This window comes from the organism of the source record quoted next, unplaced genomic scaffold (genome assembly GCF_019419815.1).
Source record: "Pyrus x bretschneideri cultivar Hongxiangsu unplaced genomic scaffold, Pyrus_bretschneideri_v1 Contig49, whole genome shotgun sequence".
Lineage (NCBI taxonomy): Eukaryota > Viridiplantae > Streptophyta > Magnoliopsida > Rosales > Rosaceae > Pyrus > Pyrus x bretschneideri.
In genome coordinates, this window is record NW_025999786.1 from 2,047,138 (window position 1) to 2,118,393 (window position 71,256).

At 37.2% G+C, this 71,256-nt stretch overlaps 5 protein-coding genes across 11 annotated transcripts; 2 read left to right on the forward strand and 3 right to left on the reverse strand.

The window, feature by feature from the left end:
• Positions 1-2,001: 2,001 nt before the first annotated feature.
• LOC125470127 (co-chaperone protein p23-1-like) lies at positions 2,002-4,714 on the forward strand. 2 transcript variants are annotated; one of them, XM_048568636.1, is made up of 6 exons: positions 2,002-2,137; positions 3,275-3,461; positions 3,558-3,735; positions 3,836-3,966; positions 4,102-4,156; positions 4,283-4,714. In XM_048568636.1, exons 1-6 carry the CDS (start codon positions 2,133-2,135, stop codon positions 4,399-4,401), a joined length of 675 nt encoding a protein of 224 aa, XP_048424593.1. In that variant the 5' UTR covers positions 2,002-2,132; the 3' UTR covers positions 4,402-4,714. The 2 variants fall into 2 exon arrangements, with proteins under 2 accessions (XP_048424593.1, XP_048424594.1); XM_048568637.1 differs by having other exon boundaries at positions 4,286-4,714.
• A 283-nt stretch (positions 4,715-4,997) lies between these two features.
• LOC125470126 (B3 domain-containing transcription factor VRN1-like) lies at positions 4,998-6,787 on the reverse strand. Its single transcript, XM_048568635.1, has 3 exons — positions 6,545-6,787; positions 5,432-5,947; positions 4,998-5,281 (listed from the first exon to the last, which is right to left on the reverse strand). The coding sequence occupies exons 1-3, from the start codon at positions 6,647-6,649 to the stop codon at positions 5,018-5,020; spliced, it is 885 nt and encodes a 294-aa protein (XP_048424592.1). The 5' UTR covers positions 6,650-6,787; the 3' UTR covers positions 4,998-5,017.
• A 6,767-nt stretch (positions 6,788-13,554) lies between these two features.
• Positions 13,555-35,761, forward strand: LOC103942359 (truncated transcription factor CAULIFLOWER A). 3 transcript variants are annotated; one of them, XM_048568664.1, is made up of 8 exons: positions 13,555-13,786; positions 13,880-14,190; positions 33,140-33,221; positions 33,636-33,700; positions 33,770-33,869; positions 34,432-34,473; positions 35,072-35,113; positions 35,233-35,761. In XM_048568664.1, exons 2-8 carry the CDS (start codon positions 14,006-14,008, stop codon positions 35,443-35,445), a joined length of 729 nt encoding a protein of 242 aa, XP_048424621.1. In that variant the 5' UTR covers positions 13,555-13,786; positions 13,880-14,005; the 3' UTR covers positions 35,446-35,761. The 3 variants fall into 3 exon arrangements, with proteins under 3 accessions (XP_048424621.1, XP_048424623.1, XP_048424622.1); XM_048568666.1 differs by having other exon boundaries at positions 13,909-14,190; XM_048568665.1 differs by lacking the exon at positions 13,555-13,786 and having other exon boundaries at positions 13,805-14,190.
• Positions 35,762-37,676: 1,915 nt separating this feature from the next.
• On the reverse strand, positions 37,677-40,524 carry LOC103942358 (probable F-actin-capping protein subunit beta). The gene is made up of 8 exons (XM_009352545.3): positions 40,268-40,524; positions 40,031-40,101; positions 39,595-39,708; positions 39,308-39,390; positions 39,146-39,219; positions 38,902-39,021; positions 38,183-38,278; positions 37,677-37,986 (listed from the first exon to the last, which is right to left on the reverse strand). The coding sequence occupies exons 1-8, from the start codon at positions 40,394-40,396 to the stop codon at positions 37,906-37,908; spliced, it is 768 nt and encodes a 255-aa protein (XP_009350820.1). The 5' UTR covers positions 40,397-40,524; the 3' UTR covers positions 37,677-37,905.
• A 3,234-nt stretch (positions 40,525-43,758) lies between these two features.
• Positions 43,759-57,578, reverse strand: LOC125470176 (tRNA pseudouridine(38/39) synthase). Of its 4 annotated transcripts, none has more exons than XM_048568803.1 (15): positions 57,284-57,578; positions 55,036-55,095; positions 52,678-52,792; positions 52,222-52,294; positions 51,952-51,997; positions 51,765-51,875; positions 50,663-50,750; positions 49,379-49,475; positions 46,750-46,810; positions 46,515-46,645; positions 45,862-45,979; positions 45,141-45,264; positions 44,949-45,056; positions 44,777-44,851; positions 43,759-44,030 (listed from the first exon to the last, which is right to left on the reverse strand). In XM_048568803.1, exons 1-15 carry the CDS (start codon positions 57,359-57,361, stop codon positions 43,987-43,989), a joined length of 1,329 nt encoding a protein of 442 aa, XP_048424760.1. In that variant the 5' UTR covers positions 57,362-57,578; the 3' UTR covers positions 43,759-43,986. The 4 variants fall into 4 exon arrangements, with proteins under 4 accessions (XP_048424760.1, XP_048424758.1, XP_048424759.1 ...); XM_048568801.1 differs by having other exon boundaries at positions 44,708-44,851; XM_048568802.1 differs by lacking the exon at positions 55,036-55,095 and having other exon boundaries at positions 44,708-44,851.
• Positions 57,579-71,256: the final 13,678 nt, after the last annotated feature.

Sequence of the window (71,256 nt, forward strand, 5' to 3'; positions counted from 1 at the left end):
GCCACTTGGTCTTGTGTGCAGATGAAGTGAAGAGAGACTTGCTGTGCCAAGACTTTTTCGCGGATGTAGTGATAATCAATCTCTACATGTTTTGTCCAAGCATGAAAAACAAGATTCTTATCAAGGGACATAGCAGAGACATTGTCACACCAAAGTTGGGGAGAGCAAGGTAAACAATACCCAATATCAGTAAGCAGTTTACAAATCCAAGTGATTTCAGAGGTAGTGCTGGCAAGGGATTGATATTTTGCCTCTGTTGAGGAACGAGCAACAGTTAGTTGCTTTTTAGCACTCCAACTTATAAGTGAGGTTCCCATATAGATGCAATAACCTCCATTAGATCGCATGTCTAACAAACAACCTGCCCAATCAGCATCTAAGAAGGCCATGAAAGAGGGAGGAGATGAGGATTTACAATATTTTGGTTCGTCAGCCTCACGTGACGGCCAGCACGCCTCAAATTTTGGTTCGGGGTGTGTCAAAATCACAACAACTTTCTAACTAAGAGAAAACTAATCATAACAAACTAACAGTTTTCCTTAGCCTCTAAGTATTATCCCTAGAAGATGAATTTACAATATTGTCCTTAATAATAAAAAATTATACTTGTATGAAATTCATGGATAAAATAATAAAAGAATAGTGATATTAGTTATATATACATACATATATATATATATATATATAAAGTGAGAAAGTGAAAAATGTGAAGTTTTAAAAAATGAAGAAATTCTTCTCCCTGTTTTAGGGGTTTAAAATAGAATAATAGAGATAAAATAGTAATTTAAGATATTTTAAAAGAAGAGATATAGTATTGGAATAATGATGTAAAGAAATCAATTCAACATTATGATGTAATAGTAGAGAAAAGATTAAAGAAATCAATTCTATTATTTAATGATTAATGATATGGCATAGTGGTGAACGAACTGTAAATACAATAAAGTGGATCTCTTTCTTGCACATCTTCGTCCTCTCTCGCACATCTTCTTCCTCTCGCACATCTTCTTCTTCTTCAATCTGGGTTGTTTTCCATTTTCTCTTCCTCATCACTCACATATACTTCTTATATTTTTATCTATAAGTTCCCTTCTTCGTCGAGTCTAGTATCCAGAGAGTTGATTTGTAGATGCGAGTCTGCCTAAGACGAGAGGGCATGGAACAAAAGACCAGAGTTGCAGAGGCGCTGGCGATGGAAGAAGACCAGTATCAATCCGCCTAGACATGCCGCCTAGCACTGCAGACCGCCTAGAGTGCCTAGCGAGCGCCTAGTCGGCCGACTAGCTCCTCATCAATTTTGTAAATGATTTGCTCTAAATCGTACCGGAAAACCATCACTCAGCGCCTATGCCGCTTTTTAGAACACTAATCCCTACATCATGATGTGAACTAGATTGAATGTGTATTGCATGCTTGGTTGCTGACTCCAATAAATAATGCTACATTTGGGCTATCGAAGGACTTGTTTTTAATGTCAAAGTTTAAACACCAAAACTTTTTTATTGAATTGGATGAAATGAGAACCATAATAGTTTTTGCAAACAATGGAACCAAACCAAAACCGTTTAAAACGAAACCGAACCGAACAAAATTATTTGGTTTCATTTCGGTTTTAGCTTCAAAATCGCACCGAACCAAACCGTAAAAACTTGCAGTTTTGGTTTCACTCAAAATTGCATCAAACCGAACCACGCCCAACCCTAAAGAGTAGAGATGAAAGACTATTGCAATAATTTAAGAAAAAAAAATTTTAAAGCCCGTAATGTATGACTAAAAACTTAACACCTAATCTATTAAAATATTGAACTACATGTAAAATAAAAAGTGACAACCTAATTTATCATTTTTCTATTTTCGACCAAAAAAGAAAAGGAAGAATCCCTCCCAAAACAACCTACCCAAGTCTGGAATCACACGGCAGCATCTAAATCTAAGACCCCACCATAGAAAAAGTACGACCGGACTTACCTTTTAACGTACATTTTCACATTTTACCCTCCGTAAATCTATAAATAACACTAAAGCCCTTTCCTTTCCTTTATAAGCCTCTCTCTCTCTCTCACTCTCTCTCCCCTCTCTTTCCTCACTACGAAGTAAACCCTGTTTCTGCGAGCAAGGATCAATACGCCGATATGAGGTGTTGCTCTCAGCTCCCGTTTTATTTGAATTTACATTTACTTCTGATATTTATCTTTTGTTATTTGAGATTTCATAAGAAGCATAGGGTTTGAGTTAGGTTTTCGAATTTTATTTCTTTATTTTTTTTATTACCTTTCGATTGTTTTCTGTTTGGTTGCTGAGAAAGTGAAGGAAAATGAGTTATCTGTGAGTATGGAGACTCGAATCTGCCTAAACGGCTTGGTTTGTGAATTGGGTTCTCTAGAGGTTTAGGGTTTTAATTCGGAATGATTTGTTTTTCATTTTCCTGGAAATAACATGTTCTTTGATTTAGCTGAGTGTTTTAATGGAAATTTATTGTCTTATTTTCTATATTTTCTTTTCTCTACGATCAAACAGGGATTTAATGAGATATTGCTCGGTCTTTATTTTCCGGCTTTATTTTATCTATTCCCATTTTTGCTAAGCTTCCTGTTTCCATTTTCCTTTTCTGTTTTTTCATGATGTAGTAATTCTGCAAACTGCAACTACGTGCTCGAATAAAAACTGCTTGAGCATTTTATAATTGACAGCGTGCCAATGAAGCTCGATATTTGTACAGGAATGTTTGATTAGTGTAGGATTTTTAACAATTAGATGAATGCCAGTCTGATTAGTCTTATATAGTACTTGAGTTCTAGTTTCATAGTGTTCGATCCCTGCTGTGGCGTTTCATTTTGTTTCCTTATAACTTTCTTGGTCCTGGGATATATGTAGATTGGGTACAGCGAGTGTCCAGTGTTCTTTAACTGTTTGGGTATTTGGCATAGGTTGTGTAGTTCAAGAAATTTAACATTTAGCAATTGGCGGGTAAGATGGAATTTTGGGTCTTACCGTCCACCGTATAGCAGCCTGCCTGCCTGACATTTGTAGGCTTTACACTCTAGCATGCAATCAATGAAAGTTTCAAAGATTGGGCGATACTGATTGCAGAAATGAAAATGAAAAATATGATATGAGAAAGGTGGAAGTAATTGTGCTATAAAAAGTGGCTAGCATGATGGATAATATTTTAAGTTCGTACTTCTAAATTTTGTTTGTTCTGGAGTATATGATTTACCTCAATTGTTTTGTACTTTAATCTTTACTAATTTTCATTTGAACATGTACATTTCAGCCGACATCCTAATGTGAAATGGGCCCAGAGGTCTGATATGGTCTACATAACTATTGACTTGCCGGATGCCCAGGATGTAAAGCTTAAACTGGAGCCTGAAGGAAAGTTTTTGTTCTCTGCTACTACCGGACCAGAGAAGACACCTTACGAAGTTGACCTTGATCTCTATGACAAGATAGATGTAAATGTTAGTTTCTCACCTTAACCATCATGGGTTTATTTCATTTTACTAGGATATCGTACTGGCATCAGTTATGGGACTAACATATTCTTTTACTTGCAGGAGACCAAGACTACTGTTGGCTTGAGAAATATCTGTTACCTAGTAAAAAAAGCTGAGGATAAGTGGTGGAGCAGGTTGATAAAACAGCAGGGAAAAGCTCCTATCTTTCTGAAAGTAGATTGGGATAAATGGGTTGATGAAGATGAGGAGCCTGAAGAAGTTAAAAGTGACGAAGGCGGTGAGTGTTTCTCCAATCCTTCTTAAATCTCTTTCCGTGTTGTCATAGTTGCCTTGAGGAATTTTAACCGGACGCTTTTGGCTGTAATTTTGGTTTCCAGGTCCAGGTGGGTTTGGAAACAATATGGACTTTGGGGGACTTGGAAACAATATGGACTTTGGAGGACTCGGAAACAATATGAACTTTGGGGGACTTGGAAACAATATGAACTTTGGGGACTTTGATTTGTCTGTAAGTATTCATACCATCACCTTACTATTGATTTGTTTATACTGAACTAGAAGATAATATACCATCACCCCGACTACAGGATATATATTAAATTATTCATTAAGTAAACAATTGCTTAGTGTTCTTTTATCTCAGAAGTTGAACATGGGTGGCGATGGCTCGAATGCTGACGCACTTGGCAAGTTTGATGGTGAGTTTCACAATCTATAATCCATTCCAGTTACGTGATTTTTCTTCTGGTTGGAACTGGACTGATAACTGCAGATTAGCGTACCATTTATTAGTGACATGTAATTTAACTGTCTTGTGCTACTAGCAGAGAATGATGATAGTGACACAGAGGATGAAACTGTTGACCAACCACCATCCGCTGCTGGAGAATCTGACGCCAAACCTCTTGCGAGTGCAGAGCATGACGCAAAGGCTTCTGCCTGATGATGCAATAGATTCAGAAAGTGGGCGGGTGTTACCACAATGGTCGAAGGATGAAAGCCTTTCTGCAGCATCTTCCCTGTTTTAACATGCACCTGAATATGTGTTTATTTCCCGATACGCAACTTTGTGATTGCTTTGCTTCGCCTTCACAAAGGGGTTTTCCTTTTCGTTTTGCTTTTGGTTTTGTCACGAGGGGTAGCCTGATTTATTATCTTTCTGCTTACTGTGATTCGCGGATATTGGAATTTACCATGTATTAGAAGATATTAGCTTGTTCATTACCGGTGATGATGTATGGTTGATTTGTCCATCATTTTGTTGAGCTTGTTAATTGTTCAGCCTACAATGAGTTTGATCATATGATGAATAGCTAATCAGATCCACATGAGAATTGAGAATGACGTTTTGGGTTCAATCTGTCGCGGTTGTTTACTTAGAAGCGTTGTCCCAGCCCACTTGTAGTCCATGTCATGAAAGTCCTCTTGTGTTCTCTTGTGTATGGCGAATGATAAGGAAGAATCTGATGAAATCTGAAATTCGATACGAGTAAAGTAAAAATTACTTAACAGAGTTTGTTAATTTTCCACACTGACACAAAGGCTATAAACTCTGTGTCTTAAGCTCGGTATATGCCAACCTTGAATGTAGCATTACGAGTGCGACCCTTGTTAATCAACTCAAACACACAAGCATCCCCTACTTTAACACGATTCTCTCGCACAAATGCTTTCCAACCGTCATAGACTCTTGCATATTGTTTTCTCCTGTATACCCCGACGCGGCACTTGACAGGCCAACTTCTCCTGCTCGCTATCTCTAGGTTCATGTCGCAAATGCCTCTTGCACAGACATTTTGCTTGACAAACGGTACAGATAGTCTCTGCAAACATTACAAACAAATATAAAAACGAACCCAAAAGGGGTTATTATTTATGCTGAGAAATTATGTGATGTTGCTCCTTAAGCTGTTTCATTCCCTAATTCGTACTTTAATATGAACTGGGATTGAACAAACGTCGAGGAAGCTTACCAGCTGACTTGCTATGTATGATGGCTGCATTTTGACCACGAGAAACGGATTGCTAGATTTGAAACTCACAGCTCTCGAAAAGGCTCTATCACTTAACCTCGTAGTTTTTTCCTCATCCGTATACATGCGCCCACGGCTTCTTGTTTTTGGGCGAGGCGAATCCAAGATTTTGACAGAAACATTATCTCCATGTTCTTCATTCTTCGGCAGCTGGAATCCCCCACATAACTTGGGCACCCCATCATGGCTTGAACTGATTGGATAATCAATCTCCAACGTATTCCTTCGAAAAATGCGCACTAGGAAATGCGAAAAACCACCTTCATGGCTAAACATCAACAAGTATCCATGGTTCAGGGAGTAAAATTTTGCAAATTCTGACCAGCCCTTTTGCAACCACACCTTGCCACATCTCCTTGTCGATTCTATTCGCCAAACTCGCCCCGTTGGATCCTTGAGGAACACGGAATCTGGCAGACAATCTTCATTCTTCATTACAAACGCCGGTGGAATTTCCTGTAATTAATTCCTCCTCAAAATTAAGATGTGCATGCAGATAAACATTGTTGCCAAGAAACCGAGAGTGTGGCTTAATAATCAAGTTGAAACATAAAGTTCAAAGGCATTAATCTAATCACTTGTAACAGAAGAAAACAAATTAAAAGATATCAGGACCGGAAAATACTTCATCTGCTTTGAATGTCAATGAAGGATGGGTTGAACAAAAAAGGTTAAATCCACAAGATTTTAACAGATTAACAAGTTAATTAAACTTGAGATTTATAAAGCCATTTCCAAAAATACCAAAAACCAAACCGCCAAATGAGTCAGAGAGTCAGAGAGATTTATAACAATATTTTTGTATAAATTCTTGACATGCAGAAAGGGAAATAAGCACAAGTAAATATTTTTCAAGAAATTAATTAGCAAACAAAAGTTCATAAAAATTTAATCAAGAATTAAAGGGCCACCCAGGATTTCCTTTATCTTTCTATTTTTTTTCCATTAAAAATCCAAGCACAAGAGAGTTTAAACTTTGAAGGACATCGCATGCAAGCTGAAAGAAGAAGATGAAGGGACACAGAATGAGTGCGTGAGCGAAAATTAACTTACAAGCCTGCCATCTCGAAGAGCTTTGTCCAAAACAATCTTGAAAAAGGTTGGAACTTTCGCCGGAAGTGGAGAATCCCCGTCGTCTCTCCGGCTCGAAGATGCCATCTTTTGCTTTCGTAATTGATTTGAGACCCTCTCTCTCTCTCTCTCTCTCTACCACTCTTGTCGAACACGGAAAGCACTCATTTGCTCTGCTACAAAGCCTGGAGAAATACTTGCCTTTCAGATTTTCGGTTTCCCCGCCTTCCTTCTGCAAAAGTGGGCATTTAGATGGGTTTTCTTGGCCCAAATTCAGTCTGGCCCATTCTGTTCTAGGCTTAACAACTTTTTAATAACATACTTTTCTGAGGAAACAGTGGCATTCAATCACATATTTGTGGAAGAGGATCCAGTCCGGATCTCTCTCATCAAAGGTCTAGGATCAAGTGATTCGGACCGTTGAAATTTGATCTAACGGCTACAAACAGGGGACCCCTCTAAAAGTTATAATAATTGTAACTGTTGGATCAAATTTCAACGGCTCGAAACACTTGTTCCTGAGTCTTTGATGGAAGAGATCCTGAACTAGTTCCTCTTTTATTTGTAGGTCCTATAAGTTTGTCACGTCAACAAACGAGTAATATTAAGGAGACAAAATTTGCTTTTGGTTTTCTTCGATATTATAGAACTCAACTCCATGAGTGCACCCCTATTGGTACAACCATGTGAACACAATGGATTACAAATAGCACTCAGCTTTCACATATTTCTCTCTAAACTTGTCCGACCCTTTTTAAGGAGTACTTATCTTCCTTATATAAACCCTCCATGACCCAAGTCCTTGGGCTCGACTCTTTCAACCTTTACATCTAATATGCAGAACACATATACTTGACTTGTTAGCTGCCCCTCCATTCTTTAGCCGACACGTGGGAGCAAAGTGACATCCGTCCAAGTCTAGTTGCATGCTCACACACTTCTGTTCTCTTCGATAGTCGCCATGTGGCCTGGAGTTGATGTTTAAGTAGGTTTTTCCCTGTGTCCCTAGGATTTTGTGCTATAAAGTTGTTAGTGTCCCAACTTGTTCCTGACTATTGAAAAATACTTTACGAGGAAGCTTTCGACCTTCATGACAGGCAATCCAAATTGCCGAGCAATCGCTTAGAGCGCTTGGGGTCATCCTTCTCAATCTTGTCAGACATTGGCCTTTCTTCCTTTGGACGAGTGTTCCTTTGGGCTCGTGGTGATAGGAAAGGAAGTCACCTTAACATTTTAAACTTTTACAATATATTGTTGCATTAGGCGGCTAAATTTTATAATAATTTAACCATTCAAACGCCCGTCTCATCGTCAGTCAAGATATCCTGATAGCTACTTATCTAAACTACATATAACAAATCTCTCTTTGTCAACAAAAATAGGCTGAAAAGATCAAATTAACTTTGTAACAAAACTAAAGAAAGATAACCAAAATAAAATTTTGGGCAATATATTTATACTAAACACAAGATAATTTAAATTTTCAAAGCTTCACAGTGAGGTAATGGTATTAGTTGCTTCCATTTCTTTTCTACGTTTTTCTTCCAATAATTATCGAGAAACAGTTTATAAAGATATAACTATCTTTTCCGCATCAAATAATTGTCTGAAGGACTTTCCAAAAATACTTTAGCGATAATTTTACACTCTCTCGTTGTAATATTATTTTCAAAATTTTAAGGGGCTGTGTTCCCTAAAATCCACTCAGTAATACGGTCTAGTGGTATTTTTCTTCACTTGTAAGTGAGAGGTCTTAGGTTCGAATCTTGTAGATGGCAAATTCGATACCAAATTAGGTTGCCCATTGTGTGACTTAGCCAAACTCCCCCCTTTTCTTGGTGTAAAATATATCGTTGTACTAAAAAAAAAAAAAGGGGGGGGGTGTGTGTTCCCACGATTTTGGATCCTCGTCGGATTTTCTTTGAAGGATCCTGAAAATCCGTGAATTATGTCTGTTCATCGTACATCGTGCGGTTAGAAATCATTTTAATTTTTTTTATTTAAAATTCAACACAAATAGTACTTGATAAAAAATGAACGCATAATATATAATGAACTATACGATTTATGAATTTCCAAGATCTTCAAAAAAAAAAGAAGGATCTGATGGATGTTCCCACCTCTGCCGTTAGGGATGTATTAGGAAAACAGAAAAAAAAATGATATTTTGGTGTGCGAATGAACCGCCAATTCCAAAATAGGATAAATTCCATAAAATTTGATATACGTAATTATGGAAAATATGTGGACCGTGGACGTGATTTGATGCGACAAAAGCAAAAGTGACCTGCTGCTTACCCTTAACGTCAAGACAGGATATCGCGCCCATGTTCCCAATTTACCAAATTGGGGAAGCAAAGTTACTAATTATTATTAATAGAAAATAAATAAAGAAATTTGAGTTACTCTTAATTTTGGAATCAAAGTGAAAGAATAAGGAACAAAAAATAGTGAAAATTAATAGAACACAAGGGGCGTTTAATTGATCGAACTAAGAATAGTTAAAAAAAAAACTGAAAACTTTTATTTGTAAATAAAATGTTTTAGGTTCAAATTTGAGAATGACGAGGTAACAATCAATTTATCTTTCATCATCTTAGTACTAATAATACAAAAAAAAAAAAAAAAACACTAATCTTAGCCTGCATCAAACATAGAGTAAAAAAAACTTAATAAGCTGAGATTATTTCTTTCTCGTGTCATGTTGGCTTATGTTAGACTATTTAAAATGCAGCTTATTAAAACACGGCATCATTTCTGCCGTGAAGGCTAAGCGGCTATTAAGGAAAGGTTGTCAGGGTTATTTGGCTCATGTGGTATTGAACAAGGATACTCCTATCCGTGTAGAGGATGTACGGGTAGTCAGACATTTCACTGATGTTTTCCCGGACGATTTACTTGGATTACCACCAGATAAAGAAGTAAAGTTCACTATTGATTTACTTCCAGGTACAGATCCTATTTCCTTAACTCCTTATCGAATGGCTCCTGCTGAGTTGAGGGAATTGAAAACCCAGTTGCAGGAATTGGTTGATAAGGGTTTCATTCAGCCTAGTGCTCATTATCCTGCACCCCAGTGTTAGTGCTCCTGCACCACACGCTCACCTTGGATCTAAGACAGGTGCCAGCCTGTCGTACAGACCACATTAAGTGGTTCCGACTCGTAGGTGACTTGCGATTTATTGCACAACCTTCATGTGATTGTAGCTCTTGAGCGTACTGATTTACACCCAGCCTGTCGTATAGACCACATTAGGTGGTTCCGACTCGTGTGCAAGAATTGGTAGATGAGCTATAGGCTCAGCCGTACAAGTCACGTTAGGTGATTCCAGCTGACATATCATTTTACATTGATTTATTTCACCTGACTTACTTATTTCATTGTTGAGATACTTGACATGGCATATACTTGGTTTTCACTACTCTCAAGCATGACTTCTATATACGTATGTATTGTTTTCTGGGAAATTATACGGGTTTTACGGTGAGGGGTTATTATTTTCGGAAAGTGAAATGGTTTTAAAAAGCTTTGTTTTTACCTACTCACGTTTTTTTGTTTTGCGCCCCTCTAGGTTCTAGTTAGAAGTTCGTGTTGGTGGCTTACGAGGACTCTACGGCAGTTTTGACAGACTTTAAATAATGTAGGGATTTCTTTCGTGCCTTGTATAATTCTTACCTAGCTGGTTGGACTGCATCTAGGTTACCTATGCTCTTAATATGTGTATCTACTGTGACAGCCCGTCCCGGATTATTCGTACTCGTAGGGGTAAAATGATAGTTTTACCCTAGTGTTTTTGTTTCGTTGTGTGGTTGTTTTGGGGTTTTGGTTGGCTGCTTTTGGACCATACACACCCCCACACTCATTCTCATCATCTGCCCTATCCCGTGTCTCTCTCTCCCTTTTCTTCATCACCTACGTACGGACAAGAACCAAAGTACTAGAAAACGTTACAGATCGAGGAAGAAAACCATACCTTTATGTTCGTGAGGTTCATTCAAGTTCAACCATACCCATTTTAGGTAAGGAAACCTTTATTTTCACGTCGAACCCGAGATGTTCAATTCGGGGTACTGTTCATGCACACGTAAAATCTTGTGTTTTTGGGAATTTTAGGGTCATAGCAAGTTTAGTGAGGTCCTTAGGAAGCTCGGGGTGGTTCGTTTGAAGGTTTTGGATGTCGGGATCGTGAGTTGCAAGTTTGGGCGGATTTGGTGAAGTTTTTCCGACGAGATTCTATTGGTTTTAGTGCTTTAAAGTGGTAAGGTTTTGTTCCTCTAGTTGTAAGCTTCATTTTGGTACCAATTTCATGAAATTTGGGTGAAAAACGAGTGAGAAACGAAGGTTTGAAGTTTTTCCAGTTTTCTGGCGATGGCGACAGCGCCAGAGGTTGGCCGAAAAAGACGACGGAATATTTCGTCAATTTGGATGGAATATTCCTAATGGCGTTAGGTTAACTTTAACGGAATCTGTTAGTTTTAAAGGAATATTCCTGACGGCGTTAACTAACGCCGTCAGTGTACCAAGCACATGCCTGCATGTGGGCGGCGGGTGTGGCCGTGCCTTGGCCGGCGCTTGTGACGTCAGAAAATTATTTTAAAAATATGGGGATGTTCGTGAGGTTGAGTAGATCACGTTGGTGTATTCATACACCCCATTTGAGCATTGTATGAGAAGTTATTACCTAGTTTTGGTTATGTACGTTAAATTAACGTTTTTATAATTGTTTCGCATATAGGTGAGACCTATTCCGAGGACGAGCACAGTCACTCAAGGCAAGGGGATTACGACCCTTCTACATACCAGTGAGTGGGCTTTTGGTTTTCCGTATATACCTATATACTTGTGATTTTCCTAGAAAATGAAATGAAACGTTTATATGTTTTAAATGTCATGCATTGCGTTTGCCTATTTAATTATGCATTAGTAGTTGCATATATATATGTTTGGTGCTGTAGACGTACATGTAAGTGCCAGGTAAGTTATGGTTTATGTTGTGATTAGTAGTGATGTTAGATACAGTAGAAAGCTCATAACCTGCACCCTCGGTGTTAGTGCTCCCGCCCAGAGTAGGGCACAGTCCTTCATGTGATGTTCACCTCCCACACCATATGCTCATCTTGGATCCAAGTTAGGTGTACAGTCCTATCGTACAGACCACTATAAGTGGTTCCGACTCGTAGGTGACTCGTAATTATTCGCCCAGTCTTCACGTGATCGTAGCACTTGAGCATACTTATTTACACCCAGTCCTGTCGTACAGACCACTTTAGGTGGTTCCAACTCGTGTGCAGGTATAGTTAGTGAGTTGGAGATTTGAGCTCTAGATTTAGCCGTACAGGTCACGTTAGGTGACTGCGGCTGACAGATTACATTGCATGGATTGATATTACCTGGTTTTCTTACATTTTATGTAGAGGCATTCGACATGGCATATTTCTGAGCATGTTTTCTATATGTGTATATATTCTATTTTCTAGGAAACTATACAAGTTTTACGGCGAGGGGTTAGAACTTTGTTAATGAAATGGTTTTGAAAAGCTTTGTTTTTGCCTACTCACACTTTCTATTTTGCGCCCCTCTAGGTTCTAGTTTGAATTGCTCTTTTGGTGGCTCTTGAGGGATTCCCGGCATATCTGACAGATTATCACCAGTGTAGGACCACCTCTGGGTGTGTTTTGTTAATGTTTGTTCCCCTGGACTGCATTAGGTCTTTTGTGCTCGGAATATTATTTATCACACTTACGCTTGCGCATGTATGTTATCTACTAAGTGTATAGCTTGGTTTTTACTTATTCGTACTTTTATTATTATTCTTAACTTCTGCACTGTGCACATGGTTACAGTCACTCTCACGTGATGGCCAGCATGCCCTGATCTCGGTCGTGGTGTGTCATCTACACTTTAAATACCTTCACTCGCACTTTTATACTTATCTAGTGTAAGATAGCTAGTTTGATTTTTATTTACTCACATTTTCATATCACTGTCACTTCTGCATGGGCATATGGCTACCTCATCCTCACGTGACGGCTAGCATGCCTCGATTTAGGTCGGGGGGTGTCGAGTATATTTTTATAAACTTTAGAATATTTTGAATAGGTCAACAAACCCATAAGATCATCTCCAAATCTTTGCCTAAAACCTAAAATTTTTAGTCCAGAAAATTTAGATTTTAACCCAGAAACAACTTTTTTGCTCCAACTTTTCAGGCCTAAAATTTTAGCTCCATATTATTAAAGAATGAATTTAGGCTAATATTTTTTTTTTCTTAAAGTAACTTTTTTTAAAAGAAAAAAAAAATTATGTAGACTATCATAATTTAATTTTATGAATATTTTTACCTAAAAATATTTAGATTCTAAGAAATACTGAAAAATCACTAACAGACACTATGAAACTTGGTAATCACTATGAAAAAGTATGAAACACAATTTTTTTTAATTACTTTAGCCATTAGATTTAAATTTAGACCGTTAAAATTTTGTTTTATATCGTTGAATTTCATCAAATGAGATCTTAACCGTTGGATTCAAATAAAATATACATATATGGTGGACCAGCCTCACTAATTATGGGCTAAATTTGTCTTTGTTTTAGGTCCAATTTTAAGCTTGGTTAGACTAGATTTAGGGGGGAATAGAAAGAAAAAAAATAAGATATAGGCCAATGATTGAAGATGGTCTAAGAGTGAACGTTGTATCGCATACTACTAAAACCAAAATCGAGGGTTTAATAGAATACCTTTGTTTTGTTCCTAAAAGTCGCTGAAAATTATCGTATTTCCTCTGCTGGCTTCCTCACTCAACTAGCACCTGCCAGTTCCCTTGCTGACGTGTGCACCAAAAGCAAAACTTTCCTCTTTGGTTCCTGGTACATTTCTTATTTTCACCAATAAACAAAAACGGTCCAATCCTATTTATTTTTGAGAGTATTTATCCTCTGCTTCTCCCACTATATCTCTCTCTTTCCATCGAGTACCGTCCTCATTCAAAATATCTTAACTGAGTTGAAACGGGCGGACTCACCCGAGTTCAACAAGCAAATGGATAGAGGAGAAGACTGCGGGGTCGGTCCCATTTTCCATGTTTTCGAAATTAGGCTCAGTGATGACGGTCATCAACCGAGCTGTTAAAATATCTGATTAACCTCGGGAGGAAGGCACACGTGGCGGCCAGAGATCCAGCCGAAATTCGGCAGACGGAGGCATGAAATTTGGTAAAAAGGTGAAAAACCCCTCTTTCCTTTTTCATTTTTGTTTGTTTGTTTGTTTCTTTTCTTTGGTTTTCTTTCGCATTCGCTGGTGCTGCTTTTTGTAGGGTTATGGTTAGGGTTTTACCTTTCGCAGGCGGAAACTAGAGAGGGAAACTAGAGAGAGAAACAAGAGAGAGAGAGGAGAGAGAGAGAGAGAGAGAGAAATTAAGATCAAGCGAGAGCAGCAAGTGATGGGGCGAGGGAAGGTGCAGCTGAAGCGAATCGACGACAAGATCAGGCGGCAAGTGACGTTTTCCAAGCGGAGAACCGGGCTGATGAAGAAGGCACGTGAGTTGTCCGTGCTCTGCGGGGTGGAAGTCGGCCTCGTCATCTTCTCACCTAAGGGGAGGCTTTACGAGTTCTGTAGCGGCGAGAGGTACGCCCCCCTTAATTTCTTCTTCCTTCCACCGCCTTACTAGTCCCTACTGTGTTACTTTTTGTTTTTTATTTATTTTTTTCTTCCTTCTGTATGTTGTATGTATCTGTATATCTGTTTGCAGTTGTAGGCTGCTATCTACCGTCTTGTAATTTAAAAATTTACCAAGCAATGGATCCATTAATTTTATTTAATTTATTTTCTGTGGATGTATTTATGTCCTATCTTTCTCGTTGATATCAATATCGTTCCCATGAATATCTTTAGCTCTCGATATTCGTTGTCCCTTCGGGGTTTCGACTTCTGAATTTCCAGACTTCTCCTACCCATAACACTTTTCAACGCTCGCAATTGGACTAAATTTCCCACTGACATAGCTTTCACGAATGTTATTATTATTTTTGTTAGCTCATGGTGTGTGTAAAACATACAATAGATTAATTGGAGCCACTGCTGCGTCCATCGTCCACCGTTGAGAAGTAACGAATGAACACCTTTTAGAGGTAGCTAAATTAATTGTATTGGGATTGAAGCGTAATCATCATCAATAGTAATTAAAATACTAATTAAAATTTGGGTTGGCAGAAACTGCCCCCTGTATAATATGTTTTGCTTGTCGGTATACTGTTCCAGTAGCGTCCTTAATTAGGAAAAGGGATCCTCTCCGATCTATTCCTCCTAATCCATCAAATTAGGAGATCCTTATTTGTAGTCATTGTATCAAATTCTAACGGCACAAATTTCTTGATTTGATAAATTAGGAGGAAGGAACGGGAGAGGATCTTTTTTCCCATACTTAGAGAGCATCTGTCTCTTCAAAGGCTATGAGGGAGTACCGAGTTGTTATATGAGTACTGTATATGTACTTAATAAGACAGTGACGGTGCGTAATATATATATATATATATATATATATTAGCTAACAGCCTAATATTATTCCTTTTTCTTCGTCTTTATTGTTAATATTCTATGTGTAAAAAGTGGATGCTCTTTTCCCCAACTTAGGAGGATATATGCAAGTATAGATGCTTCCAATATGAGAAAAACTTGCTTACGCTCTAGGAACACTATTGTTTTGTTCTAGATTAATAATATAGTTAATAATATGATGTCACGCATTTTAAGTTTTTCACATAACGTCGTATTGTTGAAGATATCGACATTTTAGGATTTTCAATTCATGTAAGTTTTTCTCATTGAACCAAAAATATCGATCAATTTGGGTTTTATATTTTGAAACTATTTTAAATCATCACAATTGTTGATATTAATCTCCCTTAGTCGATCTTGTTATCGATATATATTCTCCCATGTTATGCAAACTTATGACATGATGCTATGCAAAACGTTGAACAATAAAGCAAACGCACCACACTCAAACACACATAATTTAGCAATGTTCGGCAAACTTTGCCTGCTCGTGTGACCTCTCTTGAGAAATCACTTGTACTGAAAAAAGACAACTCAGTTACAAGAAACTTATTGAAAACTCTTATGCTAAACGCCCAAAACCTTGCTTTAGATCTCTCTCACTCTTGATCTCTACCATTATATTCTCTCTGTTGTTTGTGTGGATAAATAACCCCCAACAAGCCTGTTTATAGTACATAGACCATGATTATGTGCCTTACAAGTATAAAATTCCTAAATTCTTTTATAATAGGAAAAACTAACTTATTTCCTAATCCTAAACTAATTGGGATTACAACGAAAAACTTATTTCCCAATTTTACGGGAAATAACATGTGCACATTCATTTTCTCTTTTCCTAACGCCAAGTGGAAACCTAAGCCTATTTGGCCTTGGTTACTAGCCAAATCACACAATTCCCACCTTGGTGAGTCAAAACCAAGAAATGATTGTTGCACCCCAGAGTACCTTCGAACTCCTGAAGCAACTATGGAAAACTTCAAGAACTTTCACCTTGGCAAAATTCTTCTTGCCTTAACGCACCTCAAGTGAGAAGGTGCTCCACCCAACCCTTAGCATGCTGTTAGATTGAGCGAGTTCAAGCAATACTTGAAATTCTATGCTGTAACCGGTTAGTCAAATAATTTGAAATGTTCTCAGTTGCATGAACCTTCTCGATTGTAAATTCCTTCGAGTCTACCCAGTCCCTAATCCGATCACAACGAGCTTCAATATGTTTCAATTTCGCTTGAAACACTTTTAATTGTCACATCTAATCACCGTGGAACTTTGAGCAATTCCGAACTCTCTTGTTAAACAGTTAAGCCAAACTGCTTTCTTTCTAACTTCTACTAGCGCAATATAGTCCGATTCAGTAGTAGATAATGTTGTAATTGCCTATAGAGTAGCTCTTCAACTGATCAGTCATCCGCCACAAGGGAAAACATAACTTGTAGTGGACCTTCTTTTGTCTAAGTATCATGCGTTGTGCATCTACATACCCGACACACATTCTTTTCTTCTTGTTTTCAAACAAGATTCCTAGACTCTTTGTACCTTTCAAGTAACGAAGAAACTATTGAACCGTAGACCAATGCTCCTTTCCTGTGTTTGCCATATACTTTGAAACGCCACCTTGTGCTTAAGCTAGGTCAGGTCTTTGCAAACCATTGTCATGTGCTCAACTGATGGTGAGCTACCAATGGAGTAAACACGGACTTACGCTCCAATATTTTCTGAATATATTTTGCCTATGGTAGCCATATCTTACCCGCTTCTCTGTCCCTCCCAATTTGCATTCCAAAGATCTTTTGTGTCGAATTCCTTACTCAATTGCTTCTTTAACTCTTGAATTCTAGATGTATCTTCACAAGCAATCAACATGTCATCTCCATAAAGTAACAGTAGTATAATCATACCATGCTCGTGTTGAATAAACCCGCACACTGGACCTTGTTCTTTGATGTAACCAACGGCAATAGACTAAACTAGCAAATATAGAAAACTTAGAAACACACAAGAATTATACTGGTTCGGCAGAACTTATGCCTACGTCCAGTTGTGATTTCCCTAGGTAGAGAAATCACCGCTTCTTTGATTAATAATAGAGATTACAGAACTTATGCAAACCCTAGAACTAATCTCAAACCTCTCTGCTGTTTGGCTGTTTTCTCTCTGCTGAAAATCAGCCTTGCCGCACCCTATTTATAGATATAGGGTTGGCTTACATGTCCTTTACAGATTATAATTCCTATTCTAAGTGGAATAGGAAATTAGACTTCCTTTCCAATTCCAAATAGACTTCTAGGTTTCTAATCTAAATTGAAATAAGGAAACAAAGATTCTTTCCTAGCCCTTTTAGGAGAAGAATTGGTGCACCCTTTTCCCTAAAACAATCCTAAACAGAAAAGGACACAAATTGACGAGCCAAAAAACTAACAATCTCCACCTTGGTGAGTCAAACCAAGTCTTGATCGTTTGCACCTCAGAGTATCTTTGAACCTTCTTGAAGTAACTCTGGAAAACTTCAAGAGTCTTCACCTTGGCAACCTCCTTCTTGCCTCATTGCACCTCAGGTGAGGAGGTGCTCCACTTTAATCAATCAACGAGATTGATCAAGTTCAAACAATGCTTGAACTTCTTGGCCGACACTATCTTTGTAAGGAAATCTGCGGCATTGTCATCCGTATGAACCTTTTCAATCCAAATTTCCTTAGACTCCACCCAATCTCTGATTCTGTGATACCTTGCTTCAATGTGCTTTGATCTTCCAGAAAAAACCTGATTCTTTGCCAAGTGAATGGCACTTTGACTATCACACTTAAGCTTCACACAATCTTGAGTGATTCCCATTTGACTTACCAAGCCACTAAGCCAAATTGCTTCCTTTCCAGCTTCGGCCAATGCAATATACTCTGCCTCTGTGGTCGATAAAGCTGTAATTGGTTGCAGTAGTGCCCTCCAACTGATTGGTCCTCCTGCGCATGTAAACACATAACCAGAAGTTGACCTTCTCTTGTCCAAGTCCCCTGCATAATCGGCATCCACATATCCTAGCACCCCTGCATTTTCCTTTTGCTTCTCAAACATAATCCTTTGTCGCCAAGAACCCTTCAAATAACGCAAAATCCACTTGACTACATCCCAATGTTGCTTTCCTGGATTTGCCATGTATCTGGAAATGACACTGATTGCTTGAGCTATGTCAGGACGTGTGCATACCATTGCATACATGAGGCAGCCCACGGCATTAGCATAAGGCACCTTCTTCATTTCTTGTTGCTCTTCCTCGGACGTAGGACACTGTTGTCCACTTAACCTGAAGTGAGCTGCCAAAGGAGTCGAGACTACCTTTGCTTCTTGCATGTTGAACTTCTCAAGAACCTTCTGAATATACTTGGCTTGTGATATCCAAATCCTTCCAGCGGTCCTATCTCTCTGAATTTCCATGCCAAGGATCTTCTGTGCGGCACCTAGATCCTTCATGTCGAACTCCTCGCTCAACATCCTTTTCAAGTCTTGAATTCTAGACTTGTCTTGACAAGCAATTAACATGTCATCCACATATAGCAATAGCAATATGATCATCCCATCTTGGAACACATGATAGTACACACAACAGTCATACAAACACCTTCTAAAATTAATTTTCAGCATGAATGAATCAAACCTCTTGTACCACTGTCTTGGAGACTGTTTGAGGCCATACAGGGACTTCCTTAGCTGACATACTAGGTTTTCTTTCCCATATTCAACAAACCCTTCTGGTTGAGCCATGAATATCGTCTCCTCTAAATCCCCATGAAGAAACGCTGTCTTCACATCCATCTGCTCAATCTTCATGTCATGCTGAGCTGCCATTGCTAAAAGCAATCGGATAGAAGTATGCTTGACTACAGGTGAAAAGATCTCATCATAATCCACCCCTTCCTTTTGTGAGTACCCCTTAGCCACGAGCCTTGCTTTGAATCTCACGGCATCTTGTTCATGTAGTCCTTCCTTTTTCCTAAATACCCACTTGCATCCAACTAGCTTTCTGTCTTTGGGTTTAGGAACCAACTCCCAAACAGAGTTCTTGTAAAGAGACTCCATTTCCTCTGTCATAGCACTTATCCAACTATCTCGCTCACCACTTGCTATAGCTTCTCGATAAGTAGTCGGATCTCCTTGACTAATGTTAAGAGCATAATTAACTTCGTTTTGGTCAAACCCAAACCTGTCAAGTTTCTTCTTGTTCCGCTTAGGTTTGTCCAGTGCTATGCATCTTTGGAATGCAGGTGGATTGTTGGGTGGAGTTTGACTCCTTTGGGATATCTGGCGGATTGGAGTACTTTCAATCTGTCCTGTTTCTTGCTCCACCTGATTCCTAACTGGTGAATGATGCTGATGCTCTCCTTCTTCCTCAAAACCATCAGATTCGGCCTCTTGCTCAATTTGCTCCACCTGAGCTTCTTCTTCATCTGAACTGATTAACGGAATCTTTGTTGCTTCAATTCCAGCATCATCCCTCTTCTCCCTACTGCTCTCGACTTTATTCAGAGGCATGGTTGTCTCATCAAAGACAACATCTCGACTGACAACCTTTTTCCGGTTGTTGAAATCCCAAAGCTTGAAACCCTTCACTCCTTTCTCAAAACCTAGGAATATGCAATGTATAGACTTCGGTTTGAGCTTGGACCTTTCATCACTTGGAATATGTGCATACGCACTACAGCCGAACACCCTGAGCTTGGAATAATCCACCGGCTTCTCAGACCATACCTCTTCTGCACTCTTAAAACCGAGAACTGTAGATGGTGATTTGTTAATCAAATAACTTGCATGATTAACAGCCTCTGCCCAAAAACTATCAGGCAATCCTGCATGAAATCGCATGCACCTTTCTCTCTCCATGAGAGTTCGGTTCATCCTCTCAGCAGCTCCATTTTGTTGGGGATTCTTCTTTACTGTGAAGTGCCTTATGATGCCTTCCTGCTTGCAGTAATCGGTGAACTCCTTACTTGTATATTCACCTCCATTGTCACTTCTCAGATACTTGATCTTTCTTCCAGTTTGATTCTCGGTTTCTGTTTTCCATTCCTTGAACTTTGCAAAAACCTCGGATTTCTGCTTCATGAAATAAATCCAAACCTTCCTAGAAAAATCATCCATGAAAGTAACAAAATACCTGGCTCCACCATTTGATTTAGTTGGAGCAGGACCCCAGACATCTGAGTGAATATTGCTGAGTTGCTCCTTACTTCGGCTATCTGCACTGCTACTTGCGAATGATACCTTTCTTTGCTTCCCAAGAACACAGTATTCACAAAAGTCCAGTTTGCAAGCTGACACGCCTTCCAACAGGCCTTGCTTGTGTAATTCTTGCAATCCCTTCTGGCTTATGTGCCCGAGCTTATGATGCCATAGTTCAGTCTTGTCTTCTATACTTTGATTTACAGAAGCAGCTGCTCCCCCGACTATAGTGGTCCCAATTAACTTATACAACTTATTGGGTTGTAGGTCACCCCGCATTACCACTAGCGATCCTTTGGTTACCCTGAGTCTTCCTTTTTTAGACTTGTACCCATAACCGGCCTCATCTAAAGTACCCAAGGAAATCAAATTCTTTCTTAGTCTAGGGACATACCTGACGTTCCCCAAAGCTCGTATCATCCCATCGAACATTCTGATTCGAACAGTGCCGATTCCTCTTACAGGACATGAAGAATCATCCCCCATTAAGACTTCCCCGCTGCTGACTTCTTTGTAAGTATCGAACCATTCTTTTACTGCACACATATGAAACGTGCATCCAGTATCCAAAATCCAATTGAAAGCCTTGGAGCCCAATGTTACCGAAAGAAGTTCCCCGTCACTCTCATGTTCGGTGACTGCACTAGCGGAACCTGAGCTTCCTTCCATCTTGGCTGTCTTTTCTTTCCAAATCTTGCAGTTCCTCTTCCAATGATCGGCTGAACCACATTCGAAGCAACCTTCCTTCTTTTCCTTTTTCTTCTTGGATTTTGACCTACCTCTGTTGCCAGTTTTCTCTTCCCTTGTCTTTTCCCGCCCCCTCTCCTTGCCTTTGGCATAAAGGCCTTGAGAGCTTTCAATTATATCATCTAGTTTAGCATATGACTGAAGAGCTTGAATTACGTCTTCAAGCTTCAAGGACTCTTTTCCAAACATTAGAGTTGTTCGAAAGTGCTTGAAAGACGAAGGTAGAGACCTTAGCAGGATGATAGCCATATCATCATCTTTGTAAGTTTCTTCGACTTTCTGAAGATTAGCTATGCAATTCTGGAACCTGCATACGTGATCTTCAATATCACCTCCTTCTTCTAGTCGAAGCCCGAATAGTTCATCCTTTAGAAAAAGTTTATTGGACACGGTTTTGCCCATATAAACATTCTCCAATTTTTCCCACGCTTCCTGGGCAGACATCTTTTCGGTGATGTGTGACCGAACTGATCTTGTGAGATGGATCTCGATGGAACTCTTGGCCTTCTTGAGAACCTTATTCCATGCTGCTTCTGTCATGCTTTCCGGCTTTTTACCATCAAGTGCATCATCCAAATCCTGCTGTATCAGTACGTTCTTCATCATCCTTTGCCAGTCCGTGAAGTCATCCTTGCCGTCAAAGGGTTTTAACGCAGGTCCTTGATCCGCATTCATCTTCCCTTTTAACATCGTAGAACACCTTGATCCTAGCTCTTGATACCAATTGTTGAATAAACCCGCACACTGGACCTTGTTCTTTGATGTAACCAACGGCAATAGACTAAACTAGCAAATATAAAAAACTTAGAAACACACAAGAATTATACTGGTTCGGCAGAACTTATGCCTACGTCCAGTTGTGATTTCCCTAGGTAGAGAAATCACCGCTTCTTTGATTAATAATAGAGATTACAGAACTTATGCAAACCCTAGAACTAATCTCAAACCTCTCTGCTGTTTGGCTGTTTTCTCTCTGCTGAAAATCAGCCTTGCCGCACCCTATTTATAGATATAGGGTTGGCTTACATGTCCTTTACAGATTATAATTCCTATTCTAAGTGGAATAGGAAATTAGACTTCCTTTCCAATTCCAAATAGACTTCTAGGTTTCTAATCTAAATTGAAATAAGGAAACAAAGATTCTTTCCTAGCCCTTTTAGGAGAAGAATTGGTGCACCCTTTTCCCTAAAACAATCCTAAACAGAAAAGGACACAAATTGACGAGCCAAAAAACTAACAGCTCGAACACATGGTTGTAAACGTAGTTATAAGCATCTTCTAAAATTAATTTTCAGCATGTATGAGTCGAAACACTTGTACGACTGCCTTGAAAATTGCTTTAGCCCATAAAGTGAATTCTTCAATTGAGAAACCATATTTTCTTTTCTTGTTTCGACAAAAGCTTATGGTTGTGCCATATATATGACTTCATCCAAATCACCATAGAGAAATGTAGTTTCAATGTCGTTCTACTCTATCCCCATATCCCACTCGGTTGCTATGGAAAACTGACTTGTTATAGAAGGATGCTCAACCATTAGAGAGTATCTTGTCATAATCAACTCCTTCCTTTTGCGAATACTCCTTTGCTACTAATTATATCCATATCTGTCAGGTTACTTGCAATTTCGCTTTGGTTTGTCCAATGCCATGTAGCTCTGAAACTGTTGCATAGGTGATTGAGGAACCTGAGAATCTTGGTTTCACAATGGTGATAGCTCCACCTAAAGCCTGAATTGGTGACTGTTGTTGCTCTACTTCATTATAACCCCAGTGTCATGCATTGGTTGCCCGTGCTCTACTTGTGTTGGATTTTTCTTCATGACCTAAATGGCTATAGGAAACTCGGTTGCTCCTTTTACAACATTAATCTTCTTCTCCTACTTTGAATTTATTTAGCGATAAGTCTTTTTGTCGAATATGACATCCCTACTTAAAACCTTCTTTTTGTTGATAAGATTCCATAATTGGTAGCTTTCTCTCATTTCTCAAAATTGATGAATATGCATTTGAGTAATTTCTGTTTGAGTTTTGTCTTTTCCTTGCTTGGAACATGAGCATATGCGCTACAACAAAAAACTGTTAATTTGGATAATCAACATGTTTACCAATACGTCTTTTGCTCACTTAAAATCAAGAACCCTTGAGAGTGATCAATTAAACAAATAGCAAGCATGGTTAGTCGTTTCTGCCCAAAACATGTCAGGCAATCTACATAAACCCACATGCTTCTCTTTTTCAACGAGAGTTATATTCATCATCTATGCAGCTCGATTTTGTTGATTAGTTTTCTTCACCGTAAAGTGTCTTGTGATGCCTTCTTCCTTGCAAAACTATAAGAACTTGTCTCTACGTTCTACCCCATTGTCACTTCTTAGATATCTCGTCTTCCTACTCCTTTGATTTTTTTACTTCTGCTTTCCACTCCTTAAACTTGGCGAAAGCCTTAGATTTCTCCTTCATGAAGTAGACTAACCATCCTCAAGAAAAGTTTATTGGATAAAGTCTTACCCTTTGTAAAATTTCTCTAGTTTCTCCCATGTTTCTTTAGCGCTTATATCCTCATCGACCTATCACATTGTCAACAAGATGTAGCTTGATAATGCTATTCACCCTTATGTCTAACTTATTCCACTGTGCATCTATGGTTCCTTTTGATAGGATACTAGGGCTTAGTGATGACTTAGTATGTTGAGTTGATGATGTGGCAGTATTGTTTAGGATAGTATGGTTGAGTTAGCAATATCTATTAAGTTGTTAGACAGTTAGGAGTCGGTGGCTTAGAGGTTAAGCTACCTAGTGCTATATTAGGAAAGATTGTATAAGGTTGTTAATTTGTTGATGGTAATAAGAAATACTCAGTTACTGTACATTGAGTGAGATGCAGAGCTTAGGTTGTATCATTGGTATCAGCCAGTACTTTTGATCCTGCTTGATCCTTCCTCGTGTATGACTCGCCTTGCTTCCAGAAGAACCATGGATACTCGTGTATCGAAGCTCGAATCTTTGTTCGTTGATTTCCAGAACGAATTCAAGGAATCCAGAAATGAATTAAGAGAATCCAGAGAATAATATCGTGCAACCCACAAGTTGATTCTTCAACAGTTGTAATCTTGATCCACAAAGGGTAGTGGTTGTATCGGTGAATCGTCAGAAGACACCCATTCTGATCCGATTCTTCAAGAAATGATGAATCCCAATCCGGGTCGTAATTTTTTTCACTTCGATTCAATTGCCAACTCTTCGAATCCAAGGCCTCCATTTTTTAAGATGGATTTTCCTCGATTCGGCGACAGGAATGAACCATTGGCGTGGATCTTTAAAACGGAGCACTATTTCGATTTCTTCAATATTGAAGACTTCAAGAAAGTGAAGATGGCTTCCTTCCATTTCGATGGTGAACCCCTTCAGTGGTTTCAATGGGCGAACTATTAGGTGAATTTTCCCAAATGGGAGGAATTCATAAGGGCTCTTTGTCAATAATTTGGGCCATCTGAGTTCGAGGATTCGGTTGAAAGTTTGGTGAAATTACGGCAAACAGGTTCATTGCGAGATTATATTTTGGAATTCAAAAGGTTAGCCAATCGAACATTAGACATCAATCCTTCTCTTCTGAAATCTTGCTTCATTGGGGGTCTCAAATCTGAATTGCGGCATGATGTGAAGATTTTGAAGCCAAGAAATGTTCTTGAAGCTACAACTTATGCTTAACAGCTAGATGCAAATTGTCAGATTTAAAGATCAAGCCTTTCTCGCATTCTTATGGTAATTCATCATTTCGTACTCCTTTCCAGAATGTTGCTAATGTGACTATGGGTGATAACAAACCAAGAATTGAAAATGTTAGAAGATTAACGCCAGAGGAAGTAGAATATTGCAGAAAACATGGCTTATGCTTTCACGGTAAAGAAAAGCATGTTAGGGGACATTCTTGTGAGAAGAAACAACTCTTGCTTATTGATGTGCAACCCTTTAGTGATGATGAAAATTCTAAGAATGACAATCTGGAACCTGAAATCACATAATGTGCGCTTTTTGGTACTCCAGCTCCTAAATCTATTAAAACCATGAAGGTGGTTGGTAGCATTAAGAGTTGTTCTATGTTTATTCTCATTGATTCGGATAGTTCACATAATTTCATTGACTTGTCTTTGGTTAAAAGATTAGGGGTTAAAATTTCTGATGGGGGAAAAGTGAATACTATGGGATCTTTAGGGGCTGCATCTTTGAAGATACAAGATTATCAGTGTGTTACTGATTTATATGCTATGCCACTTTGGGGATGTGGTATTGTTTTGGAGCTGCAGTGGTTGAGAACACCCAGCCTAGTTCTTTGGTACTTCGACAAACTGTATATGAAGTTTCGAAAAGGAAATAGAACTTATTGCCTCTCTAGTCCTAAAACACCTACTGAGTTTATTCAGGATGTCTCCATCTATCAAATGGAGAAGCTATTGTAGCAAGTCTTCGGTATGAGCTTTTCTTTTCAGTTACAGTTTGAGGGAATTGTTCAACAACCAAATGTCTTAACTGCTGTACAATTTGTGGAGTTACAGAATCTATTGTAGGATTATGATTGTCTTTATCACCCCTAATACGCTATTTGTTAAGAAGTCTAAGTGTGCATTTGGTCAGACTACTGTGGAATATTTGGGACATGTTGTCTCTCAAGAAGGTGTAGCAGCTGACCCCTCTAAATTGGAAGCCATTACTAACTGGCCAGTCCCCACTTCCATTAAAACACTTAAGAGTTTTCCTTGGACTCACCGGTTACTATCGCAAGTTCATTCCAGGGTTTGGGAGAACAATAGTTCCATTGACAGTGCTCATAAAGAAAGACAACTTGCATTGGTCTGAGGCTGCTACCACTATATTCAATGAACTTAAATGAGCTATTTGTCTCCTCAGGTTTTAGCCCTTCCTAAATTTTCCCAACCATTTATCATTGAAACCGATGCATCAGGTTTTGGGATTGCATTTACTAGTAAAACTGTCACATCCTGGCCCGGGGCGGAACCACTTCCCGGGTCCGCTCCACCACCGTAACACGATATTGTTCGCTTTGAGCTTACCATTCCCTCACGGTTTTGTTTTTGGGAACTCACGAGCAACTTCCCAGTGGGTCACCCATCATGGGAGTGCTCTAGCCCCCTTCTCGCTTAACTTTGGAGTTCCAACGGAACCCGAAGCCAATGAGCTCCCAAAAGGCCTTGTGCTAGGTAGGGATGGGAATATACATTTAAGGATCACTCCTCTGGGTGATGTGGGATGTCACAATCCACCCCCTTAGGGGCCCGACGTCCTCATCGGCACACCACGGCCAGGGTTAGGCTCTGATACCAAATTGTCACATCCTGGCCCGGGGCGGAACCACTTCCCGGGCTCGCTCCACCACCGTAGCATGATATTGTCTGCTTTGGGCTTACCATTCCCTCACGGTTTTGTTTTTGGGAACTCACGATCAACTTCCTAGTGGGTCACCCATCATGGGAGTGCTCTAGCCCCCTCTTCGCTTAACTTCGGAGTTCCAACGGAACCTGAAGCCAATGAGTTCCCAAAAGGCCTCGTGCTAGGTAGGGATGAGAATATACATTTAAAGATCACTCCCCTAGGTGATGTGAGATGTCACAAAAGCTCTTAGTGTGAGGAATCAATCTTTGTCAGCATATGAAAGGGAAATGATGGCGATTCTTCATGCCATTAAGAAGTGGCAGTCATATTTAGTTGGCAGACACTTTATCATCAAAACAGGTCATCAGAGCCTTAAGTTCTTCCTCCAAAATAGAGCAAATACCCCATTTCAGCAAAGGTGGGTCTCCAAATTGTTGGGGTTTGATTATGAAATTCAATATAAACAGGGTTGTGATAACCAAGTGGCTGATGCACTGTCCAGAATTCCCATTGATGAACACTCTCAGAGTTCTAGTATGTTCTTGTTTGCTATTTCCTATCCTTATTTGAGTTGGTTAGATGATCTGAGACGAGATAGTGAGCAAGATACTTGGATTAAAAACAAGATTCAAGAAGTTTTATATCCTTCTGTTTCTACAATGCTTAGTACTTTGAGGTATAAGGTGGAAAATGGGTTCTTAAGGTACAAAGATTGAATTGTGTTAAGTTTTGCAAGTTCTTGGAAATGCAAAGTTTTCGAGGAGCATCATTGCAACCCTATTACAGGTCATGTTGGGTTTCTAAAAACTTATAAGAGGATATCTAGAACCTTTCATTGGAATGGCATGAAGAAAGACATCAAGGAAATGGTAGCAAATTGTTAAGTTTGTCAAAAGCAAAAGTATGACTCTTGCTCTAGCAGGCTTATTGCAACCATTACCCATTCCTACTAGGATATGGACTGATATTTCTATGGACTTCATCATTGGGCTACCACAATGCAAAGGAAAAACTATTATTCGGGTGGTGGTGGATAGGCTTTCAAAGTATGCTCACTTCCTTCCACTTTTTTATCCATATACTGCTACTTCTGTGGCACAATTATTTGTGGAAAACATCTTCAAACTCTATGGAATGCCAGCTTCAATTGTGTGTGATAGGGATCTTAGTTTTCATGAGTAGGTTTTGGAAGGCATTCTTTGCTTCACAAGGGTCTTCTCTGTGTTTTAGTTCGGGCTATCATCCACAAACTGATGGTCAAACTGAAGTGGTTAATCGATGCTTAGAAACATATCTTAGGTGCTTTTGCACTCTACAACCTAAGAAATGGGCAACTTGGTTGGCATGGGCAGAATGGAGTTACAACACTACCCATCATTCAGCCACAAAAATAAGTCCTTATGACGCAGTTTATGGGCAGTCACCCCCTGAGGTTCCAGTATGTAAAGCTGGTACTACAAAATTGGAGATGGTTAACAGGAGCTTGCTTGAGAGAAACATAATACTTTATTTCTTAAAAGCTAATCTGGCAGCTGCTCAGAATAGAATGTTTGTCCAAAGCCAATAAGCACATAGTTGAGAGAGCTTTTTAGGTGGGAGATATGGTTTACCTAAGATTAGTCCTTTATCAACATTTGTCCTTAGCTACCCACCAATTTCATAAGCTACAACCTAAATTCTATGGCCCTTTTGAAGTGTTAGCCAATAGTGGTACTGTGGCATACAAGCTCAAGTTGCCCGAGACATCTTGCATCCAGTTTTTCATGTTTCTTGCCTTAAGAAACATTTGGGATCTACTGTGCAGCCTACTATTCAATTACCCTTACTCGTTAATGATGGGATGCTCCAAGAAGTGCCAGTAAGGATTTTGGAAAGGAAATTCGTCAAGAAGGGAAATTCAGCTACAATCGAGGTGCTAGTTCAATGGCAAAATCATCCTCCAGAAGATGCGACTTGGGAGAATTTTACCGACTTAAAATCCAAGTTTCCAGTGGTGGTTCATCTGTAATCTTGTTTTTGCTGTGTTTGTAATGCTGTTTATGAATTGGTTGGGTAATTTTTGTGTTTTTGTAGTAGAAGTCTTGTGATACAAGCCTTGTTTTGAGAGAGGGGTATTGATAGGATACTGGGGCTTAGAGATGACTCATCATGTTGAGTTGATGATGTGGCAGTATTGTCTAGGATAGTATGGTTGAGTCAGCAATATCTGTTAAGTTGTTAGACGGTTAGGAGTCGGTGGCTTAGAGGTTAAGCTACCTAGTGCTATATTAGGAAAGATTGTATAAGGAAGGTTGTTGATTTGTTGATGGTAATAAGAAATACTCAGTTATTGTACATTGAGTGGGATGCAGAGCTTGGGTTGTATCAATTCCACTGCGCATCTATGGTTCCTTGTGGCTCATTCTTTATTCTGAGAATCGTGTCTTGCAAATCTTTTTGAATCAGGACATTCTTCATTTTCCTCTGCCATAGCGTGAAGTTATGACTTGAGCTTGCCTTGTCACCTGCCATCTCAAAACACTACAACCTTAGCTATAGATACTATTTGTTGATTTTTATCTCTCTTAGTTGATCTTGTTTATCTATAGTCTCCAGTGTTATGGAAGCTTATAAGATGGTGTTATGCGATGTATGAACAATAAAGTAAACATGCCACACACAAACACAACGAATTTGGAGAGGTTCAGCAAACTTTTTCCTACTCGTGTGATTTCTCCTGCACTATGGAGAATAACAACTCGGTTATAAGAACTTATTGAAAACTCTTATAGTAAGCTTTAGATCTCTCTGCCACCCTTGGCTCTCTACACCCTTGTATTCTTTCTGCTACTCGTTTACTCATGTGAATAAACAACCCTCAACAAACCTATTTATACTACATAGACGAATGGTTACATTTCTTACAAATATAGAATTTAGAGGAAAACTAACTATGTCCTAATCCTGAACTGATTGGAATTACAAAGAAAACCTATTTTCCATTTCTTATGGGAAATAACCTGTGCACATTCCTTTTCTCCTTTCCCAACACTAATTGGAAACCTAAACTTATTTGACCTTGGTAGTTTGACGAGCCAAATGACAACAACAATAACTCAACTTATGTTCGATATATATTTAATTATGTGAAATGCATTACCAAACCATTTGGCAACATAAGATGCAAACATTGAATTATATTGATCAAGTTCTTATCTGAATAATGTTTGATTCATATTCATTGATTATTGAATTCAGTAGTACAATAAAAGATTGCACCGTAACTTGAGAAACAATCACATACCTCATCTTGCCATCGACTAGCTTATCACATACCTCAACCATTCGTAAATTATCTTATCACATCTAATTTGTGAACAAAGAGATATGGAATGCAAATTGTCGAGAAGGAAGTAATACTAGCTCTTATAAGCAACTAAAATAGTGACTAATCAATATAATTACCATTTGACTGATAGAAGTTGTGTGTGACACCTGCTATTGTATGTTGAGATTATGGTACACACTCATGTTTTAATAGTTGTACACATGTAATGCGGGTGAATTGGTGAGTGAATCTGTAACACCACATCAACATGTCAAGTGGTGTTTCCATCACACGATAGAATTCCTTCAAGAATTCACTGAAAAATAGTATAGCACGATATGTTGAGATGATAAGTTTCCCTGCATAATTAAGGAGTCGTATGGTAATAGTTAAAGATTAACGTCTAAATTGCTATGCATGCATGTCGTGAGCATGTCTGAGATCGATGAAGTTTGTTTGGCTGCATGACGTGAGTTGGCGAAAGGATCATCGATCAGAGTAGCCAAAGTCTACTCTTGAGCATATATGTATCTGATATCGTTTTAGGGTTAATAAGATTCTATTCGTTCGATTTGCATGGTTTGTTAACCATCTTGAACTTAAAACTAAAAAATAAAATACTAATTAGTAGTATATTTGTATATATATCCTCACTCTATGGCTAATGACCATGTTAATTACAAGAATATAAATCTTGAACTCTTACTGCAGAAAGAAGAAAGATGTAGTCTATTCTATGAAGGGCGGCCAAGGTACATATATTTATAAACGTCAATAAAATCTTATGTAGCATTATAAATATCTAAATATAGGAAAGAGAGGATCAAGATCAAAATCTAGGGACATTGTTAAATCATCTAATAATTCATTTTTTATAAAAAAAATTATGTTATAATTTGAAAAAAAAAATCGTTTTATTACATATGATCTGGTTATAAATGTGAAATTAATTAGCTGTTACTCATATTAGGGAACGTTAAGATGGTCAAAAGTAAGTACTTCATAGAATGAATGCAATAAATACGTAGATAAGTTTTGCATGTATTCTAATAAAATATGTGTATGCATGATAATCCACTGACTCTGTTAAGAGTCCTAGGTTGTCACAACCTCATTGTTTGCCATCTGGCTTCGAGTAAAACAAAACCGACCGAGATTCGAGTGTCTTAACATTTCTTTTCAAAGGAGAAACTTAGCGTTTGCATTCCGAAACCAAACCAGAACGTGAAAGACTAGTCCAAAACAAACTACTGATACAGGAATAACTCAACTCCTCGTACCCTCGTCCATTTGGTGTTGGCGAGTTTTCAAACTTAATACGTAGACAATGTTATTAGTGATGTTAAGTATGAAGACTGTTAGATTTATACGTGGCCAACTTGTTTAGATGTAGGGGGAGTAACTCAACTCCTTATAAATCCTTGCCAGACGACAAGGGTTTTACATATCCCTATGCCAGATAATTCTTCACAACGTCACACACCCCATTACAGTGGCTACACTCAAGCCAAGCATGTGTGCAACACATACTAGGTGAGTGGAGCACGTGTGGTCCTTGACAACACATATTAGGTATCGTGGAGTATGTGTGACCCTTAGCTTCACACGCGAGCCAAAGTGGTCTAATGTAAATAAGAAAAGTGGAAGAATAGCCAAACTCCTTCTAAGCCCTTGCAAAGTTTAGAAGGGTTGTCGAAGTAGTCGTGGCATGCACCTTACATTCAGAGTTTTCTTTTGTTATTATTATTAAATAGAGGGAGGAGGGTTCGTAACTTCATAATAATTTGGTAAATATGAAAATTTTGAACCCGTTACGCATAAGTGAAAATCTAATACACTATCATCTAAGCTATTAGACTATATGCTCCTTACATTTAGAGTAAAATTGTAAATGTCGTTTTCATATACAACCATATGCGCCTTACATTTAAAGGACTATCCAGTTAGATATTAGACCATAGACCATATGCATGGAACAGTGAATAGTTAAAAACTGTCCTTTTCATATGCTCTTCCAATTGGCTTTCCAACCCTCGGGAGTTTTTACTTGCATAAGGTATTGGATAAGATCATAAGCCCACAACAAATACACAAAAAAAGCATCCCATAAAAAACATAAAAAATAAAAAAAAAAGTGCATGAAAAGACACAAACACATAATATTGTCATGAAACTCACTTCCTCTTTCCGGACTAGGATCCTCTCCTGAGTTAATGGAGAGGATCTTCCTGACCCATCATTGTGGGCTGTTGGATTTTTATTCAACGGTTATAAATAGGGGATCCCTTTAAATTTATAATAATTGTAACCGTTGGATAAAAATCCAACGGTCCACGATGATGGGTCAGGAGGATCCTCTCCATTAGCTCGGGAGAGGATCCAAATCCCCTCTTTCCAATCATCGGATAGAGCCAAAATCGATCTTTAAAGATTCTCCCAACTCATCGAGGGTCAACATCCAACCACAAGGGAAACAAATTGCCATTCCTTTCGAGGACAAACTACATTTAGTGCATGTAGTTTGCACAAAATTTTACTTCTATCCCCTATAGTTTCAATTTTGTTCAATTTTGGTCCCTTTTGTTTTCTATTATGTTTCCATTCAAGGATATCTATTAATTTTAGCTCGAATACGTACCATGTTAGATTATGAATGTTCAATGCAAAACAATTGGAACTACATGGAAACTTCAAGTTCTTTTAAGCACTTAATGCAAAAAATACTCCAAAATGTCACAACTCCCACTTACTTAGGAACAAGTGTTTAACATGTGCTTAGCCAATATTATAGTGTAAGCATCTAAAATAGAATTGGCAATTGCGAAAAGATCCAAAACTCTTTTTGCCAAGCTTCTATCTCTAATGTGAGATACTCTTAACAAGGACACACACAACTGTCGAGGCCCATAGGTTAGAATTTTGTACACATTTGGAACATGGCTAAATTAGAAGGGAATATGGACATGTGTTGGTCTTATCTCTTTGTGATATGGACAATTGATTTAGATTGGATATTCACATTCTAATATGGTATTAGAGTATGCTACCCTTAAGTCCAATTATTACTCTGTACGTTTTTCACGTAATAGATACTCTTAATCGACACATGAGAGGAGCCGTGTTTTGAGTCATTTTACAATAGAAAATAGCAAAAGGAAGTTTTGCCGTAGTGTGTAAAATGGTCTAGCCCCTACCTCCTATTTCCAATTTAATCTATTTTCCAGATGATTTATATTCTTACAAATGTTATTTCTTCTACAACAAGTATATCATTGATGGTTTATTTCTTTCATATTAATTAATGCACAAAATAATCTTGCTTATGGTTTGTATTTTTTTTCCTTGCGACCTTCATTACTTCAGTTTTGGAAAGCTTGTCGAGCGTTACCAGATACATAATGATGAGGAAATTGGTGCTTCCAAGGATGCTGGTGGTACTGACAAGGTTAGTCAAACGTTTTACTCTGCACAAAATTACCTTCAAATTACTCGTAAAATGTTAAATTGTAGATTGAATTCACCTATATGTTAATCCACCGAGTTATCGAGCTCGGTGAAACGGTAAGCTTGATATACGCTGTTGGCTTATAAGAAACCAATTTAGGCATGGGTGATGCTCAACTAGATTGATCATGAAAGAAGTTACTGAAATAACAGAGCATGAGAAAATAAAATTGAAGTTATTGAACTAACAGTTCAACCAATTTACTGTATTTGTTAGGACTTCAAGTTTTGCATCATTGTCAAAATAGTGACAAACACCAGTAGCAATACTTTGAGCTTATGTTCTCTGGATAAGAATAGAGGTTTATCATTTACCGTATCGTCTCTTCTCACATTCTGCTAATCTCGGGTGCAGAAGAATAATTCCGAAGGGAGTGGTCTCCGCACAGGCGCCAACCAATCTCTGAAAATGATTCAAAGGTAAGTATCATGTACAGAAGCTTCATTACATTTCACCCACGTGACTGGGATCTGATTATATGTTTGCAGTAATTTGGAAACACAAGACATTGCAAATCTAGATATTCCAAAGCTTACCCAGCTTGAGGAGGAATTGGATGCAGTTTTAAGACAAACAAGATCAAGAAAGGTTGTAACTCTCTTTCTACTCAGACCATAATTAATTAAAAGAAGCTAATATATAGCAGTGTGGTTTCACTTAGACTGGTTTCAATGGCTCTTTCAATTAAGTGAAGTACCTATTGTCGGAATGTAGTTTCTTTTTCTAGCTGGGATTGCGTCGAAGATCAATAATGCTTTTGTCCTTGAGTTTTGGAAGTTGGTAAATCTTGTGAAAAGTATTAATTTCTGGACAATTGTGTTAGTGGTAAGTTGTATTGTTTCCGTGATATATATCAAGGTATTTCTTCAGGTTTTGAGTGAACAACATCAGTGTGATTTCATCAGTGTTTCATCAGGTTTTTGAGTGAACAATATGATTCATCCATGAAACTGTAATTTCATCAGTGTTTCACGGTAGAAGTTCACTGATATTTGATAATTTCGAGTCACACGACTATCATTGAAATAAACACACAATAGTAACAGATAAGTGAAGTGTTCATATAATTTGCGTCGTGTATTGGAAGTACAGGAATTTTAATAGATTGGAGGTAAAAACTCACTTGAGTTGAGTACTATTGATAATGCAGACACAGCTGATGATGGAAACCTGTACAGCTCTTATCGAGACGGTATGCATTCTTTCTCTGACATCATCAAACTTCAACTATGAACAGAAAGTGTATTATGTTTTGAAGAGTGTTCACATTAATTAGCAGGATATACGCTTTGTTAAAGTGGAGATTGAAGGGGGTTTTACCGCCCAGTTTTGGTATACTATTACTAGTACAGATTTGTATTTGCATTCTAGCTCATGAGATTGGAAGGGGTTCTAATTCTATTCTATTGCCAATTGCAATCTGTCTGAGGGCATATCCACGTTACGCATGTCCTGATGAGCGGTCTATGTGTACTGTGGATATGCCCTCCCTACAACTCAAGGTTCGTGCAGGGACTCGCATTTTTGTTGCTTCAATTTTTTTGTGGTTTCGGAGAAGGGGAGTGAAAGGGTAAATTAAGATCAACTATATCTGTTCACTAATACTTTTCTTATATTCTCAGTTGTCTGATCACTACATTTCTGGTGCCATGTATATAATATATCTATATATTCTGTGTTACTGATTATTAATTTGGTGTAATTGATATGTTGCTGTAAATATTTGTAGAGTTATTTTGACAGTTTTGATTTGAATTTGGTGTCTTATGCATGGCTCTAAATCTGAACAGGAAAAACAGCTGAAAGAAGACAAGCTTCGATTAGAAAATGAGGTATATAAATATATAATTATATATTTGTTTAGTTACTGAAAAAATGAAGGTAGAAATTGTGATAGAAAAGCAAGCAAAAAAAAAATACTCACAGTGGCTTAATGGCTTTGATTTTATAGATTGCAGCACTGAAGCTGAAGCAGCAGCAGGGCAAGGACCGAGCTGCCGACGAGGAGCCAGATCAGCAAAGCACTTTCGCCGCTAATAACAACACCACCACCACCACCAACAGCTGCTGCAGCGACGACAATGTTCCGACGATCAAACTTCATTTATTTCTTTCTGAAAAAAGAAAACATAACGCAGACACAGACACAGACCAAACCAACTAACTGCAAGCCCAGGATATGATACAAATACTACATGCAGGGCAGGGTGATCATTCAAACAACAAATATTGTCCTTAATTAAAACACGATCATCCAAAAACTGACTCAATTCACCGAGATTTCACAGTACTGTCATTCCTTTTATAACTATCAAGTGACAGAAGTGTTGTTCACTGTAACTTTCAATTTGTATTTGCAACAAAAAACAAGAGAAGTAGTTATAGTTCCTGTAAGAAACACACTTATCACTTGAACGCTGACAGCCGTTTACATGGTAGACCATGCCAGTTAATATCTAAACGTTTGCAGATTACCATCACATGAATGAATTACTCATCCATATAAATTTTGCGGCCACAATTTGAAAATTCCGGATATTGCAGTATGAAAAAAAGAATCCAGAAGATCGAATTTGGAAGCTATCAAGCTCTTCCAGGGAGTCACAAGCTACCATCAAAATCTACGTTCTCATGTCCGCATTTCATCAAACGGTTACAAGGCGTAAAAATTAGTGAACTTGGCAACGGATTCACACTAAAATTCACAACATAAATTCCAACGGATTCTGATCTCCTGGGCTACTATCTCTGCAACACGGTGTTCGAGAAATCATTGTCCGTCCTTTGTCAGCAACTTGTGCCAAGGCTCTACCTTTACGGAACCGCAGCCGCAGACCCGTCGAAAATTTGGAAGGATTTTGATGGAGACGCCTTACAAGACGGTGAAGCCTTGTATTTCTTCACCATTGGAGAACAAGGGCTCCTGCATCGATTGCAAGGTAGGCAAGAAAGGCCTCCCGCATCGATTGCAAGGTAGGCAAGAAAGGGTCCTGCCATGCCGAAACAGGTGCCGCCGACTTTGAAGCTGCTCATCCCAAGGACGGAAACTTTGTTGTTTTGGGTCATTCCAAAAGATTTCACCGGCGAATCTACTTCTCGTCAAGAGGGTTCTTAGATTATTCCATTGAGATTTTGAGGAATTTTAATAGATTTATAAATACATTAATTTTGATGAAGTTTAATTGGCTTTTAGAGATCCCGTGTAATTTTCACTCATTAATTCATGCATTCATTTGGTTATTATTAATTGATCTCTCTTTGCTGGTTATGATCATTTGTTATGTCTTTGGTGGTGGCTATGATAAATTATTATTTCTTTGCTGGTTTTCACTTGTTATTTCTTTGTTTTTTTTTGGTAAAATATATAAAACTACCTCAACTATTAGGTCAGTTACAATTTCATATCTCATCTTTAAAAAATTCAATGTCATACCTTATCCATGAATTTTTTACAATTTCATACATTCCGTCAATTTTCTATCAATAATGATGTGGCTTGAAACTGGGCCTACTCTATTAAAAAATTAATTAAATATTAAAAAAACTAAAAAAAAATTATTTAATATATTTTTTTTTGCATGGGGGACCCACCCCTCATCCCCTCACCCTTTCTTCCCCTCCCATCTTCCCCAAATCCAAACCCAGATCCCACCCAGACGGAAGCAGGGTGGGTGGGATTTGGGTTTGGGGAAGACAGGAGAGGGAAGAACGGGTGAGGGGATAAGGGGTGGGTCCCCAATGCAAAAAAAAAAATTAAATGATTTTTTATTTAGTTTTTTAATATTTTATTAGTTTTTTTAATAGAGAGTGGGTTCCGTCTCAAGTCACGTCACTATTGAAAGGAAGAATTTACAAAAAACTAATAGAATGTATGAAATTGTAAAAAATTTGCAGATGAGATGACATTCAAATTTTTTAAAGATAGGGTGTGAAACTTTGACCGACCCAATAATTGCGGTAGTTTTATGTAATTTACCTTTTTCTTTTATCTAACGATAAATTTTGTTAGATTAGATGTTAAAAGTAATCACCTATGAAATTTGTTCCCACACCGTCATGCAAAAACTCAATACCTTTTCACCATTGTAATAAAAGGCCACCTGCATGTGTTACTTGGTTTTATCATTTTTTATTTCTTCATTATTTGTTATTTTGTATTTACACTCTTATTTTTAAGTCCTACAAATCAGTTCGTTGTTACACAGTGCATTGATATACTTCGAAACTTAAACTCACTTTGCATCTCCTTCTGTGGGCCCAAAATTGGACCACACGTACAAGAGACCTCTCTGCTTAGATGCAACCTTTGATTTGGTTGTTGCAACTCCATCGATTGCACCCGACAACAGTCTGATCTGGTGTAGTTGTGCGTAGATAACCGACTAGTAACACAAATGAAAGAAACATGAGGCCTTTTCGATTGATAATCCAGCCATCTTCTCCGCTGTGCAACGGCAGAAAGGCCAAGCGGAACAAATCAAAATGAAAGTAGATTTCAAAAACAAATAATGTCACACACACAAAGTACACCGAAACCCCAATCACCCAGTTAAGCAATTTGACAACCAACTCCTAGTGAATTACTAGTATTCTCCCTTTTTGGTAGCCTATAGAATACGTCTCATCAGCTGTCAGGCAGTCTCATCACTACTTCAGATGGTGGTCGTAATGTGCAAACCATCTCTTTCGTCTTCCCAAAATAAACCTGCCGTAGCAGAAAAATGAAAGTTTAAAATTTCACAGATAAAGTTTAAGAGGTATTCCGCCGTTTCAGAGGTGATGGCCTAAAGTTTAAGCCTGGGCCATGACTCTTAGTTCAATAACTTGCTGAAACATCATATAATCAGAACTATAGAGCAGCACAAAAAATGGTAAAATACGCAGGTAAGGAACCACAGTACCTGATCCAGTGAATTTCTCAGCTTGCTCTCCATTTCTTCAATCATTCTTCCCATGTTACAAAGATGGCCTTCTTCAGTTGACAGGTGCATATTCATCTACAAAGCCAAAAAGAAGGGACTATTTGATCCATCCCAAGATATCGTACAAATAGTACATGCAGGGCAGCATAGAAAAATGGATTTTGGGTGATCATTCAAACTACAAATCTTTTGCTTAATTAATTTAAACCATATCAGGTCCATCAGTATAACACGATACACCTAAAGTTGATCCACAGAGATTACAGAGCACTGTCCTTAGTGCACATCAAGTTCTTCCTCTCTTATCAAAGAAGACAGAAGAGTTGTTCACTAGCACATTCACTTGCTAAAAAATTATGTGTATTTGCAACAAAAAAATAAGAGAAATAGTTCCCTAATCCTCCCGTTCAAAACATGCTTATCACTTCAATGTTGATCTCTGAGAACAATTTGGAAGCTAGACCATGCCAACTCATATCAAAACATATACAGATCACATCACATGGATGAATTACTCATTCGGATATAGTAGGTGCCCACAATTGAAAATTCTAGACATTGCAAATGAAAAATTAAACATTCTTAGAAAGAGAAGAAAAGGAAGAAATAGGGGTGACGAAAGAGAACATTTCTCACCAAACTGACTTCTTTGTACCTCTTAAAAATTTGTTTCCACAATTAAAATCGATTATGATTACCTGTCGTCTAATTGATCCAGACAAACTGAATGTGCCTGACGACTCATTATCTGTAGTCAAAGACAGCATTACAGTACTTGTTAAACGGTAATGAGCGGTTCCTTCCTCCTCCGGACCCACCTATGTAAGAAAAAAGTTCCAGAATGGCAATTAGTGTAAGTGTGAAAAGGGAGGGAGTGTCAGGACGGCATGAACACCTTCACTACAGATCTACATTGTTCCTTCCATGAAAAATAGAGTTTACCTCAATCACATGTATAGCATCCCATGCCCCCTCCTGCAGATAACCTCGCCGACCTTGCCCTGTCTTGGAGCCATCTAAATTCCCACAAATAATTGAAATCAGCAAATATGCATATAACAGAAGATAATTTTTATGTGCTTTGAGATAGTTCAGGCAGCAGACCTTTCTTTATTAAAAAGCAGCCTACAAAACCTTCGTTATCATCCTCCCACATATAAACTGATGAAATGCCACCTTCATAATACCTACCAAATTACCGGTCAATCAAGCTGTACTAAATCTTCAGAATGAAACAAAGAACTGAATCATTGTGCTAAAATAAATTGCACGAGGATACTTTCTACACATTCTTGCTTCTTGTATTGCTTCTTCTTTTTTGAAAATTAGATAACGGAAAGAAAAACCATTGCAAAGAATAACGCAAGAACGAGGTAAGTAAAGAACCTCACTGGTCACGATAAATGGCAAAGATGTCGTTGGCTTCAACTTCAAGTTTCCTCAGCTCTAAAGATGGGAGGCTGCCGTCTTCTAGTGGCGGATGATATTTGTTTGACCAAGGTGATCTACATGGAAACATAGGAGCACAAAAAAAAAAAAAAAAAAAACTATAGACAATTGAAATTCACAGAACAAAAGCAATTATACGAAAAAATTACGCTACTGGTTTACATAGTTATACATGCATTTCACTAATCACATCAATTAAATCTGCATAAAAACCCAAAAAAACCAAATTAAATTAATAAAAATATACCAAACATCCAGATTCACAAATCAAGGCCAGATCTGCTACCTCTAAAATGTCCCCCAAAAATGTGGCAATTGAAGCATAATATATGAAAAATCTCACACGAACCCATCAAAGTTGACAAAGAACTGAATTACCTGTAAGAGTCTGCATCTCTGTTATATTCACACAGAATGAACTCCTTCCCGTATTCCATATCGCACAAAACCTGCTTTTGGTAAATCAGAGCAACAGAGTCACTTTAAAATTCGATTTTCAAAACAACATTTCCGTTTCTTTTGAGATTGTTATGAAGCCCTAAGAGAAAGAAAACTGAAAAGTGAAAATTGGATTGGATTGGACAGGATTTTCTCGGGAAACAAACAGTGGAGAACCTGGAGAGGCTGATCGACTTGAGAGAGGAGATCGGAGGAGTGCTGGGGGAGAAGGGAGAGAAGGGCGGAGAGAGACGTCTCGGTGTGCTTGGGAGGCATCCGCCGCATCAGTCCCATCGCCGCTTCCATTTTTCCTCTTTCCTTTTCTTTTCCTTTTGTTTGGTTTTTTGTTCGGGTTGATAAAACTCCAGAGAAGCGAGGCAAAAAGAAAAGAGGCGCCTTGCTTCGTTTGACCCGAGTTTCCCTCTCCAAATCTCTCTCACACACTGAATTTTTTTAGGCTTTTTATATTGTTGAATACATTTCAAATATTCAATACACCTAATATTTACTTTTTAATTAAAACTTTTTTTAATACACCTCAAAATGCTTTTTCATAATACCCTCACACCTACACTCTCAACATGCACCTTACGTTTTTATATACACACCCTATATTTTCTCTATACATCCTCCGTACTCTTCACAATGACTTTTTTTCTTTTTCTATGCTATGTGCCGTTGATACGAAATCATTCATGTCATACCAAGATTTTCTTACTGCTAGAGAGGTACAAATAGAGGAAGGCAGAAGCTGCATGTTTGGGGAACCTTACAAAAGTGAAACGGTCAAAGTTTCTTTACGAAAGAAGGCGATACTGTAATCTGAGACCAATGAAGTTTAAACTTCACCACTTATGAAGGTACATTTTGAACAAGGTGAAGCTTCCTAAATATCGATTTCATGTTGTACTCGTAAAAAATAATTTTTCTCAATCAACGGGTTTGTAGTTTCATTGGTTAGGCTTTTTGTTCTACAATGGAGAGTGAGAGTGGTTTATAGAGTCGAAGAAGATAAATAATCTTATGATATACATGTTAAAAGTCATTTGGGGTGCATTTAGTATTTTTTTAATTTTTTTTAAAACCTTATAAGGTCAAAACTGTCAATGCATATTAGGGTATATTAGTCATTTAATATTAAATTTTAATGTGGGATGTATTCAACATTATATGGGGTGCTGATAAAAAAAGCCATGTTTTTATTGTTTTTTATTTCTCATTTTGTATGGTTTTATTTGATTTGAGAGAAAAAAAGAACACTATGCCTTCGCGTTATATGAAATATGAATATTAAGTAATAATAATAGTATGGCATTTCGAATTCGATATGATAGACTTTTTTAACCTTTAAAACTAAGTAATTTTGCAAGTGACTTACCATAGTGGTGGAAAGAAGTGAAGTTCTTGCATGACAGCATAGATTCGAATCTTATCGGTGATTAATCTAACAAAAAAAACTCAAATATTGGCTATATATTAGTTTCAACTTCAAGATGCATAAAGAGGAGAAATATTACATGTGACTCAAATTTGATATTTCAATGAGAGAGTTGCCCCCTTTTGTATGCTACTTCTAATTTCCACTATGATATTTTAATTAGTGAATCACTCCCCATGACTTTATAAATAACCATCACTCTTTGTCCGATTTTCAAAATTTCATCCATTATTTCGTCTGTATCTGTCATTGGACAGCTCAAGAGCCACTTAAGAAAGTAAAAACGTCATGTTGTACTTAGATGAGTCGTATACAAAGATTGATAGACTAGACCCACTCGATGGAGAATTGAGTTTGTGGTTGTGGGTATAGTAAGCCAAAAGTCAACTGAGGTAGAATTGAGATGAAGTGGCAAACACTAAACTAATTCATAATAAAATTTTGAATGCAATATTGAGTAATCTAACGATAGAGAAGTAATTGACTATCAATTTATAAACGTAAAATAAACATGAATATACAATAACAATAAAATTTTTTCCTATTAAGTAGGATCGGTTATATGAATCTTAGAATGTCATTACGCTCGGTTTTGTGTCACTTCTTTCGTTAGATTCAAGTACTCTAAGTCTTTTCTTAGAGTCTCTTCCAAAGTCTTCCTAGGTCTTCCTCTACCCATTCAGCCCTAAACATCTGTCACGTAATCCCATCTTCTAATCGGGGCATCAGTAGGGCTTCGTTTCACATGTCCAAATCACCATAATCGATTTTCTCTCATTTTTCCTTCAATTTCGGCTACTCCTACTTTACCTTGGTTATCCTCATTCCTAATCTTATCCTTTCTCGTGTGCCCACACATCCAACGAAGCATTCTCATCTCCGCTACATCCATTTTATGTACATGTTAATGCTTCACTGCCCAACATTTCGTGCCATAAAGCATTGCTGACCTTATTGCTGTCCTATAAAATTTTCCCTTGAGCTTCAATGGCATACGACGATCACACAACACGCCGAATGCACTCTTCCACTTCATCCATCCAGCTTGTATTCTATGGTTGAGGTCTTCATCCAACTCTGCGTTGTTTTGCAAGATATAAACATGAATATACCATAAAAAAAAAAAATAGGGTTATTATACAAAATAGTCCCTGAGATTGTCCACCATCCATGATTTTGGTCCTTCCGTTAGAAACGATTTTGGGCAATTTTTAAAGCTTTGTAACTCAATCGTTTCTTAACCAAATTCGACCCATAATATATCAAAATGAAGATAAGAAAGTGTAGAATAAGATTATACCTGTTTGGAAGCCCAATGGTTGCTGAAGATGGCCGGAAAATAGCCTGAAAGGTAACTGGTTAGTCGGAAAACTGGAATACTCGTCGGAAATTGGGTAAACTTTAAACATTCATAACTTCTTCAATACTCAACCAAATCGAGTGATTCAAAAATGAAAATAATATTTCTTGACGAGACGAAGAGAATGGTACCTCTTTTGAAGGCTAACTCGTTGTGGTTTGGTCGGACAACAGCTCAAAAATGGCTAACCATTTTCGAGTTAGCCACTTTCAAGCTGTTTTTTGGCCAAACCACGGCGAGTTAGCAGTAAATAAAGATACCATTCTCTTGATCTCGTCGAGAAGTATGATTTTCATTTTTGAATCACTCGATTTCGTTGAGTATTGAAGAAGTTATGAACGTTTAAATTTTACCCAATTTCTGACAAGTTTTCCAGTTTTCCTGCGGACCAGTCGCCTTTCAGACTATTTTCTGGCCATCTCTGGCAATCATTGAGCTTCCAAATAGGTATAATCTTGTTCGAGACACTTTCTTATCTTCATTTTGATATATTATAGGTTGAATTTGGTTAAGAATCGATTGAGTTACAAAGCTTTGAAAATTGTCCAAAGAGTTTTTAACAGAATGACCAATCTTAGAGACCATTTCTATTGATTTTCAATTTAAGGGACCATTTCTATTGATCATGTACGAATTTCATGAACCATTTTGTATAATAACCCTAAAAAATAATAATAAAAAAACCGTCCCTGTGAAAAGAGTTGAGGATGGCATGTGAACCGGACCCAGAAGCAGAAGCCGGCCCAAGTAGTTGGTAAAAGGTCTACACACTCTACACTCTTTGTCCATGTGCTTTTAGCCTTTTAGTAGGCTACAAAAGTGAAGAAGCAAAAGCTTAGGATTCTTACATTTCAATTTTTATTGTCACCATTTAGAAAACTAAAAGTTGAAAACTATTATCAAAACAAGTTTTTCAGTTTACAATCACAGAAAAATAGAAAAAACCAATTGTGAGAAATTATACATCGAAAGAAAATCGTTGAACAACATTTTGTAACGAAACAATTAATTTACTAATACAACATACTAATACAAATCCCAGAATAAGGTCTAGTTTGTTAATCTCCAAGATAACAATATCATTAAGCTCTTCAGTCTCTACGCCTTGGAGTTTAATTTGGCACGTCTCTCGTCATACGATGCTGCGATCAATTGAGGAAGAGTTATAATTTGATGAGTGAAGTTACAAAATATTACTAATGCAAGTACACAAACAACTGCAAACAGAGAATAATGCTAGTAAGGACTAATACTACTACTGGAAACTGCAAACAACTGCAAAAGTTTATATCAATACTAAGAAAACGCGGGTTAATCGATACAGAATAAGCCCTAAATTTTGGAGATACCGATGCTCATAAGGTACCCAAAATCGGACTATCTCCCACAAATCACCCACCTCCCTCACTCGAAAGTACAATATCTTTCTATTTCTTTCCACCCAAGCTACACCAAAAAACAGCCATTACCAAACGCCTCCCAGCACCATTCCCTTTTCCCTCAGAAAACGGATACCTCTCACACAACAAAGCAGTACATGAGACCAGAAGTGCCTGACTCAAACGAGCTTCCCTGAACAGCCTCAACCACATAGACAACCCATTTTGATGTGGTGGTTTATGTTTATTGATTTATTTTTGTACGGGGTGAAGGAAATCATGATAACCACATGCAACATGAGAAATCATGATAATCTTGTCACAGAGAACACAATGCAAGCTAGACACTCTTGAAAGCACATTTTATATATTGTATAACATAAAGCAAGCCACCATAGAGTATATCCTAACATTGTCCAACTAATTAATGAGGATGTCACCTGCACAACGTTCCACTTTTCTTGTAATAATCGGTTCTATGCGGTTTACAAAGAGACGGTAGCACTTACGCTCAGTTGGCCGCGACACTAGAGGGACATGGGCACATTTCTTCTTGATTGTTCTATTTTCCAAGGAACTCTGATCTGAGAAAACAAAGGTGGTCCCAGAAATAGGCAATAAGTATACAGCAAATGTTAATAGTATTCAACGGAAATATATGAGGAACATTACTTTCAGCACCTTTTTCTATTGGCAAACAGCTCCGAAGAGCCTCATGGAAGATTGCAGCTTGGAGATGATAACTTTGGCATTCTTTTGCCAAGTGTACACGCAACGCTTGCCCAGCATCTAGAGGAACACGTGAAAAACACACATTCAGAAGTTATAGAGACATAGCATGGGCTGTTTATAGTTCAGCAACCATATAAGTACCTGAAGAACAAGTGAACTTGAGACCCTCAAATTCACAGGACTGAAGAACCAATGGGATCTCTGGGGCCATGGTATATTGAGGTTTTCTTGGGGTTCTGCTCGTATCAAGTAATGCATCAACCACCTACAAATTAAAATACTTAAATCTCAGTTACTTTCATGTAACAAAAGTGAAAACTTAAGTAGAGGGCATTTCAAGCCTAGGTGTCCTCAAAGCAAAAGGAAGATGCTGCCATGGGCGGTTAAACCCAGGCTACGGGTCGATCTTAGTGGTTTCCTTATCACTGGAACTTCCAAATCAAACTCCAATGGTGGGCATGTTTTTGTTTAAACAATCTTTATTATGAACAGAAAATCCTCAACAGTATCACCTTGATTGTCAAACTGAATACTTTTCTTTTAGCTTTCACGGAAATCTTTGGAGTAGTATATTAAGGGAATTCAGAAAGCAGATGTTAGGAAGAGGCATCTGGCTAGATGCAATCATTCGCATGTGTGAAATAATATCCCGATTACTGTTACCTTCACTAGTAGAATGCTGACATTTACAGCAATTTCGGATACATCTCAGACTTATGTGCACACCAGTATGATGGTTTTAAGAGAGACAAAAAACTGATAATTTTGAGGTGCTATGTTTTTCTTTTGCATTTCTTAACACTTAAACAAGCATAACCCATACTCCAGCAATCAATCTATCAAAACGACATTTGATACTCACATCAGGAGATTCATGACCTTGGCCGATCAAGAATAGCACAGCAACCATGCATCTGACCTGGTGCCAGAGGAAAGCACTACCTTTAATTTTAATTGCCCAAAGCTGGTTCTCGTCAAACCTGAAAATAAATGCAATATTATAAACCAAACCTCCCAACAATCCCTTCAGGAAAATCTCAATACAGAAACTCTTCATTTTGGCATGTTGATAAAATCAGATAGTGAACTATGCATTCAAAAGATGATGCCGAAAGTAGCAGACAAAACAGTTGGAAAAAAGATTTGCAGAAACAAAAAGAAACTAAGTTTTTTCTGGAAACGACAACTGAATCACTGATACAAGAAAACAAAAAATACAAGTTTGACGGCCATGATCAGGTATAAAGGGCAATTGAACTTGGCCAATTATAAACGAATATTTTCTTTTTTCAAGTACAGTCCGCACTCACATTTACATGCATAAAAAACAAAATTGAGCAAAAGTAAGCAACTGAGAAGAAAAATGAAATATTCACAGAACTTGGTGAACGCGATACTTGCGCATATCTCAGTTGTGTCAAAGTTAAGCAATTAGGGTAATGCAAATCAACTAAATGTAAAAACGAAAAAATAAAAGGGAGAAAAGGGTCAGAAAAATTAGCTACCCATGTCAACCTCACATCACAAGGAGAGACTGCAAATGAAGTGATTTTTCGCCTATAGTTGTGTACATTTAGTGCATCCATTTTACAAAAGTTTCTGAAGTCGTGTTCACCAACAAATTTCCTACCAGCACTCTCCATAGCCTGGCTAAACATGAACCAGAAAAAACCACGTTTGTGTTCTCTTAACTCCAATCTAGGAGCATGAAAATGCATTCGAAACGTTCCAAAAGAGAAGAACTACGTACCAAGAGATTCAGATTTTGTCCCCAAAATAAATAATAGTACTCCCTCCCTAAACAGCTAAACCTGTAATTGACCAAGGAAAGCAACAAATTACTCTCATGCATAAGGTCATTAAAGTGACCTAACAAAAAAGAGGGTCAGGACTCAGTACAGTTATGGAATACAGTGAACTGTTAGAAAGCCTCAACCATATAAGCATCAGAGAATAAATATGAATATTTTTTGCAATTATACAGATAATGAAGTTCATAACTCAGCTATCCTCAGATGAACTGAAATTCTTCCCAAACTTTGATAATGACAATCATGGCAATCAGTTGAAAAATGCATGACATCTTAAAGCGAAACAAATCAAGACTTGTTCACCCAAGCAGGTGACAGGCTACAAAACTTCAGTTATCCACCATCTAAAACATGATAGATTAGAAGACCTAAAACACCTAATAAGAAGATTTAAATGAAATCCACCTTGTAAGAACATTTAATAAGCTGAACTTGACCTTTTTAATTAAGAAATTCCATTTTATTGCTACAAATAATTGTCCTCCAGAATTCCAGGTTAATACTTACTTGGCACATAATTGAATATACCGCTAGCATTTATGCCAATGTATTAAAAGCGTGAGGCGTGGGCGAGGCGTCCGAGGCGAAGCCCAGCCTAGGCGTGAGGCGTGAGGCGAAGCCTTACAGGATTTAATTTTTTTTATATATATATGTTTTATATATTATACATATAATTGTATAAAAAATAATACTATGTAAAATAAACATCCATTCTCAATTTTTCATTCAAATCCATAGTCATTTAAAAGATAATATCATTTAAATTCATCATTCAAAGGTAATATCACCCAAATTCATCATTCAAAAGATAATACAAACAAAGAAAACAATCATCCATCCAAATCATCTTCATATAAATCAAAATACAACAAAGATATAAATCATTCATCTAATCCTCTTCATCTAAATAAAAGGCAACATCATCCTCTTAATTGCCAACTCTAGATGAACTTGTCGGGTATGTCATCATTTCATCAAAAGAATCTTCCGAACATATTCCACATTTCAATACCCTAAACAATAAACATAGATGCATGCATACAATTAATGAACCAACAATTTATTAATTAATTTATATACCACAGTTTCCAACAATTTCTAACAATTTATTAATTAATTTATATACCCCTTTAATCCCCACTAATTAGGCCTAACATTTAGAAATATTTGGGTTCAGCCAATTTATGGCACACGGACACAATTTATGACAGGAGCATTAATTGTACATGTATAATATAATGCAAAACAGTTTATGGCAGCCAATAAAACCGTGGGCTGTCCCCCTGGTTTCTACTCTGCTTCCTTCTCCCTCTCTATGTCTCTCTGTCTCTCTCGCAGAAAGCCTTCCCCAGAAAACTTTTGTCTAAAAACCGTGGGTCTGTTAGGCAGAGCATGCAGAGGCAGATTTAAACCTTTTCTGTCTAAAAACTGTGGGTCTATCTCTCTGTTTCTACTGTGATTCTTTCTCTCTCTCTCTCTCTCTCTCATTCGCAGAAAGCCTTCGACAAGCCTTCCCCAGAAAACCCCAGAAAACTTCTTAGTTAGGCAGAGCATGCAGAGGCAGATTTAAAACTTTTCTGTCTAACGAAGTAACTATTAACCCCTCTATAGCAAAACCTTCCCCAGAAACTAAATCCCTAATTTCAGGAACCCTAACCTTTGGGATCTTGCTGACGGCGCTGGGGCTGGGCTGATGGTGCTGAGGTGACGGTGGCGGGGTGATGGCGGCGTGGCAGCGTGGTTTTTTTAAAAAAAAAAAAAAAAAAAAAAGGTCTGACAAGGCGTCCAGACGCCTTGAGGCGCGCCTCTGCCGCCTCGGCGTCTCCGGCGAAGCATTTCGCCTACTCCAGCAAAACTGAGGCGTTTGCCTCTCCGCCCAGCCTCAAGGGCGCCCTGGGCGCGCCCCGAGGCGAGTTCTTTAAAACATTGATTTATGCAAAAGAAAGCTCCAAGAAACTTTAACCAGACTCATACCATTTGACAAACACATGGATAATCTTGAGTTATGGCATAACAAAAGACACTTAACAAATAGAGGTAAGAGTCTCCTTATTTGATTAATCAATGCCATTTTCATTGTCCAATAATTTATAAGATCACTATACCAAACACTTTAGTTAATATCAATACGTGTACATCCATTTTGTGTCTATTTTGATACAAGTGATATTATACAGTAAATTAATCTAGGCTACAGGGAGAGGAACTTGAACTTGGATGCAAGGGGGGAGAATGCTCCTCTAGCTAACTGCTAATTCCATTTTGTGGCTATTAATTCAAAGAGGGCATGGAAATTCAAGAAAACTTAACTGGGTTGTAACTGCCTACTGGTATTTTATTCATTCCATATCTTTAAATGCTTGAAAATAGTCAAAATACACAAGTTTCACTAAAGAAACACCATAAAAAGGATCAGCTCCACAGAGCAACTGTCATTTTAATAGGTTTATAAGATTAGTTCTTTTCCTCTAAAAAAAAAAAAAAAACAAAGATGATTTTGCAAACAAACAGAATAATTTAATATTATCATCTCAAAATAGTGGCAAATCTCATAGAAGGTAGACAAACCTGGCATTGAAATCCAATGGAACAGGACACCAGCCAAAAACTCGAATATCCTCTGGAAGAGCCCGATTCAACACCCTCACGTAATCGATTTCACCTTCTGAGAAAAGCATGAACAAAACAAAGGAGCATGTGTTATTGAAGTGGAATGTGGTTAGTTGAAATTCATCTAAAACTCAAATGGTATTTAAAAATCTTAAACCGGGCCAGCAAAACAAATCACATATGGTTCAATGGTTCAAGTTTTAGCACAATAAAATCTATGCTTCAAAATCTCAACTACAGTGCTAGAATCCTTTTTTGTTGCTTTATTCCACTGAAAAAACTTTTTGCTTATGTAGACCGGTGGTAGATACAAATACTTCCCCAACTCAAGGCCATGCCATTTGAGTTTTACAAAAAAAATATTCAACAATTTTGCCTGCTAAAGATTGAAACCTTCGTCAAATGAATCTACAAATTGGCACGTGGTATGCACTAACCAAGACTCAACCCTAGACGATTGGTTTCGAGATCCAACCAGTTCAACCAAATACCAGGAATCATTCATCTTGCCATTCCTCATATCAAGTGTCCTATGATGCCTGTAAAAGCAATCCTCCGCCCATAGGCAATATTCTTGCATCAAAGCATATACAGTTTACTTTCTTGTTCGTTTTCCTTTTCAGGCAACAGTAATCATGATTACATATAACCAAATAACTAAATTATCTTGTATCAGTATTATTGCACTTTCCCAAAGTACAACCCAGGCTACCATAAGGTTGTATGGCTTTGTTTAGCTTATAGAATAGCCTTATGACCTATTCCCGCTCTTAAAAAGAATGAGAAATTATTTTGCTCCCTTGCAGTTTCCACTAGCTTGTTCCGCCGTATGAATTGTGAGCTCACGCTACAGCCCTGATCCAACAGAACTAGGCTTATGCCACGCTTTTTCCGATCTTTGATCAAAACCTGTCTAAATTAATGTGAACAGCATCCCCATCCTATTCAGGACATCATCCTGGAACAGGGCAGAGATGTCCTTTATTTGAGATAAATGTAGATCTATCCTCTGCTTGGCATTGATTAAACATTTTAGGAACTATCATTTAAGTTCTTTTCTTCTTTATACGGGGACCGAAATTTTGCATTTATGGTTTGTTTTCTAGTCTAGTGTTTGTAGTTGGTTTGGCCTGCATGCTTTTTCGTAGTCATATGTGGACTGCTTGCACATCTTCTATTGTACTTCATTTTTCTTTTCCATAAAGTTCTTATATCTTATCAAAAACAAAAAAGCATGCTAACCATATTGCTCATTGCAAACGATTTTGTTGGAATCTTCATTATTCTCACATGTTTCCTTGAGGTTTGATCGTAAATAGAGAGCGATAACCTGCAGAAAAAAAATTTCCACATTCTCAACAATCATATTTAAAAGAAATAAAAATCGTAGCATCAAAGCTGGTACCAAGCAAGGTTCTATTCTTTTTCTTTGCAAATATAGACATCAGTAATTCATTCCATCTGCAGATATGTGGCAGAAATTACAAAAATGACCACAAAAAAATTCTTTAAAACATGGGAATATGAATGAAACTCGTGGAAATGTTGAACCAACCAATAATTCACCAATCAATCCTGCAAAAATGCAATATAGTATATTTCTGACACACGACATTTAAGTCCCAAAAAAAAAAAAAAAAAAAAAAAAAAGCCCCTGATACATGGCATTGAAACTTAAAAACTACGTGCAAAAACATCCTTCTTCCACTTTTTATAACAATCGAGACAGTATTAGCTAAAATTTATTAATAATTAAAAAAAAATACACCTTGCACATAATATTCAAGTTTCAAATATATGTATATATATACACACACACACACATACATACATACATTCGTAGTGCACATTGTTTTTAGTTTTCACCTTACACGTCATACATTTATCCAAGATATATTATTTTGTGAAGTTTACAGGTTTAATTGATGAATTATTGATTGGTTTCACATTAACAGTTGCATTTCTTAAAAGAAAATTTGATTATTTCTGTAACTTTTACCAATATTGTCACTGATATATTAATAAATGACAACAATGTTAATTACCTGAATATATAAATACATCGGTAATTAGCATCATTGTCATTTGTTAATATATTCCCCCGACATCCATATTTTAATCTTGACTTTATCTAGGATAGCATTTGGTAATCTACTTCTAGCATCTTTCAACTATTACAGCATGAGATTCAAAAGATGATTCCAGCATAGTTCAGTTTAACCTACCATTGAGGAATGCGCAACTAATAAGTCATAAGAATACCCAACAAATATGTATACAGTTATTCCAACTATATAATCACCAACCACCAAAACTTAAATAGAAAGATTTTGCATCAACTTACTTGCCCAACAGCAGATACTCCCTTGTCGGTTCTACCACATCTTGAGTATTGTGATTCCTTCTTGTCACCAACTAAAAGTCTTGTCTTCTCAAGGGCTTTAAAAATTTCAGACTGCATATTTTCCAGAGCATAAGATGAGACTTAGGTAAAAGTTAGAAAATAGGAGCAGTAATATGAGAATCAATACCTCAATGGTTGGATCCATTTGTGCCTCTGAAGCAAAACCATAAAACCTGTAATGTAGCACATAGGAGTTCAAAAGGCCTTCTACATCCCATGATCTTTATAACGGTATTCGGTTCTTTCTAGCCTACTGGACGTGCAATATTATTCTAGAAATCTTGCCTAATTCCTCATAAATGATAATGAAGAAAAAGGAGAAAAATGATATTCTTTCTTAAGAAGAAAGGCAAAAGCTAAGATTTCAACATAAATTCATCTTAGTTGTAGAAAGTACCTCTGCCCAAAATACATGACTTTCAGAGCAACATATCTCTTAGGGAGGTAATTCATGATCCTTGTGATATGACCTGTGCACAAACATAGAGATTTAAAATTCGAATATATGAACATGTGCCTGTAAAAGTCATTAACCAGAATAGACTTTTCAAAAGGAGAGCTTCCTAAAAGAAGCATGTTATTGATTTTAAAATACAACTACTACTGAATTATAAAAATTGGACAACAACATTAAACAAAGTACTTATGCAAGAGTCAATGCACCAGTTTATTGAAAAAACATAGAAAAAAACTATGACCCGCATGAGTGAAAAAGAGTGGGATGGAGAGAGAGATTGAAGGACCTTAAGAAAATATATTTACGGTTATCAACTAGTCAGGTTGGGTTATCCTGGCATCTTATGCCACAAGTTTTATTACTTTTATTTTGAAAAGTAAATTCAAAGAATTAAACCTGGCACTGTCTCTTTTACTTTCTCATTGGTGGTCTTCTTACTTCCAGAGTTTGATTTCCTGCTTTTCTCAACTGAACTATCAAAACTTACAGAACCATCAGGCTTTTTCTCTTTCTGCATCATAACATGCTCATCTTCAGATAACCAAAAAGATAAACACAAACAAAAGCAAAAGTAAAACCAATAAGAAGGAGATATTACTTTTCTGGTTAAAGTTACAGCACCTTTTTTCTTGAATTGTGTTTGTTGTCTAAAATCATGTGTCAAATTTAATCCTTCATTTAATCATTAGTCTGCATATCTAAAGGGTTTACTATACCTTTTTGAAGAAATTACCAGCAATGCCCTTGAATAGTTAGTATTGATTACCCTCTGGTTTGAGTTCAGTGACAGTTGGTCCTTGTGTTTTAAAAATTGACAAAAACCCCTACAGTTATGAATCATTACAACATTGACCCTCCATTAAACTAGTCAAGTTAACCTTTGTTTAGCACTCAGCTGGCCCGCTTTTACTTACAAGGTGTCCAGTTTGATGAGACATGGATTACTAGATACTATATGGACAGCAGCAAATAATAATTTTTTTTTCAAGGAAAACCTTATCTCGAAGAAGGGCCCTTCAACATCATCCTAGTGCCTTGTGAGCAAAATATAAGCCCACTGAGTTCATCTTAATAAAGAACATATTGATTAACTTGGCAGTTTGACGAACAAAGGAGCTAATGGTAGAATAGTTGCAACTTTAAGGGTGGACAACTGTTATATGCCCTAAACGACAAGGGTGCAAAATGCAATTGACCCTAACGAGTAAACTATTGAAAATAATAACTGAAAGGGTTATTATACAAAATGGTCCCTAAGATTTGCATGATCAATAGAAATGGTCCCTGAGATTGTCCACCATCTATGATTTTTGGTCCTTCCGTTAAAAACGATTTTGGGCAATTTTCAAAGCTTTGTAGCTCAATCGTTTCTTAACCAAATTCAACCCATAATATATCAAAATGAAGATAGGAAAGTGTAGAATAAGATTATACCTATTTGGAAGCCCAATGGTTGCCGGAGATGACCGGAAAATAGCCTAAAAGGTGACTGGTCCGCCGGAAAACTCGCCGGAAACTGGGTAAACTTTAAACATTCATAACTTCTTCAATACTCAAGAAATTGAGTGATTCAAAAATGAAAATCGTACTTCTCGACGAGACAAAGAGAATGGTATCTTTCTTTATTGCTAACTCACCGTGGTTTGGCCGGAAAACTGCTTGAAAATGGTTAGACACTTTCAAGCCGTTGTCCGACCAAACCACGATGAGTTAGCCTTCAAAAAAGGTACCATTCTCTTCATCTCGTCAAGATGTATTATTTTCGTTTTTGAATCACTCGATTTGGTTGAGTATTGAAGAAGTTATGAATGTTTAAAGTTTACCCAGTTTCCGGTGAGTTTTCCAATTTTCCTGCAGACCAGTCACCTTTCAGGCTATTTTCCGGCCATCTCCGGCAATCATTAGGCTTCAAAATAGGTATAATCTTGTTCTACACTTTCTTATCTTCATTTTGAAATATTATGCGTTGAATTTGGTTAAGAATCGATTGAGTTATGAAGCTTTGAAAATTGCCCAAAGAGTTTTTAATGGAAGAACCAAAATCATGGATGGTGGACAATCTCAAGACCATTTCTATTGATTTTCAATCTCAGGGACCATTTCTATTGATCATGCAAATCTCAGGGACCATTTTGTATAATAACCCTAATTGAAATGCAAGAGATACAACTGGCACGTGATTCCCTATCCTTTCCCTCAAACTTTGAAATACCCCAAGTTTCATTATATACGTGATATAAAGTTGTACAAAACCTAATGCAAAATTAGGGGTAACATCAAAATATTAGAAAGTGAATTTTGCTACATGTGATATCCCAAAATCACAAGTATAGTACCTTGATGTACATTAGTTTTAGATGCTTTTGAAAATATAAACTTTATGGAAAAAGCAGATATGTATAGTGAAAACAATGATATTTCATAGTTCAAAAAAAAAAAAAAAAAAAAAACTTGAGGAAACAAATTTTGAGATTGATTGTAATACAATTTGGTCAAAGGTGACATTTTCGTGGATTCTTTGTACTTGTATATAATAGAACCATAGTTGTTTATCAACTCTAGTTTTCTTCTATACATTTTTTTCAACCAAATATTCCATTGTGCTACAACATCTACGATTAACTCAAAATAAGAGTTTAGTTAGGATTTAATATTTATTAAGAAAGTCAAAGATTAAACAGTAAAATAGGTATCTGATTTTATCATATAAAAGAACAATGGGAAAAACAAAATATTAAGCAAAAGATAACAAACCTCATGACAGCAACAATTTGCAAGTTGAGATGACAATTTGGCATTCACAACCTCTAATTCCTGGATTTTTAGTTGCAAATAAGTTAATAGAACTATACATTTGTTAAAACAAAAGTAATACTTAGAAATGAATCTGGGATTATGGAATGACTACAAAAAACAATTAAAACTAATGTGTTTGAAAAATTAGGTTTCAGCAATACAAAACCTATCACGGCCTTATATGCATCTACCACCAAAAGAAAACTAGTTAAAAACAGACCAAAATGGCAACAAAAAGTAATGCCATTCCATAGAAAACAAATTGAGTTTATGATAGTTCTATTTGAACCTCAAATTTGCTTGAATTTTTTTTTTTTATCAATATCTTGCTTGATTAAGCCGCCCCCCCCCCCCTTTTTTTTTTTACACAACGATGTCACCATTAAAACAAATGAGACCAAAGTCTTTTCTCTAACTTTTCATCCTCCCCGTCCTATCTTCCTCCTTTTGCAGAGGCATTGAACTGGCACCTCTGCAACCAAACATGCAGTGATATCACCATAAACAAATGATGTGAAACAAGAAACTACAAAAGAAAAAGTAACCTAAAAAGTAAAGGGTGACATTATCTTGGTCTTTTACCTTCTAAACCAAATTAGTTTCTTTTGCAAAGGCACTAAAATCACTCACACCCTCAGGCTTCTCCCTAACTAGACTCTTCTGATGTAAATCTAACCACATTAAAATGTCCCTTCCCCACTCTGTTAGTGAAGGGCATGAACTCGGGACTACCACTAAAGTCAACAATCAGTCACCTTAGGCTTAGTGGAGTCTGAAAAATTCTTTCAATACTCACTCGACCAGAAAACCTTGTGTGTTCCATATAACTAAAATTCCCCTAGACTTTCCCAAAAAGGTAATAAATTCCTTTTCCTTATACCTAGCTCTACATGAGCTTCTACAATTCTTCTATCAAATCTCATTTTTCTTTATTATTATTAGATTTCACTTCCTAGACTTAAGAAAGTCCTCTCAAGCTCCAACTAATGATTTTCATGGTGTCATCATCTTCGTGCACGGTTAGCACTATTATTCACATAATTGATCTTCAATGTCAAATTTTCCAGCTCTCCAATCCTCACCGTACTCGGGGGCGGCGAGTTTGTGTCATGCCATATGGTGTGCATCCAGATTTCTAGTCAACCCTAACCGAACCAATTTGATTAATCATGTCAACTGACTTGACCATCAAACTTTTGTGATTGAGTTGACAGACAGGTATGGTGATCTAGAAACTTAAAAGACTAAGTTCCTGTTATTTCTAGGCCAAACCTATCATTTCCGATTCTTCAAAAACTAACAATCTACTTTACCAGAATCGAAATATTCCTCCTTGACACTAGGTTTGCGCAAAGTAACAGTCAACCTACTTAGTCAAAGCCAAATTATCATGCGGTGTTCAAAATTGTCACTCCTAGTTTTTCTCTCTGTCTTCTTTCCTGTCCCCCAACTCCTACTCTTGTTTACTAGAAATGGAACTAACAATAAGTTCATTTTCTTCCCAAGAAGTTTCCAGTTTACTCCACCCTTCCTCGTCAAATGGGCTCATCTCCTTTTCATACCCACATCCCACAACCTCTCATCTCTCTTGGCTATTCTTTACCTCTCGCATAACTTAAATTGTTACCAACTTACCATCATCCCCACAACATACATTACCTATACCTACAGAGTGACTTTCAGAACATGATGGGTGATACCCGACCTGCAAGCCTTCATACTGACACTACTTGTAAGTCAGATTTTAGTAACCTCGCCCCCCAACAAGCGCAACACGGGAAAATATAATAGGGAAACAATCTAAATACACTAGAATTGCATTTACATGAGAACTTATTAGAACAAAAAGAAGATAAACGAAGACAAGAACTTAAAGCGAAGACATCCACTATTTTTAAGCTTCGATTATTCAAGGAAAATGAGCAAATAAATAGCCGAGAGTCATGCTGATTATGTTATAATGCAGTAATAAGTAATTAAATTAACCATAATCAAGGCGGAGATTTGTTCTCTAAGCAACAAAACCAGCAACAGTTATAAGCTATAGTAATACAGAATGCATTGTTTAATTAGAATCTACCAGAATCACTTGATTTTTCATGAAAAAACTGCATAGAATCGACGGGATTTGGGTCATTTGAGGTTCTTTTTTCAACCACATTTTCTCACTGACCAAACAAGAGAAAATAAGAGAGAGAGAGAGTACCTGAACTCTGTGCTTGAGGGAGTCGACCAGGGACTGTAGGTTGGTGATGGGGTCTCTGTCCGCGACTTCCATGGACATGGTCAACCGATTGGTATGGGGGCTCTCGTTCCTCTGATGATTTTGGTCGTTTCTACTTCCCGCAGAGAGTGGGTTGGTGGGTGATGGGTGATGATGGAGCCTGGTATGCAGAAGGCCGGGGGTGGCGGCTAGTATGGGGATTGACGGACTGCGGAGGGGGTGGCAGTGTTTAGGTTCGATTCTCGCCAGGCCGAGACGTAATTGAAAAAACGTTGCTAGCCCATTGTTCTAAAAAAAAAAAAAAAAAAATATATATATATATATATATATATATATATAACAGTGGGTTCAAAAAATTGAAACCCACAAAAAAAAAAAAAAAGGACCAAACACCAAATTGCAATCGAAAAATAAAAATAAAAACCGAACAAAAAAAAAATTAAACTGAACCGAACTTTACTATTTCAATTTTGGAGATTCAGCGAATTAAACCGAATCCCTTTATACTCTATGAATGTATGTCTATGATGTTTCTTTTGTGAAACTTTGTTACCAAGTTTGAAACTAAGCCTAGATCTTTTTGATGAAGCATACTTGATTCAATTAGGGAGGATATTTCATTGTTTACAGGGTAAAGTTTTAGAGCGCTTTGGAACTTGAAAGAGCTTCTTTATTTGTTTGCTTTTGGAATGGTTATGGTCATCATTTTTCTTAGCGATTGAAACTGTTGATAGAATATGATTGGTCTATATGATTTTGTATATATACAACTACCTTCTACTTTTTCTATTTTCTTATTATTAGTTTACCAATGCAAGTCTCATTTCTAAATTCCATATTAAGAAAGATCAAGTTTTATAAAATGATAAAAAAAAGGGAAGAACGAACCGAACAAAACCATACCAAAAAAAAAAAACCATACTGAAAATACTAAAAGAAAATTGAACTAAACCAAACCTAACCAAAGTTTGCAAATTAAATGATGCGTCATAAATAAAAAATAAGTACGTTAATTAACACTTAATTAATAATTTAATTATCAACTTTCATATCATTTAACTTAGGGGTGTAGTCAATTTGAATTTCGGATTTTAATGGATTTCTTTTAGGTGATTGATTTTAAAAGATTTTAATACACTCTACAATTCCATATAGATTTTGACGGATTTATATGAATTTTTATTATAAATTTCTATGAATTTGTATGGATTTTTTCTTGAATTTACTAGGATTTTGAAAAAATATTGGAATCTCACACAAAGTCATGGGATTATTTTTATGAAATCATGCAGTTGAAATTAACCTCTCCAACTTTCAGTTGGGTTTCGGAATTGAAAATAAAAAAATCACAAATATTGTTCTTAATGTGATTAATAATTAGTGATTTACATCCTTTTATTTTGCTTCCTACTTTTATTTTTCTAATTTTTTATGTAACTTGATTTGTGTCAATATATGGGTTAAACCCCATAATTAATTTCAAAATTTGGAACATTTGAGGCAGACCCTGTCATATAGTAATCAAATTTAAGGATTCTCATTTATGGTTGGAGGTGTTTTAATCAACTAGGGTTTAGAGCATTCAGATTTTCCAACTTTTGTTGCTGACTTGCGGTAGTACAGCAACCATTGCTACTCCTGTATTGGAACCAACGTAGGCCGTGAAGCTCTTCAACCGCTGGAGCTTCGATCATGTCCAGGTTTCTGGCTAATCTATGATGTTTTTGGTGAAATATTGAACTTGGGATTTGAGATTTGTTCTTCTTCTTTCAAGTTATAAAAAGGCAAAAACATTGAAATTCACACCAGCAATTCGTAATATTTGTTTACAATTAGAACTTGCAAAAAAAAAAAAAAAAAAAAAAAATTCCATAATTTATGAGGATGAAGAAGATGAAGTCGAAGACGAAGGTAGAGAAGAAAACGAGGTTGGCATGTTTTTCACTAGGTGAAAAGAAAGAAATTAGAGGGTGGAGGATAAGATTCTTGGTGGCGTTTGTACTTATACCACGACTCTCAAATCCATCAAATCGCCATTCATTAAAATCTTAGCAAATCTTTAGTATTCTCACTACATCTAGACTTTGGTGGACCTTTTGTAGATCTCAATTGACAACTTGACACATCTCGATCCGGAATGTCCACTAAGACTCCAAATCAAGCTGTGCTGGCTGACACTAGAAGGTGACGAAGTCATAAAGTGTGATGATGTGGGAAAATGTGAATAAATTTAAACTTAATAGTGCCTAAATACCAGAGTGAGCTGGTGAGAGGGAATGAACCCACTTCACACATGATTACAGAGCATAAATAAAGTACAGTAAGGTAAGACAAGACTTATACCATCTTAGGAAGCCACCCGTACAGAGATATGCCACGAATCATTGTCGATTTGGAAACTTTGCTACTAGAACTTGGAGGGGCAAAAAAACAGAAAACGTGAGTGGGCAAAAACAAAGCTTTTCAAAAACCATTTCACTTGTCAAAGGTAATAACCGATCGTTGTAAAACTTGTACAATTTCCCAGAAAATAGAATACATACGTATATCAAAACCATGCTCGGAATAGCAAAATCCACATATATGCTATGTCAAATATCTCACCATAAAATATGTAAGCCAAGTGATATAAATTGATGAAAACGATATGTCAGCCGGAGTCACTTAATATGACCTGTAAGGCTGAATCTATAGCTCATCCATCTAGCCAGAGTCACCTTATATAACATGTACGGCTTAACCAATAGCTCAACAAGTATGCCTGCACACAAGTCGGAACCACCTAAAGTGGTTTGTACGACAGGATTGGATGTAAATAAATACGATCAAGTGCTACGATGATGTGAAGATTGTGCGAATGATCGTGCGTCACCTGCGAGTCGGAATCACCTATAGTGGTCTGTACGACAGGACTGTGCACCTAACTTGGATCCAAGGTGAGCGTATGGTGCTGGTGGTGAACATCACGTGAAAGACTGTGCCCTGACCATGGGCAGGAGCACTAACACCGGGTGCAGGTTTATGAGCTCTAAATGCATCAAATGTAATCATAACCATGCAACTCACATCCACAATCTATAAACTCACCTGTAACTTACCTGAGTGTACGCAACACCAACAATAATATATGCAACTACTAAATGCATATTCTAAGTATAAAACATTTGGCATGGCATTCAAAACATAAAACCATTTAAATATGTTTTCTGGGAAAAATACCAAGTATATATATATTGAAAACCAAAAGCCCACTCACTTGGAGTTGCACTACAACTCCCTAGCACACACACGGAGGCATCACGAATGATCGACGCCTAGAATAATTATTAAATCACATCTCAGAATTCATATCGATAAAATACATAATTTACATAAAACACACCCCTACGATTTGATCCGGAAGATCCGCATCACGGATTTTCGATTCGTTACTTCCAAAGATCCACATTATGCTTCTAAAACAACATCCTAAAGGTTCATTACAATTCATTACTTGGTAAAAATGTGAATCGACGATCCAACCGTTGGATCGTCACCAAACTTTATTATGTTACAGTACATAATATTTGAGGATCATAGGAACTTACAGATATTTCCGAATTAATTTTGTAAGTTCATAAAATAAAACATTGACCGCCACTTGAATTTTGCAATTGGCGAGATCCAACCACTGGGAAGTTCTCGTGTGAGTTCTCAGAAACAAAACCGTAAGGGCGTGGTCGGAGCCCAAAGCGAATAATATCGTGCTACGGTAGAGTTGAGCTCGAGATGTGGTGGGGGCCCGAGTTGGGATGTGACAATACTCATGAATTTGGATCTATTCTTTAAAATCCCCTCAAATCTTAATTTGATTACACAATGATTTCAAACTCTTTTAAAATCCTCTTTCAAAATCATAATTGAATACATTATGATTTTAAAGTTCATTAAAATCCCAACAAATCCTAATTTGACTACACCCCTTACAAATATAGTCTCCATAGTATTATCCGTTTGTAAAATAAGTAATGTTAGGTATACTAACTTTTTATAATAAATTTGTAAATTGTGTGATTTGTCATCAATAAGAAATAAGCACCGTAGACATGCAAATTTTGGTGAAAATAAATGGTCACCAAACACATTAAATTTTGGCATGTGAGGGCTTACATGGCATGCAAGGGGCTTGCGTGACATATGACTCATCAATACCGGAGATTAATATTTGATTTTAATTTAGATTAAACAAATTAATAATTTAAATTAAAGAAAATAGAAATGCCAAATTAGGCAAGATTGATTATTTGATTTTATTTAAACTAAATAATTGAAAAAAAATAATAATTGATTTATTGATGGAAATAAATTATGAACCAAGCCACAAATCAAGTCCAAATTTATTTATAGGCAAGGCTTCGAAAGTCTATAAATACAAAGCCCCAAGGTAAAGGAAAGGGATCCAGAAATCATTCAAGCACCCAGACACTGCCAAAGTTCAAGCACCCAAGGCCCTAATACACTCAGAAAAATTCAGAAAGTTCTTTGTGTTCTTCACCAACCTTCAAAGAATCATCAAGCATTGCTATCCGTGTTCATCCTTCAAATAGCCATGAGTCAAAACCTCGCAGCAACTGTTCATCTGAGATCAAGTCATCACGGCCATTTTATTAACAACTTACACATCTTTCGGAGATCAAATCAGAGAAAACTTGTAAACAGAGATTGTAACCCTATAAATTCATTAATACAATACACATTTACTTTGTACACATGTTCTCTTGTTATATGCCACACGAAACTCGTGTTTACAAGCACATTGATCCAATGATCAACAATCATGTCATATGATTTACAAATTATAGTTTAAACAGATGGTCTCTTTAATATTACCCTTGTCAATTTATCTAATATTACCACGTCATATGGTTTGTGCGCATATTTTATATATATATACACACATATAAAATAAAAAAAAATCCAAAGAAGAACGAATTGAACATTTGAATTATTTTATCTTTCTATCGTTACTCTTTATAAGCAAATGTAGGCTAAGGCAGAGGTGGCAAATCAATTCATTGGGCTGTTAATGGATACCTATTAAGATTCATTTAGTTTGATTTCACCTTACATAACCACTACCAATCCCAACTCTATTTTATGATGATATCAAATTAACGGGTACGAGTCCTTATTAACAACCCAATGAATTAATTTGCCACCACTAGAATGAGGGCCAAACCAAATAGACATTTTCCTTATTCTCATGTTTGAGAGCGGGAAAAAGAGGGAGATCTTTCTTGAGGAATGGAACTATGTTAGAGCATTTTCAATGAAAGATGCAAAATATCTTGAAATTAGTATTTCACAATTTTGGTTGGTTGGAAAATAGTCCAATGACTAGATGCAAAATATCCATCATCGCTGGAATATGTAAATAAAAATAAAAATATACATTTTTTGAAGGTTTGCCAATTATAGAGAGACCAGTAATGGAATCTTAAATTTATCTCTTATTTTGAAGCAAAACTAACATTTACACCTTCCAAATATAAAATGAGATGTAAACATGATTTTTACATCTCAAATTTGCATCTCTTCGTAAAAGATGCTCTTATCAATGGATCTCATTGCTTCTTGTAATAGCTAATCTATTCTTATCTTTGACTTTATTATTTTAATTACAATGTCCTAAAGCCCTTGGGTTTGCTGCTTATATGTCTAGAATCAAATCACTTTGATTAATTTATAATTTGCATATCCTAAACCAATACATTGGTCTTTTTGTCTTTTTTTTTTTTGTTTTTTTGTAAAAGCGAAAGATTTATTATCGAGAACACACTATTTACCAAAAACAAGGTCCAATTACAAGAAAAGACCAAAAAAAGTATGGGCCTCCAAACCAAAGCTCAAAACAAAGGTTGGAGCTTAGAAATAGCAAACGAAACAAAAAAAAAAAAAACCCCTAAATTCCTTATGATCGCAGCGGATGCATCTTCGAAAAACATTCACCAACTAACACCAAAACTCTAGCCAAACAATTCTGCAAAAATGATGGAAAGATGACTCTAATAACCTTACAAAGCACCATATATGTCGAAATAGTAACAACAAACCAAAGGAAGTTGGTGAGAGAACTCATCAACAACAAAGTCACCAAGGCAATAAAGGTGGTGTGAACATCACTTGCACCAGAGCTCTACACACATCTCAACATAATCGCGCCAAAATGCGTTCAAGGTAAGTGGCTGCAGATCTAAATAAGATGGATTTGAAGCAAGCCAAGGAAGTGGAGGATGGGAAAGATGGGAAAAAGAAAATGGAATTGATGGCATAGGATTATGAAAGTTAAAGCACATATCGAAGACGATCAACAGAAAAATTAAAGGAAAAACTAAACCTAGGAGCCACTGGCCCAGGCCTTAGCTAGGGCTGGTGGAAGATGAGATGAAATCAGAAGATGGCTTAGCACACATGCTAGAAAATCTCTCACATGAAAGGAGAGAAAGACTTTCACTGTGGGAGAGATACATTGGTCCTTTATCCTAAACACTTTGACACCAAATACCATCTCTCCTAAATCTTAACCTATCGCTTAAACTGTGAATATTTGAAGGGCAATGAATTCTAAAGAACGTATAAAGCTAATTGCTAATATGGGTAGATCAATTTCTTATAAGCTCTTTCAAGGTTTATCTTTTAACCAATGTAGGATTCTTTTACCTTCACAACCTCATACGCCCTACTCACATGTAGTGAATTTTCAAGCAAAACACGTGGACAACACGAATTGGGTGACGTGGAGCACGCTCGGCCGTTGGATTACACAAATGGACAAACCTACTCTAATACCATGAAGAAAGTTTGTGTCTTATCATAATGCCAATAGATAATATAGGGAGTAGCCCAACCTCTTATAAGCCCTTGCCTCCTTTACTAATGTGAGACTCTTTTATTTTCACATACTCACACACTCACTCACATGTGGCGAATTTTCAAGCTAAACATATACGATACGAATTGGGTGACGTGAAGCACGTGTGGTGAAAAAGTTGGGATTTTACTACAAAACGTATTGGCAATATGGGGAATTGTGACAACCCGTCCCTAAATTTAAGTTTTATAAAACTTAAAATAGTGATTTTACGAAAATGCCCTTAGAGGCAAAGACTTTGACTTTCGTTGACCATTGGTTAGAGAGATGTATGACTCATTCTTTTACCATATCCTTGTAGTACTCATCACTACGAGCGCATAGGCGAAAGCCGTTTGCGAATCTGGGTTTTAACGGTATAGTTACGGATATTTGAAGTCGTTTTATTAAATTTTAGATTAGAAATTAATTAAACTCCCACCTTGTGGGTAAGAGGCCTAATTAGGTATGAATTATTGTGGACCAATCAGACTAAAGGCAAAGACCAATAAAAAAAAATGAGGGGAAAAGGCAGTAGCCAATGAGGGGAAGGGAAAGGAGAGAAAGCTCCTAGCTTCTCATTCTCGTCGACTGTACACCCACGCACCCAACCCGACCAAATTCCGGTGGTTTCCGCCATTTTTTCCATTGAACCACCACTATCCAACACCTACAACCTCTTCCACAACTTCCCATCTACCATCTCCACCCAAATTCGAAGGGTTTTAGGTCCAAAATCGTGTAGAACCTCATTGGAGAACTCAGTGGTTCTCGACGGTGATTCCACCATTCCGGCAAGTTTCACCACCCACCACCATCCTTAATCAACTCCTCTTGAACCTAGAAACATGTCCCAAGCCCTGGTTGGTGCGTCGGAACATTGAGGAAGGAGAATTGAAGCTCACCCATTCTAGGGTTTCTGGCAAATTCGAGGGAAATTAGAGCTTTTCCCAGGCAAATTGGACTTGGCCATAGTCATAAAACTTGCTCTACTCATTGAAATATTCATTTATGTGCGATTTGGTAATTTTTGGAAATAACTGATTTTTCCGGTGAGTCGGGGCGGCTTGCCGCCGCGTGCGACGACGCGTAGGCTGAGTTCCCACCTAACCATTTGATGCTCCAATTCCACACTTGACATTCATTTAGTAAAATCCTGATATTTTAATATAGTTTCGTGGTGAACCGCCTAGTTGGCCGTCACTTGGTTATTATATGATTCGATGATTCGGTTATTGGATCGTTACCAAACTTTAATACGTAATAGTACAGAATTTTTAAAGATGTTAGGAACTAACGAATCGGGAATCTGATGTACAAATCATCCCTAATCTAACATCTAACATACTAACGCTATTGCTAGACTCAAAAAATTAATATATAATAGGAAACTAGACTATAATCCCTAAATAAGATCTATTTTTCATTAAAGTTGAGTGTAAGATTAAATACTGATTTTGGCCCTTTGACTTTATATATCACCTAAAATCTAGCTAATAATTATTAACTTTTGTTTTGTTTTATTTTTAGTATTATAAATAGAAGACTTTTACTTAATTTGTATTCAATAAGGGTACAAAAATTGCTTAAGTGGTAATAGTACATATATGTTTATATGCATGTATATATATGTATACATAATTTGTGTACCTGTGCATATGTACATAAATATATATTTATGTACCAATATATATATATATATATATATATATGCACCTATATGCATTTGTGTATCTATACATATGAACCCATGTATATATGTTATCTATATATATGCACCTATATGTACATTTGTATACCTATACATATGAACCTATGTATATATAATGTATATTGTTTATTGTGTTTGCATATTAATTTATTTGTTTGGTTTTGTGATTGTCTGTATAAAATTTTATATGGTTTAATTCTCATTAGCAAAATGATTTAAAAAGTCTTTCATTTTAAATTACTAAATTTGATATGTAGAATAAAAATTTCTATTTTAAGGCCTTATTGATGATTAAATTAGCTATTTTAGGGAATTTTTTTTTTTGAAAATAATAAAAGTGGGCCGGGGTATATAATATGATTGATAATGAGTTTCAAAGTTAAGGACTAAAACTTGTTGCATTCATATTTATAATAGGAATGTGATTGTATAAATCCTAGTCTAGGGATATCTTGGAATATTCTCCTTAGTAGATATTATCCTATTAGGGTAAGGATTTAACCTATTCTACTACTATAAATAAAGCCACAATGGGGTGATACCATCCACACCTCACAATTAGTTTACGCTAATTAATTCTAATTTAATTATCATTTGGTTTATTGCCAACCAAAGCTAATATGACCTGTTTGTCATTATTTTGCTTCCACGATCAACCCCATTTGGTCTTGATCTATTGAATTAATTAAAAGTGACCAGTAGTCCATTAATCTGATCATTAATCCAAAATTATTGACTTGAAGATCACTTTTGGGCATTAACGATTCAATAATTTATTTTTCCACTTTGAAACGTTGACATCCTTTTGTAGTCCCCAAGCTCTCACACCTAAGTTCTCAAAGTAACTCAAATCCACTACACTTAAATCAGCATATTGCATTCTATGTTCTTGCATGAACCTCTCCTTTATGAACTAATTGTTCATAAAACTAAATTGAACCTGTAGTTTCATATTTAGTGCCTTTGAAACCCGAAGTTTTCATTCAAAACTTACCACATGAAACCTATAGCTTTCATGTTTAAATTAAACCAATAAATGTCTATAGAACCCGAATGTTCTACGATGTATGTCTATGGATTACCATATGACTAACCACGTTTTATTGTACCGTTTATTTTAGGAAATGGTCGAACTTGAACAAGCTCGATTTCACCACTATGGAAGTATCTAGAAGAAACTACCTGAAGTGGGTTCAAGACGTGAAGCTCCATCTTACTGCAAAGCTTATTAGAGCCACTATCAAGGAACATACAAACACCAAACCTGTCGATGAAGCTTAGAAGGCTACTGCAATGATCTTTGTTCGAAGACACATCTATGATGCACTGCAGACCGAGTTCCTCGTTGAGGAGAACCCACGCACCCTCTAGCCGATCGTTTTGATCACCAGAATGACATTTACTTGCTTGAAGCAAGACACAACTGGCAACATCTATGTTTCCAAGACTTTAAGTCTATAAATGAATACAACTTTGAAGTTTATAGAATCCGATCACTGCTTAAGTTTTGTAAAGTGGACTTAACAAATGCAGATCTCTTGGAGAATACCTATTTGAACTTCCATGCCATCAATATTGTCCTACAACAACAATATAGGGCACATAAATTCACCAAAATTTTAGATTTGATCTATGTTGTACTTCTCGCTGAAAAACAGAACCAGCTTTTGATGAGAAATCATCAAGCCTGACCCACTGGCTTGAAATGCTTCGCTTGAAGCGTATGCAACCAATTCTAGCAGCCATAAACGACGAAAAAACCATCGTGGCTGTGCTAATGAGTGGCAAGCCCACCCATGGGCCTAAGGTTAACAAAGCCAAGGCCTACCCCTTACCCTGAGGCCCCAAACTTCAAGAACAGGGGAAAAGCTACCGTTCAATCGGCTTTCACTGAAATAGACATGTGCAACAACTGTGGATCAAATGATCATTAGTCACGCATATGCAAAGCTACCCCTAAGGCTATTACCAAGTATCATTCCCATCATGAGTCTAACTTTGCCAATGTGGAACATCCCGAAGATGCTACTACATCCATGGAGATATTAGATTTTTAGGAGGCATTAGCTCCTATGGACGAATAAGTTTATTGTTCTAGACATGGTTTTAGGGTGTTTTTACCCATAATGGCCGAACCCACTAGGAGTGGCCGGACCCCCCCTATTTTTTAGTTTATGGTTTAATTTTTGGACAATTTTTCTAAGTCTTTGGAATAATTTGTTTGGTTTTGGTTTGTTTTGAATTATGGATAATTATTTTATGGATATTATTTCTTGATTGATTAATTGAATGAATGAAACTATATTTATGTATGTGACTAATTCAATTAATTTATTTCTAGGTATGATTAGTGAGGAAGTTAGTTGTCTGGTTGATAGTGCTACTACGCACACCATATTGTGTGAGCGACACTATCTTACTAACTTTGTACTTAAGAATGCACCTTTAATAATCCTTTCAGGCTCATCCAACTTGATTGAAGGATGCAGAAAGACCTGTATAATGTTGTCTAGTGGTACTGTCTTAACCATTAAAGAGGCTCTTTATTCTCCACATTCCGGAAGAACGTTGTTAAGTTTTAGAGACATTCGAGATAATCAATATCATGTTGAAACCACTGAAGAGAATGATTATGAATTTCTTTGTATCACTTCTTATGGGTATGGCTAGAAATGTATTCACGAGAAGCTGGAATGTCTCTCGAGTAAGTTGTACATCGCAACCATTCGCAGCATAGAGACACACCATGTGGCCGACTTTGAGCCTAAGTTCCAGGGCATTTTGCTGCTTTGACATGATCGTATTGGACATCCTGGACGTGATATGATGCGTCATATCCTTAAATCATCATATGGACATCATTTACCTCCATATGTTGGATTCCCGCCATGCAATGTAGTATCCCACATCGGCGGGGTAGGGGTTGGTCCCTGGCCTTATATGTACATGCCCATTTCTTCCTAGCATGATGCATTTTGGGTGGAAACCCAAGAACAAATCCATGAAGGCATGGCCCAAAGCAAACAATATCGTGCTACGGCGGAGTCAAGATGACAATTTAGTATCAGAGCTAGACTCATCGTCCGTTCGGATATGCCAACGAGGACATCGGTCTCCCTAAGAGGGTTGGATTTTAGTATCCCACATCAGCGAGGTCGGGGTTGGTCCCTGGCCTTATATGTACATGTCCCTCTCTTCCTAGCATGATGTGTTTTGGGTGGAAACCTAAGAACAAATCCATGAGGGCATAGCCCAAAGTGGACAATATTATGCTACGGCGGAGTTGGGATGTGACATGCAAAGCTTGTTCTTTGGGGAAGTTGAATACTCAACCCTTAATTACAAAGATTACTCACAATCTTTTCTAAGTTTCTTCAGAGGATTCAAGGGGATATTTTTAGAACTATCCAGCCAACATGCAGACCATTTAGATACTTTATGGTGTTGGTTGATGCATCAACATGTTGGCCACATGTCTGCTTATTGTCCACATGCAACGCTACATTTGTGAAACTCCTAGCACAAATTATTAAGCTTAGGGCTCAACATCCTGATTATCCAATCAAGTCATTTCAACTGGATAATGTTGGAGAGTTTACTTACAGACTTTTGATGACTATTGCACGTTAGTTGAGATTGAAGTTGAACATCCTGTACCCTATGTTCACACCCAAAATGGCCTGGCAGAAGCTTTCATAAAGCGTATTCAATTGATAGCTTGGACTTTGGTTATGCGAACCAAACTGCTTGTATCTGCCTGGGGCTATGCAATATTGCACATATTTATGTTGGTCCGCTTGAGGCCCACTGTTACCTAACCTAATTCATCGTTACAGTTGGTTACTGGATATGAGTCTAAAGTCTCACATTTACGTGTGTTTGGGTGCGCAATCTATGTGCCAATAACACCGCCACTACATACCAAAATGGGAGAAAAATGAGAATCTATGTCGGTTACGATTGCCATCAATTATTCACTATTTAGAGCCCTTGACAGGAGATCTCTTTACCACATGTTTTACGGATTGTCACTTTGATGAGGCAATTTTCTTGTCGTTACGTGGAGATAAGAACGTTAACGTTCATTTAGAACGGTGCGAATTGTCATGGTATGCTCCCACTATGTCTCATTTAGATCCCCATATTGCCCAGTCTGAAGCTGAAGTACGATGTATTCTAGATCTTCAGAGCATTGCTTAAAGCATGCCAAATGCTTTTACTAATCTAGCAAAGATGACGAGATCACATATACCAGCTGCAAATGCACCTGCAAGGATCTACGTACCTAGAGTACGCTATAATATCGCCTAGAAAGGCCGAACCAATGACCCTAGTCTGAATCTGACAATCGTTTACATATCTATTCTAACGCATGAGGTTATTCTAGATTACGGTGATGTCTTAGATAAGACAACCCGTCCTCTCGAGAATTGTGAGATTTCGGTTCGCTACGCAGTATTGGATGAGGTTTGGAATATGAATGAGGTTTACATACACAGTAGCTATTGACATTATGCTTAGTAATGATATTGAACACATTCTATCGATGAATGCCGACGTAGAACATATTGGTCAAACTGGAAACAAGCAATTCGGGTCAAACTTGATTCGCTTGTGAAACGTAAAGTGTTTAGGTCCGTAGCTCTTACTCCACCACATGTGAAGCTCCTGGGCTATAAGTGGGTTTTTGTAAGAAAACGTAATGAGAAGAATGAAATAGTGCGATACAAAGCATGCCTCGTAGCGTAAGACTTCTCTCAACGGCCTGAGATTGATTACGAGGATACATATTCCCCCGTAATGGACATCATCATGTTCCGCTATCTTATTAGTTTGGTAGTTTTCAAAAAACTGAATATGTAGCTTATGAACGTGGTAACCGTATATCCCTATGGGGATCTAGATACAAATACTATAGTAAAGCTCCAGAAGGATTTTCATTGACTAGTTCAAATAGTTTTAGACCATGGAACTTTCTTTATTAGATTGAGGAGATCACTCTATGGATTGAAATAATCAGCGTAGATATGGTATAAGTGTTTGAGTGAATAGTTGGCGAGTTAGGGTTATGTGAACAACGAACTATGCCCATGCCTATTCATAAAGAAGTCAAATTCTTGATTTACAATCGTTGCAGTTTATGTCGAGGACATGAATCTCATTGGAACTTCCGCTGAGCTTGAGAAAATTGCCATCCACTTGAAATCGGAATTTGAGATGAAAGATCTTGGGAAAAAGCATTGTTTGGTGGAATCTTAGAACATCAATCAAACTACACCCAAAAGGTGTTGCAACGCTTTAATGAGGATAAAGCAAAGCCATCGAGTATTCCTATGGTCGTTTGGACACTAGATG

What these genes read in the sequence shown, in the direction of transcription:
- LOC125470176 (XM_048568801.1), bottom strand. Translation starts at nt 57,361, where the DNA reads ATGTCCATGGAAGTCGCGGACAGAGACCCCATCACCAACCTACAGTCC. An exon ending in GTCATGTATTTTGGGCAGAG is followed by an intron (nt 51,998 to 52,221) that starts GTACTTTCTACA and finishes GCTACATTACAG; the next exon opens with GTTTTATGGTTTTGCTTCAG. An exon ending in GACAAAATCTGAATCTCTTG is followed by an intron (nt 46,646 to 46,749) that starts GTACGTAGTTCT and finishes ATGTTTAGCCAG; the next exon opens with GCTATGGAGAGTGCTGGTAG.
- LOC103942359 (XM_048568664.1), top strand. Translation starts at nt 14,006, where the DNA reads ATGGGGCGAGGGAAGGTGCAGCTGAAGCGAATCGACGACAAGATCAGG. An exon ending in GACAAACAAGATCAAGAAAG is followed by an intron (nt 33,870 to 34,431) that starts GTTGTAACTCTC and finishes TTGATAATGCAG; the next exon opens with ACACAGCTGATGATGGAAAC. An exon ending in GTACAGCTCTTATCGAGACG is followed by an intron (nt 34,474 to 35,071) that starts GTATGCATTCTT and finishes AAATCTGAACAG; the next exon opens with GAAAAACAGCTGAAAGAAGA.
- LOC125470126 (XM_048568635.1), bottom strand. Translation starts at nt 6,649, where the DNA reads ATGGCATCTTCGAGCCGGAGAGACGACGGGGATTCTCCACTTCCGGCG. An exon ending in CTCTTCGAGATGGCAGGCTT is followed by an intron (nt 5,948 to 6,544) that starts GTAAGTTAATTT and finishes AATTAATTACAG; the next exon opens with GAAATTCCACCGGCGTTTGT. An exon ending in CATACATAGCAAGTCAGCTG is followed by an intron (nt 5,282 to 5,431) that starts GTAAGCTTCCTC and finishes TAATGTTTGCAG; the next exon opens with AGACTATCTGTACCGTTTGT.
- LOC125470127 (XM_048568636.1), top strand. An exon ending in TTGGGGACTTTGATTTGTCT is followed by an intron (nt 3,967 to 4,101) that starts GTAAGTATTCAT and finishes CTTTTATCTCAG; the next exon opens with AAGTTGAACATGGGTGGCGA. An exon ending in CGCACTTGGCAAGTTTGATG is followed by an intron (nt 4,157 to 4,282) that starts GTGAGTTTCACA and finishes TTGTGCTACTAG; the next exon opens with CAGAGAATGATGATAGTGAC.
- LOC103942358 (XM_009352545.3), bottom strand. Translation starts at nt 40,396, where the DNA reads ATGGAAGCGGCGATGGGACTGATGCGGCGGATGCCTCCCAAGCACACC. An exon ending in TTTGCCATTTATCGTGACCA is followed by an intron (nt 39,391 to 39,594) that starts GTGAGGTTCTTT and finishes GTAATTTGGTAG; the next exon opens with GTATTATGAAGGTGGCATTT. An exon ending in ATGCTATACATGTGATTGAG is followed by an intron (nt 39,022 to 39,145) that starts GTAAACTCTATT and finishes TTTCTTACATAG; the next exon opens with GTGGGTCCGGAGGAGGAAGG.